At 38.7% G+C, this 67,783-nt stretch overlaps 2 protein-coding genes across 4 annotated transcripts; one reads left to right on the forward strand and one right to left on the reverse strand.

Moving 5' to 3' along the window:
* Positions 1–29,475: 29,475 nt before the first annotated feature.
* On the reverse strand, positions 29,476–47,428 carry LOC142555039 (vesicle-associated protein 4-1-like). Its single transcript, XM_075665680.1, has 7 exons — positions 47,109–47,428; positions 46,870–46,940; positions 46,150–46,231; positions 45,882–46,000; positions 29,999–30,076; positions 29,785–29,907; positions 29,476–29,579 (listed from the first exon to the last, which is right to left on the reverse strand). Exons 1-7 carry the CDS (start codon positions 47,356–47,358, stop codon positions 29,520–29,522), a joined length of 783 nt encoding a protein of 260 aa, XP_075521795.1. The 5' UTR covers positions 47,359–47,428; the 3' UTR covers positions 29,476–29,519.
* A 1,383-nt stretch (positions 47,429–48,811) lies between these two features.
* On the forward strand, positions 48,812–53,643 carry LOC142555040 (tRNA (guanine(37)-N(1))-methyltransferase 1). 3 transcript variants are annotated; one of them, XR_012822312.1, is made up of 9 exons: positions 48,812–49,706; positions 50,228–50,326; positions 50,660–50,779; positions 50,888–51,054; positions 51,147–51,217; positions 51,634–51,776; positions 52,135–52,246; positions 53,164–53,286; positions 53,385–53,512. XR_012822312.1 is itself a non-coding variant. In XM_075665681.1 (9 exons), the coding sequence occupies exons 1-9, from the start codon at positions 48,861–48,863 to the stop codon at positions 53,526–53,528; spliced, it is 1,815 nt and encodes a 604-aa protein (XP_075521796.1). In that variant the 5' UTR covers positions 48,813–48,860; the 3' UTR covers positions 53,529–53,641. The 3 variants fall into 3 exon arrangements, 2 of the variants coding, with proteins under 2 accessions (XP_075521797.1, XP_075521796.1); XM_075665681.1 differs by having other exon boundaries at positions 48,813–49,706; positions 53,174–53,286; positions 53,385–53,641; XM_075665682.1 differs by lacking the exon at positions 50,660–50,779 and having other exon boundaries at positions 53,174–53,286; positions 53,385–53,643.
* The last annotated feature ends 14,140 nt before the right edge of the window (positions 53,644–67,783 follow it).

The following is a 67,783-nucleotide window of genomic DNA, read 5'->3' on the forward strand; positions in this document are numbered from 1 at the left end:
CCACTACCTATGCATTCCAAGCTGAGCAAGCCTTGAAGGATATTGATTTTGAGATACAGCGCAAAAGTCAGCAACACCAGCAGAGTTCTCAGCCAAATAAAAAGCCATTTGTGGGATTTCATAGACCTCAAGGGCAGCAAAAGCTCCAGGGGCAAGCGAAGAAGCCAGGACCACCAAAGCCACCACAACCTGGAGCACCAAAACCTGTTGAGAGGCCTCTATGCAAGGAGTGCAATCGCTTACATTTTGGCACGTGCATGTGGAGGACATACAAGTGCTTCATATGCAAGGAGGAAGGGCATAAGGCTGCCGATTGCCTGAAGAATAAGGGACCATCTGTGGGGAGAGCCTATGTGATTCATGCTGAGGAAGAGCTAGACACTACCCTATTCACCGGTAATCTAGTTATTTAACATTTTTATGTTGCTTATATTGCATGAAATGTTAAATTGTCTATGAGAATTGATTTGGGATTAAGAAGAACCTAGAAGAAAAAATTAGGATGCATGCTCTACAATAGATTGATTTAAGGAATGATCTTAGAAATTATGGAAATTGAGCATGAATTGTGACCCTTAATTATGCAAATGAGGTAATTAAATCCAAATAAGAGTGTTAAGGCTTAAAATTTGAGAAGGATAAAAAATTTGGGCATGAATGAATTTTTCCAAAAATTTGAGGACTATATTGCAAAATTCGAAACTTGAGGGACTTAATAGTGAAAACAAAAATTTTAAGGGCTAATCCGAAAATTTCAAAGAGGTCAAGGATTGAAATTGCTAAAGCCAAAAATTTTAGGATGAATTTGGAATTTTAGAAAATTTCAGGGACTAAATTGCAATTTACAAAAATTCAAGGGCTGTTTTGCAAATCTTAGAAAATTAGGGCATGATTTCACAATTCCTAAGAATCCTAAGGGTTAAATTGGCAAATTCCAAAAATATAGGGCCTAATTTGATGAAATTCGAAACTTATGAGGTAAAAAATGCAATTATTCGAAACTTCTAGGGATGAAAGTGCAATAATTCGAAAGATTTCAGGGGTTAAACTACAATAATTTTAGAGAAGTATTAGGGCCCCATCTCATAATTTTCAAAATTTTGGGAAAAATAATGATAGAAATTCCTTAAGCCTCAACACGAATATATTTGACGGTGTATTCGTCGCAGGAAGGATGTTCATCCTATGGATAGCTACCTACGCATTGCTGGATTCGGGGGCTACACACTCATTCATATCCGAGATATTCCTCAAGCAACTAAATATTATACCCGAGGATATGAGATTAGGCTTCAAAGTTTATATTCCTTCCGGTGATCAAACGGTCACTTCAAGCATTGTGAAGAATTTGGAGCTTCATTTGCAAAAAGATGTGGTTCGGGCAGATCTTATCGTACTCCCAATGCCCGAATTCGGCATCATACTAGGCATGCATTGGCTATCACTGAATGGAGCTTCGATAGATTTTCGGCAGAGGACAGTGTCTATTCGACCGCTTAGTGGGAAGTCTTTCATATTTGAGGCAGCAAAAACAAGCAAATACCGCATATTATCTCTTGTATTTGCGCGGGGAAGCTTATGAGATGAGGATGCCAAGCTTTCCTAGCATGTGTTACTTCAGCACATGTTCCTGCCAGTCCGAAGCTAGAGGATGTTGAAGTCGTCAAAGACTTTCCTAGCGTCTTTTCCGAGGACGTTTTTGGCATTCCACCTGACCGTGAGGTGGAATTCTCTATTTAGTTGATGTCAGGCACTGTACCAATTTCTAAGGCACCCTATCGTCTAGCACCCGCCGAGATGAAAGAGCTAAAAGATCAAATTCAAGAGTTGTTGGACAAGGGTTTATACGCCCTAGTTGTTCACCGTGGGGCGCACCGGTATTATTTGTGAAGAAAAAGGATGGGAGTATGCAACTCTGCATTGATTATCGAAAGCTGAATAGAGTCACTATTAAGAACAAGTATCCATTACTGAGAATTGAAGACTTATTTGATCAATTACAAGGAGCATCGATATTCTTAAAAATAGATTTTTGTTCTAGGTACCATCAGTTAAAGGTTAAGGAGTCGGATGTTCATAAGACGATGTTTAGGACTCAATATGGGCATTATAAGTTTATGGTCATGCCATTTGGTTGACCAATGTGCCAACGATCTTCATGGATCTCATGAATCGCGTATTTCAATCGTATCTAGATCAATTTGTGATAGTTTTCATCGATGATATTTTGATCTATTCGAATATTAAATAGGAGCATAGCTGGCATTTGAGGACAACACTGCAAGTACTGCAAGATAAGAAATTATACACAAAGTTCAGCAAGTGTGAGTTTTGGCTCGAGAGAGTGGCGTTCTTAGGCCACATCATTTCTAAAGATGGCGTTGAGGTTGATCCGAGTAAAGTCGAGGCAGTGAAAGAATGGCCCATACCTAAGAGTGTAACCGAGGTCCGTAGTTTCTTAGGTCTAGCTGGCTATTACGGGAAGTTTATTCAAGGATTCTCATTTATTGCGGTACCCATAACCCCCTTGACAAAGAAGAATGCAAAATTTATATGGGTAGTTAAATGTGAAGACAGTTTTGATAAGTTGAAGCAAGCTTTGATCTCAGCGCTAGTATTATCGATGTCATCGAGGCAAGGAGAGTTTGTTTTTATACAGATGCTTCGAAACTTGGTTTGGCTCAGTTTTTATGCAAAATGATCGAGTTATAGCCTATGTGCATCGAGACAGTTGAAGGTTCATCAGAAAAATTATCCCACACATGATCTTGAGCTTGTCGGAGTGGTATTTGAACTGAAGATTTAAAGACATTACTTGTATGGGGAGAAGTGCGAGATTTTCATCGACCATAAAAGTTTGAAATACTTCTTCACACAAAAAGAGTTGAATATGAGGCATCGAAGATAGCAATAATTGGTAAAATACTACGATTGTGACATTAGCTACAATCCGAGAAAAGCTAATGTAGTGGCGGACACCTTGAGTAGGAAGACATCAGTCATTACTCAATTATCACTTCGGAGACTATTACAGTCCGAGATATAGCGGTTTGAGCTGGCAGTATACGCTAGGGTAGAGGCCCTTAATCTTGCCACCATGACGGTACAATCGAATTTGAGGGAAAGAATCCGTGAGGGACAGTTTACTGATGAGCAATTGCAAAAGTGGAGGTTGAGAGATGAAGCTAAGGGCCGGAAGCTGTATTCTGAGGTGGATGGTATTGTTCCATATCGAGACCGGCTTTGGGTTCCTAGTGACGATTATTTGAGAAAAATCATTATGAAGGTAGCTCATGACAAGCCGTATTCCATTAATCCTAGAAGCACGAAGATGTACAAGGATCTGTAGTTATTGTATTGGTGGACGGGCATGAAACGAGACATCTTACGTTTTGTGTCCGAGTGTTTGACATGTCAGCAAGTTAAGGCTGAGCATCAGTGGCCAGCCAGAAAACTTAAGCCACTTCCTATTCCCGAGTGGAAATGGAAAAATATTACCATGGATTTGGTTGTGGGATTACCGAGGACTATCAAGGGGTTTAATGCTATTTGGGTGAAAGTTGATCGTCTTACGAAATCAGCGCATTTTCTACCTATCAAGACGACATTCACCATGACACAGTGTGCCGAGTTATATATTCGAGAGATAGTTCGACTACATGAGATTTCAGTATCCATTGTTTTTGACAGAGATCCGAGGTTAACATCGTCTTTTTGGAAGAGCCTACATGCACCAATGGAGACGACGTTGTTATTCAGTACATCATTCCATCCTCAAACCAATGGTCAGTCGGAAAGGGTGATTCAAATCTTGGAAGATCTACTTCGAGCTTGTGTGATCGATTTTGAAGGAAGTTGGGAGCCTAAGTTACCTCTAGTGGAGTTCACCTGTAATAATAGCTATCAATCATCAATATTGATGGCTCCTTACGAGGCACTATATGGGAAGAAGTGTATATCACCCATACATTGGGACGAGGTTGGTGAAAGAGGAGAATTTGAACAGGACTTGATCAAGCAAACATCGGAACTAGTAGTCAAAATCCGAGATAGGATGACGACTACACAAAGCCGACAAAAGAGTTATGCCAACAAGCGTCGAAGAAAGTTGGAGTTTGCAGTGGGTGACCACGTATTAGTGAAAGTAGCACCACTGAAGGGTGTTATGAGATTTGGTAAAAAGGGCAAGCTCAGTCCGAGGTTCATAGGACCGTTTGAGATTTTGGAGAGGATTGTGACACTAGGATTGGGACACTAGCCTATAGAGTGGCGCTGCCACCGATGCTAGCCGGAGTACACAATATTTTCCACATCTCGATGCTGAGGAAGTACATGTCGAGCCCTTCACATGTACTAAATTATGAGCCCCTACAATTAACTCCAAATATGTCATACGAGGAAAGACCTACACAAATCCCAGGAAGACAAGAAAGAAGACTTCGAAACAAAGTCATTCCAATGGTTAAAGTCAAATGGCTAAATAGCTCAGAGGAAGAAGCTACTTGGGAAACCGAGATGGACATGAGGAGTCACTACCCAGAGTAATTCGGTAAGTTCTAATTTCGAGGACAAAATTTTATTTAAGGGATGGAAGAATTGTATGGTCCAAAATACGAAAATATAATCCAACTACATGCAAATCTAGGGAAAATGAAAAATGTCTAAATAAATAGTTTTAATTGCATGAATTAAACATGTTGTGCATGTTTGCATGTTTAAAATATATCTTTCTACATGAAGGCATAAAAATAGCGTTATAAAAGTTATTCGAGATACGATCGAGAAACGGAGATCGAGGGCTAAAAAAGAGAATATATTTTTATTAAATAATTGTTTTTAATTATTTAAAATAATATTTATGCTATATGATATTTTTGGAAAATGGGGTTTTTTGATATGATTTTATATGCCGAGACATGTTTTTTAACGGTATTCGATTTTCGATGAAAATATGAACTTTTTGAGAACTCGGCTAATAATTTTACAAACTTTACTAAATATAATATTTTAAATATTCATTAATGGGCTTAATGAGCCTAGTATGTCATGCTAATGGGCCTAAGTTTCTACTAGGAGTTTTTAATTAAAAAAAAATCCCCAAACCCTTCCCCCACTCCTCACAACTCACGCCCACCCCTCTCAAAACACAAGGACTCTCATCAGCACACACCACACACATTACACGAAAACTTGGGAAGAAATTCACGTGGAGTTGAGGAAAAATTAGCCTAGGGTTACGTCGCAGTTCTTCGCATCGCCAACTGGTTTTTGTACGTAATATATGCAGAGGCACGCCTTAACTTTCTTTAAAACATCTATCACACCATATTATGTATATTTGTTTAAATTTTCATGAAAAATATGTTTCACTAGTTTTATTTTCGTTTTTATGCGCATACAAGCATCTAACTTGTGTTTTGATGATATAAAACTCTTCAAAGTGATGCATAAAAGGGCTGCCATGGTAGGGTAACATGAAGGGATGATTTTCCATCATGTTAAGGGTCCATAGGTGTCAAGGAACGGAGTGCACACGCCTAGGAGAAAACTTGATCGAAAATTTGCATGTTTGAACACTAGGGTTCAGTTAGGAAGCTTGGGGGCGTGCGGCTCGACCAGGGCTCAAGCTGGACGTGGCTAGGGGTGAGGAAGAGTCCTAGCCGTGTGCAGTGGCATATGGAAGAGCCCATGCAAGATAGGACTCTTCCCCATGTCTGGAAGCTTGCGGCCGAGGGTCTGTGTGACGTCTACTAATTTAAAATGCTGCAAAAAAAATTTTTTGTAAAGCTCACAATTTCCGAAAATAAACATTTAAATATTATGCATGCATGCAACTCTACTAAAAATATGTCATTTAAAAATAATCGTAAAAAATCGACAAATAAAATATAGTAGACAAAAAAATGTGCAAAATCGGCCCTTAACCATGCGTGAACGAATTTAAAACGTGTAAATTACTGAAATTCATCTTCATAGCAAAATCAACGTAACAAATGTTCATGTCCCCTCAAACTCATAAAAACGTAATGTGCAGAAAAGTGTGGTCCTCGAGCCGTGTGCGTACATCCAGTCCTGCCTACTCAGAGTTCGGCACTTCTAGTCTCCTCGTCCAAATTCTCACCTGCATCACACAAGCCTAGTGAATCTAAAGACTCAACACACCTGTATCGTTAATAGCAAATACATATACATAGCACACAGTAGTGAAAAATACTGTAATCAACATACATTTCATGTACTTAAAGCATAAACGTAAGCGTGACGTATAAAATCATAACGTGTCCAAAACATGTCTCAACATATCATAATAAACGTATAAATTTTTTTTAATTGAATTTTGTTCATTAGTTGTAACATTTGTATCAGCTCTATTCGATTGATCTATCTAATATAACTGTGGTACCCGACCGTAGTGACATCAACGATAGCATTACCCGTCCACTGAGCCTTCGCCTCAACTCATAATATCTCATATAATCGTGTTAGTCATAACCAACTCCCATCCTTCAAGACGTGTTATCATGTTCATCACTTAATAAAAACATGCATATACGTAAATTTTTCTTAAAACCAAGCATGCACTATATTTCTCATAATTACATAAATATCATATACATGATGCATAAACATTTTAAAACATGATAAATTTGTGCTCAGGACGCTGTCAGGACTAAAAGCTCACCCCGCGTGTAAAGTGACCATTTTGCCCCTGGAAACCCAAAATGACCGTTTTACCCCTCGACCTCTAGATTTCGATCCGAAGCTTCCCGAACTCTTTAAAACACCCCAAAATATATTAAAAGCATTTCTTAGACATAAATTAGAGCCCGTTTCAAAACTTAACCAGTTCGTTTTAAAGCTTGGACCGGAGTCCCGGTTTTAACCCGAATCGACCCGAAACTTAACCGAATATTCCAAAACTTTTATCATACCTAAAACACACTCCAACAGCCCCTAAACCTCCCCTAATAGACCCACTAAGGCTCTCAAAAGTGCTGAAATAGCTTCTGGATATTTTCTGCAACTCCCCATTCGAAAACCCTAATACCTCAAACTCGAAAACTATCGACCCTAGGCTCTTCCGGCTTGGACCAGCCTTGGACCCACCCTTCCTAGCCCTCATTAGGACCTTCCTAGACCTGCTCAAACCAACCCCTCAGCATCATTCATGCTGCACCCTACCAACAGCTGCAAGTCACCAAAGAAGCACCACCCGCAGCCGTTTCTAACTAACCCGATCCATCGGCTTTGTGGGCAGGTCCAGCAGTGTTTGAGCCATCCTCATCCATGTCTCAGACCCACTAGGGTCTGTTCTAGGCCTTGGATCGGTCCTTGCACTGCTAGCTCAAGCCTAACCGCCAATCACCCCACAACCGAGCCACACCTTCAAGGAAAACACCCGACCCCTCATCCACTCGCACCCTCACAGATTCCAGCACTATTTTCCCTTAAACCTTGACATGTTTCAGCCCCGTAAAAATATCAACCGATAGTCCCTTTCACAGCCACATGACAAACGTGAGCATGGAACATGTAGATGCGATTTTCGTGATGAAACTTGAACAAAAACGTAACCCATGTTAGATCAAAGGATGGACATGCATTTACATATATTTCAGCAATACTATGCCGTGAATGAGGAGAAAAACGAAAGTACAAGCGTGCCTTGAAGTGTAGATGCTCAAAAACTCGGAGAAATGCGCGTCAGAGAAGCACCGGAGGAGCGGGGAGGTTACTTGTTTGAAAGAAAATGGAAGGGTGAATTTTTTTGCTGCTGGTTGCTGCTGAAAGTCGATGGTTGCTGCTGAAAGTCAAGGGCGTAGGCTGCTGATATGGAGGGAGGGGCGGCCAAGGTGATTAAAAATTGGGCTAGCGTTGATATAGGTAGGTTTTAAATAAAGGTAAGCACTAATGGGCCCTAATTTAATTATTAGAAGGGTTTTGAGCCAATTTATCATAAAAACAAACCCATCAAGCCCAAAAAAACACACCCGAAAAATATTTTGTTTGGGTAAGTTTTGAAAATATTGCTCGAGCCCTCAAAAAGTCCCCCGACTCGCTAAAATTTGCGTATCGACTAAAAATATAACCAAGCGGGTAAAAATACTCAACCAAGGCCCATTTTAGAAAAACACCCTAAAAAACACCTCATATTAATTAATTAAAATTAATCATCTAATAAAAATATTTTTCCTGATAAATCTCCGGCTTTCGTTCCTCGTTCGAACGCGGAATACAACTTAAAACCCTAATATATGAAACTTTAAGAAAGTCGTTAAATAAATCCAGCCCATGCAATAACCATGGTTTAAATGCATAAAAATCAATAAACACATTTTAAATAAAATCCTTATTGCATGTATTCAGGTTACGTCGTTTAAATTTCATGTACCTTACAACTCTCTCCCCCTTAAAACAAATTTTGTCTTCGAAATTTAAAACATACCGAATAACTCCGGGTAGAGACTCCTCATCTCGCCTCAGTCTCCCAAGTAGCCTCCTCCTCAGAATAATTCAGCCACTTGACCTTGACCATGTGGATCACCTTATTCCGGAGCCTCCTCTCTTGTCTGTCCAGTATCTGAGTGGGTCTCTCCTCGAATGACATGTGCAGTGTCAGCTGAAGTGGCTCGTAGTTCAGCACATGCGAAGGATTCGACATGTACTTCCGCAGCATAGAGACGTGGAACAAATTATGGACTCCCGCCAGATTCGGCGGTAATGCAAATCTGTAAGCGAGTGTCCCAACTCTTTCTAGGATCTCGAATGGTCCAATTAATCTAAGGCTGTGCTTGCCCTTCTTCCCAAATCTCATCACACCCTTCATCGGTGCGACTTTCACGAAAATGTGATCCCCTACTGAGAACTCAAGATCTCTACGCCTTTGATCTGCATAACTTTTCTGATGGCTCTGAGCGGTTCTCATCATGTCTTGAATCCCGCCCACTAACTCTGCTATCTGCCTGAAAATATCCGGTCCCAACTCTGCTCTCTCTCCTACCTCATCCCAATACACCGGAGACCTACACTTCTTCCCGTACAGTGACTTGTATGGAGCCATACAGATATATTCCTTGTAACTGTTGTTGTATGTGAACTCCACGAGAGGTAAATTTGGCTCTCAGCTGCCCTGGAAATCGATCGTGCAAGCACGGAGTAGGTTCTCCAGAATCTGAATCACCCTCTCTGATTGTCCATCTATCTGAGGATGGAAAGCAGTACTGAACAGCAGCTTAGTACCCAATGCCTGGTGTAGACTCTTCCAGAACGCAGACGTGAACCTCAGATCCCTGTTTGACAAGATGGACACTGGAATCCCATGCAGTGTGACTATCTCTCTGATGTACATCTCTGCGTACTGAGTCATGGTGAAAGTCTTCTTGATCGGTAGAAATTGAGCTGATTTAGTGAGCCGATCAACTATCACCCAGATGGCATTATATCCCCCAGTAGTCCTCGGAAGCCCTGTCACAAAGTCCATGATGATGTTCTCCCATTTCCACTCGGGTATAGGTAGGGGTCTCAGCTTTCCTGTAGGTCTCTGATGCTGTGAATTTACCTGCTGACAAGTCAAACACTCGGAAACGAATTGCAGAATATCCCGCTTCATGCCCTGCCACCAATAAAGAGTCTGCAGATCCTTATACATCTTCGTACTCCCTGGGTGGATGGAGTACTGGGTGTTGTGGGCCTCGCTCAAGATATCTAGTCTAAGGGAATCATTATCAGGAACCCATAGACGGTCCCTATATCTGACTATGCCATCCACAACTGTATGCAGTCTCTGGCCTTTAGCCTCATCCCTCTGTCTCCACTTCTGCAACTGCTCGTTAGAAGTCTGCCCTACCCGAATTTTATCTCTCAATGTCGGCTGTACTGTTAGAGTAGCAAGATTTGGGCCATCGCCTTTGGCATAAACTGCAATCTCAAATCTCTGAATCTCCACCTGTAGCGGTCTCTGTACCAACAAATGAGCAATCACTGCGTGTTTCCTGCTCAGAGCATCTTCAACCACATTAGCCTTACCTGAATGGTAGCTAAAGTCATATTCGTAATCCTTCACTAGCTCTAGTCATCTCCTCTGCCTCATGTTCAGCTTTTTCTGTGTGAAAAAGTACTTCAGGCTCTTGTGATCAGTGAAAATCCTGCACTTCTCCCTATACAGATAGTATCTCCAAATCTTCAGAGCAAATACCAATGCTGCTAGCTCGAGGTCATGAGTCGGGTAGTTCTTCTCATGGACCTTCAGCTGTCTGGACACGTAGGCTATAACTCTATGATGCTGCATCAGAACCGCGCCCAACTTGAGCTTCGAAGCATTTGTATAAACCACGAACTCTTCTTGCCCCGTTGGCATAGCTAGAACTGGTGCAGTGGTCAATGCTTGCTTCAATCTGTCAAATATCTCCTGGTACTCAGATCCCCAAATAAACTTGGCATTCTTCTTCATCAATGCGGTCAAAGGCACCGGAATGGAAGAGAAGCCCTGAATGAATTTCCTGTAGTACCCAGCCAAACCCAAGAAGCTACGGATCTATGTCACGCTCTTAGGCACTGGCCAATCTCTGACTTCCTCGACCTTACTGGGGTTGATATCAATAGCATCCGAGATACAATGTGGTCCAAGAATGCCACTCTATCAAGCCAAAAATCGCACTTACTGAACTTGGCATACAACCTTCTGTCCTGTAGAGTCTGTAGTACAATCCTCAGATGCTGACTGTGCTCCTCCCTGCTCTTCGAATAGATCAGGATATCGTCAATGAAAACTATGACAAACTGATCTAATTAAGGACGAAACATGTGATTCATGAGATCCATTAAGATCGCTGGCGCGTTCGTCAAACCGAAGGACATCACCATAAACTCATAGTGCCCATAGCGCGTCCGGAAGTCTGTCTTATGCACATCAAACTCTCTCACCTTCAGATGATGGTATCCGGATCGAAGATCTATCTTTGAGAACACAGAAGCTCCCTGAAGTTGATCAAAAAAGTCCTCGATCCTTGGCAACGGATACTTGTTCTTGACTTTGACCCTGTTAAGCTCTCGGTAGTCAATGCAAAGCCTCATGCTGCCATTTTTCTTTTTAACGAACAGTACCGGCGCGCTGCATGGAGAAACGATAGGGCAAATGAATCCATTATCTAGCAAATCATATATCTGCTCTTTCAGTTCTTTCATCTCGACAGGTGCTAGACGGTAGGGTGCCTTAGAAATCGGCATTGTACCTGGCATGAGCTCAATAGAAAATTCCACTTCTCTGTCTGGTGGAATGCCTGAAACATCGTCAGGGAAAACACTGGAGAACTCTCTGACCACATCGACGTCCTCTAGCCTCTGATCGGCTGGCTCTGACACTGATACAATTCTAGCCAAAAACGCCTGGCAGCCTCTCTTCATAATCTTTCTTGCACACATAAAGCAAATGACGTGTGACATCTGCTAGTGTCTGGCTGGCTAAAAAATAAATAGCTTACCACTGGGAGGTCAGACAGACACTGACCTTTGTCGAAAGTCTATGATGGCTCCATTCAAAGAAATCCAGTCCATACCCAGAATAATGTCGAACTCCGGCAACGGTAACACTATCAAATCTGCCTGTATTATATATTTCTGTAACCGAAGCTCCAATCCCTTCATTATCTGGGAAGTGAACATTTGATCCCCGGATGAAATCGATACTCCGAACCCTGAATCCATCGTCACTGATATGATTCCTAGTCGCTTGATGAAAGATTCGGATATAAACGAATGTATAGGAATCTAGCAATGCATCTGTGGCTATACTTAAAATATATATCATCCCTACGACAAAACATACCATCAAACCTGATCGCGTTGAAACTTAAGAAATTTCTTACCGGAAATTATCCCAAAATTCTCAAAATTTTATTGAATTAACCCTCAAAAATCTCAAAATTAGCAATTTAACCCCTAAAGTTTCGAAAATATCACTTTGACCCTTACAAGAATTTTCAAAATTAGCAGTGTTGCCCCATGAAAATTTTGAATTTAGCTCCTTGAACAGGTAAAATTCTCTAAACTAAGTATTAAATCCCATTAATTCACAAAATTCGAAAATAGCCCCTTAAATGTTCGAATTTAGTAATTATGTCCTTAAATTATCGGTTGTTACACTCGGGTCCTTAAATTTCTCCAATCATGCAATTAAATCCTTAAATCCAACTAGGTAGAGCATGCCTCCTAATTCCTTCTATGTTAACAACCCATAAATCTCATAATAAACATATACCCCAAGTAATCAAGCGATAAATTAAAATCTTAAACATAAGGATTACCAGTAATCAGCATCGAATCTGGCTCTACCTCGGCCTCTTCGGCATGCATCACATATGCTCGGCCAGTAGTGGGGCCCTTGTTCCTACGGCAGTCTGCTATCTTATGGCCCTCTTGTCCGCAAATGAAGCATTTAAAGGTTCCCCACATGCACTTGCTGAAATGGAACATGTTACACTATCTGCAAGGCTGTCTGTCCTCTGGCGCCTGAGGAGGTCTCTGGTGTTGGGGCCTCCTAACATGTCCATGGGGCTTCTGCTGCCCCTGCTGCTTTGGCGGCCCTGTAAACTGTTTTTCTGCGGCTGGGAATTGGAGTAAGTCTGTTGTTTCTTCCGTTGCATCTCAAAATCAATGTCTTGCAGTGCATGCTCCGCCTGAAAAGCACAGGCGGTGGCCTTGTCATAGCTTGCCGGTCTCATCTACATAACATCCCGGCGCAGGGTAGGTCTCAGTCCGTCCATAAAATGCCTCAACTTCTGAGCGGCATCTCTATCGATCATGGGCACAAAATGGCAACCCTTGTCAAACTTCCGGATAAACTCCGCCTCAGATAAGTCCCCCTGTCGGAGACTCATGAACTCCCTTGTCAGGCGGCCCCTGACATTCGCTGGTAAATACTTGCCGTAGAATATCTCCTTGAACCTGTCTCAGGTGAGAGTAGCCAAGTCCACGGCATGATCGGCTCCCTCTTACCATAGAGATTCACCATCCCTCAACATATATGTGGCGCACCTGGCCCGATCTCCATCTCTCATCTGCAGGTACTCAAAATGCAGCTCCATCGATGGAAACCATCCGTCTGCCAAGAATGGATCTATGGTACCCCCGAACTTCTTCAGGTTGAGCCATCTAAACTGCTCAAAAATATCGATCTGAGGTCTGGGAGCCTGTTGCACCTGCTCCAATAGCCAAGCTATACCCTCCAGTACACGGGTAGCTGCATCTTCTTGCGTCGGTGGTGGTCCTCTGCCACCTCCAGGAATACCGTCATGTCTGACTGCGCTGGGTTCACGTTTGGGAGGCATGATATCTGAATATAGTCCAAATTCTAAACGTAACCCATCATGCAATTTAATCTAGTTTTCAAAACATTAAATCCTTAATTCAAAGTAACAGCTAAACATGTACTAAAAATCATAAATCATGTAATCATGCAGGTGATACTAGTAAAAACATTTAAACATTTAAAACATAAAATCTTACAGAATATTGGCGTGAAGACTGAGCTGCAGTAGTTGGCGGTGGCACAACCCTATACAGGACCTTTGCTCTGATACCAACTGTGAAGTCTACTAATTTAAAATGCTGCAGATTTTTTTTGGCAAAGCTCACAATTTTCGAAAATAAACATTTAAATATTATGCATGCATGCAACTCTACTGAAAAACATGTCATTTAAAAATAATAGTAAACAATCGACAAATAGAATACTCTAGACTAAAAAAAATGTGCCAACTCAGCCCCTAACCATGCGTGAACGAACTTAAAACGTGTAAATTACTGAAATTCATCATCATAGGAAAATCAACGTAACAAAATATACATGTCCCCTCAAACTCATAAAAATGTGATGTGTGGGAAAGTGTGGTCCTCGGGTCGTGTGCGAACATCCAGCCCTACCTACTCAGAGTTCGGCACCACCAGTCTCCTCATCCAAATGCTCACCTGCATCACACAGGACTAGTGAGTCTAAAGACTCAACACACATGTATCATTAATAGCAAATAAATATACATAGCACACAGCAGTGAAAAATACTGTAATCAACATACATTTCATGAACTTAAAAGTATAAACGTAAACGTGACATATAAAATCATAACGTGACCAAAACATGTCTCAACATATCATCATATACGTAAAAATTTTTTTAATTGAATTCAGTTGATTAGTTGTGATTTTCGTATCAGCTCTATTCGATGGATCACCCTAATATAACTACGGTACCCGTCTGCGGGGACATCTGAAACAGCATTACCCGTCCACTGAGCCTTGGCCTCAGATCATAATATCTCATATAATTGTGCTAGTCACAACCAACTCTCGTCCTTCAAAACATGTTATCTTGATCATTACTTAATAAAAACATGCATATATGTAAATTTTCCTCAAAACCAAAAATGCACCATATTTCTCATAATTACATAAAAATCATATATATGATGCACAAATATTTATAAACATGATAAATTTGTACTCAGGGCGCTGTCAGGACTAAAAGCTCACCCCGGGTGCAAAGTGACCATTTCGCCCCTGAAAACCCAAAATGACCGTTTTACCCATCGACCTCTAGATTTTGATGTGAAGCTTCCCGAACTCTTTAAAACATCCCAAAATATATTAAAATCATTTCTTAGACATAAATTAGAGCCCGTTTCAAAACTTAACCAGTTCGTTTTAAAACTTGGATCGGAGTCCCGGTTATAATCTGAATCGACCTGAAACTTAACCGAATCTTCCCAAACTTTTACCATACCTAAAACACACTCCAACAGCCCCTAAATCTCCCCTAACCGACCCACTAAGGCTCTCGAAAGTGCCCAAATAGCTGCTGGAAATTTTCTTCAACTCCTCATTCGAAAACCCTAATACCTCAAACTCGAAAACTATCGACCCTAGGCTCTACCGGCTTGGACCAGCCTTGGACCCACCCTTCCTAGACCTCATTAGGACATTCATAGACCTGATCAAACCAACCTCTCGGCCCCATGCACGCTGCACCCTACCAACAACTGCAAGTCACCAAAGAAGCACCACCCGCGGCCGTTTCTAACTAACCCGATCGATCGGCTTTGTGGGCAGGTCCAGCAGTGTTTGAGCCGTCCTCATCCATGTCTCAGACCCACCAGGGTCTAGTCCACGCCTTGGATTTGTCCTTGCACCGCCAGCTGAAGCCCAACCACCAATCACCCCACAACCGAGCCACACCTTCAAGGAAAACGCCCGACCCCTCATCCACTCGCACCCTCACCGATTCCAGCACTATTTTCCCTTAAACCTTGACATGTTTCAGCCCCCTAGCAACAGCAACAGACAGTCCCTTGCTCATACACATGAAAAACGTGAGCATGGAACATGTAGATGCAATTTTTGTGATAAAACTTGAACAAAAACGTAACCACATGTTAGATCAAAGGATTGACATGCATTTATATATATTTCAGCAATACTTTGGCGTGAATGAGGAGAAAAACGAAAATAAAAGCATGCCTTGAAGTGTAGATGCTCAAAAACTTGGAGAAACGCGCGTCGTGGAAGCACCGGAGGAGCGGAGAGGTAACTTGTTTGAAAGAAAATTGAGGGCCGAATTTTTTTGCTGTTTTTTGCTGCTGAAAGTCGAGGGTGGAGGCTGCTGATGGTGAGGGAGGGGCGGCTAAGGTGATTAAAAATAGGGTTATGGTTGATCTAGGTAGGTTTTAAATAAAATATAAGCACTAATGGGCCCTAATTTAATTATTAAAAGATTTTTGAGCTCATTTAGCATAAAAAAACTCATCAAGCCTAAAAAAACACACCCAAAAAATATTTCGTTTAAGTACATTTTTGAAAATATTGCCCGAGCCCTCAAAAATCCTCCGACTCGCTAAAATTTACGTATCGGCTAAAAATATAACCCGGAGGATAAAAATACACAACCAAGGCTCATTTACAAAAAACACCCTAAAAAACATCCCATATTAATTAATTAAAATTAATCATGTAATAAAAATATTTTTCCTGATAAATCCCCGGTCTCCGTTCCTCATTCGAGCGTAGAATGCAACTTAAAACCCTAATGCATGAAACTTTAAGATAGTCATGAAATAAATCATACTCATGCGATAACCATGCGTTAAATGCATAAAAAACAATAAACACATATTTTAAATAAAATCCTAGATTGCATGCATTCAAGTTACGTCGTTTAAATTTTCTGAACCTTACAGTCTGCTGCAGCGGGGTGGATAGGGCTTGGTTAGGATGGTCTAGACAGCTTTTTAGGGTGGTCCAGAGAGGGTCATGAGGGTTCGGGCTGGAGGATGGCTCGAGCGAAGAGTCCTAGTGCAGGTAGGAGTTTCGCGCGGCTAGGATCTCGCGTGCAGGGCTTGTGCGAAGGGTAGGGGCTGGTTTTAGGAGTCCAGTGGGTTTAGGAGGATCCCTAGGAGCTCTGGTCAGGATGTGGTTCGGGGTGGCTCAAGTGTGGCTCGAGTAAAACGAGAGATGGCTCGAGGGGAGTAAGCTAGGGTTCGAAAACTTAGTCTAATGGCTTAGGGCTTGAACCGTGGGTCCACGGGGGTGGCTCATGGCTCAAGAGGGTATTTTAGGTAATAAAGAGTATATGTTTAAAGTTTGGGATTTAAATATTTAAGTTTGAATTAATTCGAGAATTAAACGCTTTACGAATTAATAGTTATGAAATTAAATAGAACACCTCGTATTTAAGCAAAATAAGAATATTAAAAATTTAATTTAATCTTAAATAATTATTTGGGATGGTCTAGAGTCAATGAAGGCAAGAAAAAGTCAAAATCGAGAAATTCTAAATTTAGGGGTAAAACGGTCATTTTACACCAAAAATTGTTAGACGTCCTGGTAGTGTCCTGAATGTTTTCGTATATGCTAAAATGTTTATTTTAAATATTTTATAGAATTTTATGATAAAACGTTAAAGCTAAAAGACATGTTGCATGCTTGGTTTAAAAGAAAAATGATATTTATATGCATGAAATTTTATAAGTAACAAAAATTTGAAATGTTGGATAAGGTGAAGTAATTGTGGTAATACGATGATTATGATGATACGATGATTACGATGATATGTAAGTCCAAGGCTCAGTTGACGGGTGAGAGTGTCGCTGATGTCCCTGCCGCCCAGTACTGTAGTTATACGTAGATGGATTCATCGACCTTCAGCTGATACGAAATTCACAATTAACGATCCGAATTAAATAAAAGGAAAACGTATAGAAAAGAAAAAATGTAAATGATGGAAATGAAAATGTTTATGATGAAAGAAAAATGTTTATGTTTATGCATGTTAATGAAAAGCTATTTTAAGTAAAAGTATTTTCACTGTTACATGTGATTGTATATGTGGGGACTCGGACGCTAATCATCTTCTTAATCACTTTGGGATTTAATTATTAATTAAAATAAACAGGGTCTAAAAATTTTTCTTTCTTCTTCTTTTTTTAAAATGCAAGTGCAGAACGTAATGAAATTTAACTAATATACATATCAGTATAAAAGTACAATCATGTACAACAAGCATTCAAACTAGTCTAAGGTTCAACTACTAGATGTCAAGTGTCAAAACCATATCTACAACAAGTCCGGAATCACCACGCTAACTTGTCCTCTCTCATCGTCTTCTTGACCCTGATCCTGTCCCACCTGTTGTCATGCACACATACAAACAAGACAACAGCCGGATAACCCCGGTGAGAATAAATCCCAGTATAAACAATGTATACATGCAATTACTGAACTAACATAAAAGCATGGAACATAAATCACTGCATGTATCATAATCTGAAACTTGATTTAATATCAAACAGTAACTAAAAACATGGATCGTAATCTACGAAACACAATCTATAAATTCTGTAATTCAACTCCTGACTCGTCATCTCAGACTCGACTCATCTCTCGTCTAATCTAGGGATCCCGGTGAATAAGAACGTAACAAGTCTCCCACCTACTACTACCGTTCGCGGTGGTGGTACGTTCTTATTTCTGAACTTTGGTCTACTCTATATCGAATTATCTGCAATAAGGACAGCTCTGTCTCATAAGCATATCGATACACCAAACGTCCAGTGTCTTGGCATATCTGCCAAAGACTAAGCCTATTCTGACAATGTGCAATGGGTCAGTGACTATTCTGTCATAATCTAACCTTTCTGTCAGTGACTCTCACTTAATAGCTATCTGCTCTCTACCATCTAATTCAATAGAATAACGAAATCATTTAAAAACACAAAGGTATAAAAGAAGCAATACCATACAAGTATGTGGTTTAGGAAAACTCGAGTTAAATCTAACTCAAGTCGATCTCCCAGTTAACATCGATTTATACATTTCTCTTCTCTATCTGACGAAGTCGAAGTCTCAGTCTCAAATTCAAATCTGTCCATAACCAATCTGGCAATGACAATACCGAATAGCCATAATATCAATAAACATTCTCGAATCAATACTGGATATAATCAGAACGACATCAAGTTCTATTTCAACGGCATAACTGCACAAAAACGATATACCCAGAAATATCATATCTATCAGATATCAATCCCAACATCTCATAATCAATGATAATACAAATCTAATATCAAATCTTAATCAATCTTGCATCGGATTAATATCAATCTACTGATTCGACAGCATAACGGCGTAATCTCGCGATACCGGTCAACTCAAACATCAATAATCAATACAAGAACTCATACTCCTCATCATAAACACATCTACCATGCTGAAATCTGCATATACCCAACTCAAGACATGCTGAACATAATAATAATAGCATACGATGTTCGTTCTTCGATCCGGTTGCGAATATACGTTCATAATAATCACAAGAACACATAATAGAAACCAAAATCTGATTTCCCCAACATCTCAACTTCATAACATGCTGAAATGTAATAATACTTACCTCTTTTCGAAGATGGTGATGAGAGGAACACGAATCTAGTCTCAGATTGAAAATCGGGTGGTTAGATTCTTCACAAAAAACAATCTAAGCTATTAAGAAACTTGAGGGACTTTTCATGGAGGTTCTCTCGGTGGAATCTGTTGAAAGAGTGACGAGAATGAAGCCAAGTCTCTATATATCTCTTGCATGGGGAGTAACACATGGTTCATTTTCCATTCTGCACGTTGCACCGCAGGTGCGCTATTCATCGGACCGCGGGTGCGCTGAGCGTTCTGGATCACATCCAACAATTCAGAAGGAACGACCGCGGGTGCGCTATGTCTTGGGCCGCGGGTGCGCTGTCCTTACTGTCCCAACACCGCGGGTGCGGTAGCACTTCTGGCGCGGGTGCGGTGTGGGGTCTGTTCTCTACAATATACCCTACTGCCCTACAACCGCGGGCGTGGTAGAAATGCCGGCGCGGGTGCGACCTCTCTTCCATGTCACACTTCATAATTTTGTTTTACCAACCTAAGATTCTCGGGCATTACATTTCTCCTCCTCTTAGATATGAGTTCGTCCTCGAACCCACAGGTAATCAATCAAAGCATGTAAAAGAAGCACTATAATCAAATGTTGAATAAATACTCACGTTATGGAAATAACTCTGGATATCTTTGTCTCATCTCTGATTCTGTTTCCCAAGTCACTTCATCAGTGTCATGAAGACTCCACTGGACTTTCACTAGCGGAATAGTTTTCGTTCTGAAAAATCTTCTTTCCACTAACTCTGACTCCAATCTGGAATAATAATTCAAGAAGTATAATATCTAATACACTTGAAATAATTCTGATAAAATCGATCTGGATTGCATATTATACAATATCAGTATATACCAATTAACACTCATAATAAATCAATATCATCATCAGCTATCAAGTCGGTTCAATCCCAAGCAAGTCAATATTCAATCTTTTGCCTCAACCACCAACGGTCATTGTCCGACGTGGCATATTTAATCTATCTATTTTGAGCTGTCTTCATTTTCTTCGGAATCATCTTCAATTTCTTTGTCATATCTCTGATCATATCAGGTTCCGTTTCAGGTATCTCAGAGATATTATTCTCATACGGTGGAAATCTGCAGTTCTCTCTGTACAATGTTCCGAATGAGGCTATCTCAACACTCATCTGGTAGCTATTATTGTACAATAATTCACACAGTGACAATGAATCTTGTCAACTAGTGCTAAAATCAAGCATTACAGTCCATGGATATTCTCTAGAGTCTTGGATAGTTCACTCCGACTTTCCGTCAATCTGTAGATAATATAAGAAAGAGCTTATCGTATACTATGCCAAAAGTACGAAATTAACCAAAAATTACGGTCTAAGATAATCAACTTTGGCACTCTGTGCATCCTGACTACTTTTCTGACATACGTCTCAGTCATCTGGTCATGGTTGTATGTCATCTTGTACAGAATAATATATGCAGATCTGATCAATCTATCAATCACAACCACATCGTATCACCATTTTAAAAAGATCTCAGTAATTTCGTCACACATTCATATACCTGTATCCCCATTTCTATTTAGGAACAGTCGAACTCTGTATTAAATCTTCTGGTTTCTATATTTCTGTCTCCATTTGTCGGTACTTCAGACCTTTCAGTACAACTCTGTCACCACTGATCTCATCTGTTTCTCTAAAATCTGTCTTTTCGAATTATCATACATCTGTTTGCCCTCAAGACGAATACTGAAACGACTATTATGCACTTCTGACAATATCTACTGTTTTAAATCTAACATATTTGGCACAATAAGACGATTATTCTCATACAGTATACTGTTACACACCTGTTATTCTGATCGATGCTTTGTTCGAATTATTAACGAAATCCAGTTCTGAACATTCTGATCAATTTCTGAACTGCTTTAATTATCGAAATCAGCTCCGATTTAGCTTGTACCATATAAAGTCTCAATGGTATACAATCTGTATTAAATACGGATCTAGAAGATAACAATTCTCAAGCAGATTTTATATAACAGTCGTACAAAATAGCCTGCTAAACTCACGCATCTATGAATTTCTGACATCGATATCATTCTCAATCAACTGATCACAACCACTATCTTCGAATATCATATACCCCGAATATAATCTATCTCAGTCAGGATTCACATCTCAACACTTTCTGTATACAACATTTCAGTTCTCAGAATATTCAATACAAAATTTCAAATATTCGGTTCAGTCAGTCATATACTTCGAATGTATCAGAGTATTATTGATAGAACGAGCATAAAATCATCAGAATCCTTCTAACCATAATGTTCCCCACTCATAAATATAACTGAAGCATGCTAAAGAGAAATACTAAACCAGATTTACTCTCGGCCAGTACTCGTCTAACTGATCTTTCAATTCTTTTCATTCAATCAGTGTCATTCTGTACGGAGTTCTAAAAATAGGAACAGTCCTGGTATCGAGTCAAGACTGAAATCGATCTTCCTGACAGAAGGCAAACCCGGCATCTCATCTGGGAAGACTGTAACAACTATCCTGCTACTGGCAAATCAATCAATGATACTCACAATTTCAATCAATCAACTGAATACATAAGGAATCCTTCTGTTTCTTTCGATAATCATCGAATCATATATAATATGGATATCAAAGGAATTCTAGATCTAGAATCCTTATCGTACAGTATTCATTCTTCGGCCATTTCAGGTCCGAATCTTACTATCTCCCGGAAGGAGTCTACGATAATTTTGTACTTGGTCAACATATCTATAGCAATAAAAGAATCAAAATCGAGCAACCCAAGTATTATATCATCTAACTCAATCTCACTATCCGTAACACTGTAGCATATACTATCTAATAGATGTTACTGATACAAAACCTCTCCTCAAGAATGAAGAGATACCTACTACATCAACTAATGACTCAATAGACAAAACATTTATCAATACAATTCATTCAGAAATCATATATAGGATGTACGAGCATGTCTCAATACATACGTAAAATAATTACAAAAGAACAGTTACCTGTCACTATCTCATCAAGTACATCTTGGGTCTGTCCCTCAGTCCCCGTAACCACTCTGGTTCTTTTCTGCTCCTGGTTGGGACTGGAATCTTCGGGAACCTCTCTGCAGACATACTCTGGCAAAATGTCCTGGCTGTCGGCAGATACGGCAACTACCACTTACTCCTTGGCATTGCTCTGTGGGATGTCTCCCTCCACAAGTTCTGCAATAGACCCCAGTATAACTCGGGCTAGAACCACTGGAGCTAGATGAACTGCTCCCTAACTTCTTGAACTGCTTCTTTCGAGCTTGCAACTGTTCTTTCTTTCCACCACTGCTGCTGCCAATCTCAACTCTGGGAGGCAGTTGCTGTGAACTCGGTGTTGGAAGAACATACGAAGCTTCCTTTTGTCTCATCAGAACTGCTTCTGCTCTTTTAGCTCTATTCACTGCAGCCGCAAAGTTATTTGGTCGTTCCACATTTACCAATGTATGTATCTCCGGATTCAATCCCTGAATGAACTGATCAACTACAGCTTCTTCATTCCTAGCCACGTGAGGAGCAAAACGTAGCAAGGTAAAGAACTAGGCCAAATACTCATCAATAGTCAACTGACCCTGTCTCAGATTTGCAAACTCTGCACCTTTGTCATGTCTGTAAGATACGGGGAAAAATCTTTGATAGAATTCAGTTTTGAAGATTTTCCACGTAATTACTGTATCACCCTGTTCTAAAGTTTCCTTAGTTACCAGCCACCAACTCCTGGCCATCTCATGTAATTGGTGCCCAATCAGTTTAGCTCTATACTCATCTGTGAGCATTTCTATGTCATCTAGCCAATTCTCACAATCAACTGGCGTTTCAGTACCCTTCAGAATCGGCGGTTGAAACGATTGAAACCTCTTCAACTGTGTTTCCATCAGATTTTCTGACATATCCATCTGATTAGTCAAAGTACTAACTCGTTCTGGAATTCTTCGAGGAGGTATATCTGATTATCATAAGAGTTAGCAATCATATGAGACAAATCTGTCTCAGTCCTTTTCTGATCAGCTTACCTCTGATCAAGAATCGGTTCTGATTCATTCTCAAATAATACAGGGTACAGGTTATCAATTAAATCATATCATCAGGTAACATGTTGTCATACTAGCATATAACAATTGTAAAATCAACAAAAGATAAATCACATGCTAGCACACAGAAGCAGGAAAGAAAACTCAATCTACCCCGCTCACTCTCTTCTAATTCAGTCTAAAGGATCTATTGCTCTGATACTACCTGTTGTGGGGACCCGGACGCTAATCATCTTCTTAATCACTTTGGGATTTAATTATTAATTAAAATAAACAGGGTCTAAAAATTTTTCTTTCTTCTTCTTTTTTTAAAATGCAAGTGCAGAACGTAATGAAATTTAACTAATATACATATCAGTATAAAAGTACAATCATGTACAACAAGCATTCAAACTAGTCTAAGGTTCAACTACTAGATGTCAAGTGTCAAAACCATATCTACAACAAGTCCGGAATCACCACGCTAACTTGTCTTCTCTCATCGTCTTCTTGACCCTGATCCTGTCCCACCTGTTGTCATGCACACATACAAACAAGACAACAGCCGGATAACCCCGGTGAGAATAAATCCCAGTATAAACAATGTATACATGCAATTACTGAACTAACATAAAAGCATGGAACATAAATCACTGCATGTATCATAATCTGAAACTTGATTTAATATCAAACAGTAACTAAAAACATGGATCGTAATCTACGAAACACAATCTATAAATTCTGTAATTCAACTCCTGACTCGTCATCTCAGACTCGACTCATCTCTCGTCTAATCTAGGGATCCCGGTGAATAAGAACGTAACAAGTCTCCCACCTACTACTACCGTTCGCGGTGGTGGTACGTTCTTATTTCTGAACTTTGGTCTACTCTATATCGAATTATCTGCAATAAGGACAGCTCTGTCTCATAAGCATATCGATACACCAAACGTCCAGTGTCTTGGCATATCTGCCAAAGACTGAGCCTATTCTGACAATGTGCAATGGGTCAGTGACTATTCTGTCATAATCTAACCCTTCTGTCAGTGACTCTCACTTAATAGCTATCTGCTCTCTACCATCTAATTCAATAGAATAACGAAATCATTTAAAAACACAAAGGTATAAAAGAAGCAATACCATAAAAGTATGTGGTTTAGGAAAACTCGAGTTAAATCTAACTCAAGTCGATCTCCCAGTTAACATCGATTTATACATTTCTCTTCTCGATCTGACGAAGTCGAAGTTTCAGTCTCAAATTCAAATCTGTCCATACCCAATCTGGCAATGACAATACCGAATAGCCATAATATCAATAAACATTCTCGAATCAATACTGGATATAATCGGAACGACATCAAATTCTATTTCAACGGCATAACTGCACAAGAACGATATACCCAGAAATATCATATCTATCAGATATCAATCCCAACATCTCATAATCAATGATAATACAAATCTAATATCAAATCTTAATCAATCCTGCATCGGATTAATATCAATCTACTGATTTGACAGCATAACGGCGTAATCTCGCGATACCGGTCAACTCAAACATCAATAATCAATACAAGAACTCATACTCCTCATCATAAACACATCTACCATGCTGAAATCTGCATATACCCAACTCAAGACATGCTGAACATAATAATAATAGCATACGATGTTCGTTCTTCGATCCGGTTGCGAATATACGTTCATAATAATTACAAGAACACATAATAGAAACCAAAATCTGATTTCCCCAACATCTCAACTTCATAACATGCTGAAATGTAATAATACTTACCTCCTTTCGAAGCTGGTGATGAGAGGAACACGAATCTAGTCTCAGATTGAAAATCGGTTGGTTAGATTCTTCACAACAAACAATCTAAGCTATTAAGAAACTTGAGGGACTTTTCATGGAGGTTCTCTCGGTGGAATCTGCTGAAAGAGTGAAGAGAATGAAGCCACGTCTCTATATATCTCTTGCATGGGGAGTAACACATGGTTCATTTTTCATTCTGCACGTTGCACCGCAGGTGCGCTATTCATCGGACCGCGGGTGCACTGAGCGTTCTGGATCACATCCAACAATTCAGAAGGAACGACCGCGGGTGTGCTATGTCTTGGGCCGCGGGTGCGCTGTCCTTACTGTCCCAACACCGCGGGTGCGGTAGCACTTCTGGCGCGGGTTCGGTGTGGGGTCTCTTCTCTACAATATACCCTACTGCCCTACAACCGCGGGCGCGGTAGAAATGCTGGCGCGGGTGCGACCTCTCTTCCATGTCACACTTCATAATTTTGTTTTACCAACCTAAGATTCTCGGGCATTACAGTATATGTATTACTTGTTATCATAGTTAAGGTTTGCTGAGTCATGAGACTCACTAGTTGTGATCGATGCAAGTGAGCACGATGTTGATGTTAATGAGGACTTGATGGTTGATCTTGCTGGACTGAAGGTGCACATAACCCGAGGACCAACGTGAGTTTTCCGTAATTTAGGTTAAATTTATGATTTAAGTTTACATTAAAGATTTCATGACTTTTATGGTGCTTTTGAGAGGTTTTTGAGACAATGCTAGAGCTAGTTTTATTTTGAAATATTGCTAATGTTAGGTTTGGGAAACGAATGACGATTTTGTGTTTTGAATTCATTCTTTTGGATTTTCAAATATAGTTGGTTGTTTTATTTTTAAAAAATGGTGCAAAGCTAATTTAAAAATACATGCCTATATATATTTGTTTATATTTTCGGCCGAAGAAAAAAGAAAAAAAATAAAGTACATTAAAGAAAAACGAGTAGTGGACGTTTCATATATAGTTTACGTAGGTTGGTTTTTTGGACGTTAAAGTTCAAATGGACTCTAGATGATTTGAAGCCTCCAAATTCTGTCTTCTTGTCGCAGTCCGTGGATAAAATTAAATATATGATTTACATTAACTAATTATGGGAAGTATTTGATTAACATCAAGTTGACGTACTTGAATAAATTATATATGGTATTTGAATAACATTAGACATGTTACCATCCTAGACAGCAATATCGATGGTATTGTTGCAGTGGCCGCTGGTAGAGTCCGGACACAATCCATGAATTTTACGTTTTTTATGCTACATCTATAGTCTTGAAGTATATATGTAATATAATTTATATAGTACTTTTTTTTGTACGTTTAAACAATTTTTTGGTTTTTTTTTGTTTAAATAGTATTTTTTGGTATTTTCATATGAGTTTAAAAAGAAATCAAATATAATTATACGTATCTTGTTGGGTTGCGGAAATGCTAGCAATATTGATTTTGATTATAGCAAAATTTGTTGTTATATTTCTAACATTTTTATTCAAGTGTGTAGTTGTAAGATGTCAAGTTGAGATATTTGATAAGCTGGAACTTAAATGAAGTCAAGCTGAACTCTGACGAGATCAAGTATTTCAATGGTATCTCACAAACTAGCAATCCAAATGACTAGCGGCCAAAATGTCTGAAAATCCAACTCAGTTATCTAGAAATCATAGGTTAGTTCGGTCGAGTGAATTTCTATGTTATCGAGACGAAATGGCGGTCGCAAAATCTGACCAGCCAAACATCATCAAGTAGCCAGCTCGATAGGCCAGCTCTGATATTTTTGAGATATCTCTCGTCTCAATTATCGTAATTGAATGATTAAGCATGCGTTGGAAAGATAAGAATATTGTCAACAAATCATCTTCAAAGGTTGAAGTTTGAATCAAATCTCAAAAAAGTTTAAAATTTGCGATGAAGTTGCTATTTCTGTATAGGTTTTAGAAAGAGTTCAAATGTGTATACAATCCAATATTTCGAGAATATATCTCTCATTTGAACTCAAATTGAGTAATTCTTGATTATATGGAAAACTAAGAAAAAATTAATATAACTTTTATTTTTACAACTTTTGTCCAGAAATCAACAAATCAAGAGGTATATTCACCAGACCAGACCACATTTCACTCAAGCGTCTTGATCGTCCACTCGACCGTTTTGATCATCCGACCAGTTCATTCATTCAACCGTTTTGATCTTGAAACAGGACAAAACCAGCAACCTGCCAAAAAGTCAAATATGATTGTTGCAAGGTCATAAACAGTACATAACATTTTCTCACGGTCATATACTTGTGTTTAACGTATATATCACTCTTGAAGGCTATATATACAACATCTTGAAAATCAAATATAAACTTTTGAATGGCATTCAAAGTATGGGAATCCTACATGAGAACAAGCCCAAGAAAAAGAGACTAAATAGATATATTAGCTTAGTGAGTATTTTTGCCCTTATGTATGAGGATATATTTGAGATTATATACAATGTAATTGATTAATTTTCTCACACACAATCACTCACATATACAAGAGAGATGTGCTTTAAAGTTTAGTTGAGTGAAAGTCTTTACACAAAGACATTAAAAATTGTGTTTGCAGTCTTGCGACCTACCATCGAAAGTGTGTTAGAAGTTTTGAGTAGACAATGTATAAGTCCTAAGACCAAATGAGTTTGTTCAAAGGGTTGTATAAATCAAAGTTTTCTAGTGAATCCTTACAAGAGAAGAAGGGGTGATATATGAGTTGTTAATATCCGAATATTCATAAACAAATTTGTGCATATTTATTTATCGCATTTATTTACTTTTACTACTATTTTTTATAGGCATAATTGAAACATTTTACGTGTATTTCAAATACCAAAATATTTCATACAAAAGTTTTGATAAAATGTTTCAACCAAACCGTTCTTATGATTCAACTTGCATACTTTTTAAATATTTTTCAAAATATTTAATCGCTTTTTAGAGGGTTATTTGAGTTTATCCCGCTTGGTTTTATAACCAAATTTGATTTAATTTCTCGGTGCTCGTTTAATTATTGAATATTTCAAGAACGAGCTATTGTAGCTCTTTTAATCATAAAATCTTTTAAATAGTTTCTCTTTTTCTAAACTCTAGCCCGATCCTAACTACTTAATTTTTTATACCTTTAAACATTTTTTTTGTTTAAACAGTCTTTTATTTTTTTATTTTTTCCTGAGGGCATTAAAAAAATGTTATTATACGTATCTAATCTATTACTATTTAATAATGCAAAAAAACGATATAGTAATTACTTTTTATATTTTTAAGTGAATTTCCAAAATAACCGACTCAATGAGTAAAAAAAATAAAGCAAGAGGATGATATAGTTACTATCTTTAGTTTTTGTAAGAGAACTTTCCAAATAACCCCACCCAATAAATAAAAAAAATATTAAATCCGTTCAAAAATAAAAATATATTAAATACGCAATTTAGTAAATACTATTTTCAGTTTGTTTTCATACGACTTTCCACAATTTCACCCATCACGTTGGCGTATTTTAATTTAAAATTTTGAAAAAGAAACTCTCACCCATGTTTAACTGCATGAGGTTGGTTTCTTGTTTCTTAAAAAAATCAATCAACAACTTTTAAATATAAATTGCTTTGTGATATTGTAATCTACTAAATGCATTGCGTGTTTATTATGGCTGATATTTTGATAGTTTTTGTAAAATTTTAGAAATGTTTAAAAACACAAACTTTGAAGTTTTAGAGGAATTTAGATTAAAAAAAAAATGTTAATGAGAAAAATACTTTTTAACTTGAGATTTAGGCTAAATCGTCAATTGAGATGGACAAAAATCAATTTGTTAAAAGAAATAACTGAAATTGGAACGAGTAATTTTGAAGCACCAGCACCAACTACCAAGGATATCATATCTTCGGTTCATTTTTATAATAATTTTCTCTATCTAAAAATAAATAAATACTTCTACCTTTATGATACTCACGGGAAATTTATGGTCCAGTTCCAGCAAGTGTCACTAGTCCAGACGCAGGTTTTGAAATTACCCTGAGCCTGAAATCACAAATAAGATCGTTAGGAGGGGCCAGGAGGGTGTCCTGGCGTAGCCCCTCCGACGCTCAAGTCAGAGACTGAAGATATATGGGGGGAGCAGCTAAGGGTGCTGCTGAAAACAATATAATGAATGAATAATCATACGCTCAAACCTGGTATTTATAAGAGAATACCTGAGCTTGTTATGGGCCATTCACCTGCGGGCCTTAGATATGGGCCGGGAGTTTGGGCCGGATCTTGATGGGTTCATCTCTGGGTTATCACTTTAAAAATAATCATTACCTCACAAGATTAAAAAATCATATAAATAAGATTTATACAATTTGATTCAATTTATACACTTTAATTTTCAAGACATTTTTTAAGAAATCGTTTTTTCAAAAGAAAATTCCTGACAAAAACATACCCCCGATTATAGCACCAAATGGGGATAGCCTTCAACAAAAACTTTACACAATAGTTTTGATCTCCCATTGCATTCTTCTCGTCTACATAAACACATTAACAACCTTACTTCGCCATCCTCAGGAAACGACTACAGATGGTCGAAAATCATGTGCAAGGAAATTATACACATGCCATCAACACCTGACGACTGATGCATCATGCATCACATGGAATCCACCACCACAACTTGCTGCCGGGCAAGATACTTTTCCCTCCTCTCTTTCTGAAGAACAATGACATAAAAGGCAGTTAACACGAAAAGAAAGCGATCAAAATCTGATTCGATAGAGACGGGTAATACACAAAAACCAAGTGTGAATCTAGTAATTCAGTCAAATGAAGAGCAACTTAACACATATCCATAAAGCATCACTTGTCTAAGTCTGCTTATGACTAAAACAGACGGGAATATATAAATGATGACTTACCCATTCATCTAAAACAAGGCCTTCACCATTGACTTGCGAACCTGCATTAGCAGAAGGCATCTTCTTGATCACTTCTAGTGCAGCGTCAGCTTCAGCCAGCTGACACTTAAGCTTTTCAAGTGCCTAGGCACAAAGTTTCATGAGTTGTTGGAAATAGGGACTCGACAAAAATGTGTGATACACCAGGCAGATAGATTCAGAGATTAACTCTTACACGATTAGGGCTCTCTGGGTCCAAGAAGACCACACGCAATATACGTTCAACAGTCACTTGATCCCTTTGTTCATCAAACTGAACAAGAATTGAAATTAAATACAAAAAAAAAAAACTAAAGAAATGCAGCCCGACATTTGCTACAGGCAGTCAGGCATATTGAATTTACTCTATAAAACCATTGTCTGCCATAAACCAAGTTTAAGTGCAATGAGAAAATCAGACGCAGTAACCCATTTAATATGAGAGTAAGCTTCGTTGAATAGAAAAGGATATTACCATAGATGTAATACCAAATTCAGGTTTATCAGTCAAAAGACAAGAAGCAATACCATGTCAGGATAATCAATAAGAAGAAGAATAAAAGATCATTTTTGCCCCATGGAAAAATGTCATAGTTCAGCTTTTTATATGCTACCCAACTACATTATCCTCCTTGAGATGTGTACATCGAGAACTTAAACACCATGACAGCAAAATCTGTGTCAATGCTCGAAACAGATCTAATGTGTGCCAGACAATAGGTTGGAACATTATCAAGTTCTCATTCCTGCTTGCATAAGATTTTTTTATATCATAATGATGATGGTCGAGTAAATCGGGTAAGCTGTGTGAGCGATTTACCGGAAAGGGTAGGTTCTTTTCGAGCACACTGAAGATCGGACAGATCGTACCCGGACTGAAAAATCTGCACACTTTAAGAGCAAAGAACGTTATCGGGGCGCTGGAAACGAAAGGTTTTCTGGTGTGGCCACTCCGAAACTCAAGTCAGTCAAGTGTTTACGCAAAGGAAAATGTAGTAGAGAGTATATATTGAGTGTTCGCGGAAAGATGCTGAGTAAATTGAATGTTTTATGCTCAAGTAAATCTGAGTATTTATTGAGTGTTCGCGGAAAGATGCTGAGTAAATTGAATGTTTTATGCTCAAGTAAATCTGAGTATTTATAGAGGAAACGTCAATGATAACCTTGTTCTTAATGTCCGACCACTCCCCTTGGCGGGATGTCTGCCCATACCTTGCCCCCTGACACTGTTATAATTAACAACTCATATTGCTTTTGGTCTTGTCACATTACCAGACGTGTGCTGAATTACATGCCAATTATTTCAGAGTATGGTCTTCCATACCTATGGGCCCAGGATTGACACCTGTGCCGAAGTGCTTGGGCAGTGATCTCAATGTGAGGACACAAACATGGTTCCTAATTCACTAAGTCTTCTTATAATGCTCGGGCTAGGCTGATAGCTCGAGCTTATTTGTGGTCAGTTTCCCTACTTCTCGCGAACCAAGGGATGGCTTATAAAAGAGCACTCATTTCACCCGGCCTGGTTTTTACCCCGGTTTCCCTTATCTTTTCGACCCGTCCCAGTCCCGAGTTTCCAGAATTACCCATAACCCGGGCGCTTCCCGGGGGTATCACAAGTCCCTCCTTAAATACTCAGGCTAGAGTCTCACTCGCTGTCCCGAGTGGTTAAATTGGACTCGGGCGGGAAATAAGTTTATGTGTCGATTATATCACTAGAAGTTAGGGATTAGTATCTTTGTAATCTAGGCTATATTTAGCATGCGTATATTTTATTCTAGGTAAGTTAGCAGTTCCTAATTTTATGGTCTATCAATTAGGGCTAAACTTTAGGAGTCAGCTTTTATCCTTCCTGTCAATCTCTGTGTATATATATTCTCTTGGTTTAATCAAAAAAGGAGTAGAAGATTTCCTGATAATTTAAATCTTCATGGTATCAGAGCTACGGCTCTTCTCTCTCAAATCGCAATCTCCTCCCCTATAGCCTCATTCTCGTGTAGCCATCCTCAACCATGGTGAAACATGGCCTGGCTACCGAAACCTCAAAATCAGAAACTCTAAACCCTAGCCCCACCGAAAACAATTCCCTTGTCATCACAAGCCACAAATTAAAAGGCCACAATTATCTTCAGTGGTCTAAGTCGGTTAGAATGTTTATTTGCGGTAGAGGGAAGGAGGAGTACTTGATGAGCGAGTCGGCCATCCCAGAGAAGACGGATCCAGGCTTCAAGAAGTGGAACATCGAGAATCACATGATTATGGCGTGGCTTATCAATTCTATGACAGTGGAAATTGGAGAGAATTTCCTGTTATATGAAACAGCCCTTGAGATGTGGCAGGCCGCAAGGGAAACATACTCTAGCTCAGATAATACCTCAGAGCTATTCGCTGTAGAATCGGTACTATATGACTTGCGGCAAGGAGATCAGCCAGTCACTCTATATTACAACGCCCTTGTCCGACAGTGGCAGCAGCTCGATGCATTTGAAAGCCATGAATGGAAGTGTGCCGAGGATGGTCAGCGATTCCTCAAAATTCAGGAGCAGAAGAGGACATTCAAGTTCTTACTAGGTCTCAACAAAGACTTAGATGAAGTCCGAGGCAGAATAATGGGTGGAAAGCCACTCCTGAACCTGAGAGAAGCATTTGCTGAGGTTCGAAGGGAAGAGAGTAGAAAGCGGGTGATGATGGGCACTCAGAATAGCTCGGTCAGCGTAGAAGGATCTGCACTTGCATCATACGGTGCACATCCTGCCAGCCAACAGGATACTCGTTCTCAGCGCAAAACTCGACCATACTGCGATCATTGTGCCAAGCCAGGCCATACAAAAGACACATGTTGGAAGATTCACGGGAAACCTGCTGATTGGAAGCCTTCTAGATCGTTCAATGAGCGAAATAGCCGAGCAAATTCAGCCACTTCCACGGAAGTCACTTCATTCTCAAAGGAGCAGATCGAGGCCTTACAGAAGGCATTAGCCACCACTCTAACACACCACGATACCACGAGCCAACCTGTCAGTTTGCATGGAAATAAAGGTAACAAGTATTATGCTTTGTCTACTTGGAATACTCTATCTCGTCATTGGATTATTGACTCGGGAGCATCAGACCATATGACGGGAGACCGGTCCCTATTTCAAGAATACCAACCGAGCCAAACCCAAGTGACCGTGCGGATTGCTGACGGTTCTAAATCCCGAGTTGCCGGGATTGGAAAAATCTGCCTAACCTCAACTCTCACCCTACAATCTGTGTTGCATGTTCCGAAATTAGATTGCAACTTGTTATCAACAAATAAGTTAACATCTGATCATAATTGCTCCGCTGAATTTTTCCAAAATATGTGCACTTTTCAGGAATTGGGATCGAGGAAGATGATTGGCAGTGCTAGGGTGTGCTCAGGACTCTACTTGCTTAACTCGCCAACGGAATCCACATCAAGCCATGTCACCCTTAGTCAGCCTAATCATGAATCAATCAAATCCAAGGTTTCAAAATCTGTTTTAGTTTCTAGAGTCAATAAGGATACTGAAGTCATGTGTTGGCACTATCGACTAGGACATCCAAGTTTTTATTATCTTGAAAAGTTATTCCCTCAATTGTTTATGAATAAAAGACCACAACATTTTCATTGTGAAATTTGTCAACTTGCAAAGCACACACGCTCAGTTTATCGAAGCATTCCTTACAATCCATCGCAACCCTTCACTTTAATCCATAGTGACATATGGGAAGCATCAAGGATAGCTAATATAAATGGTGCCAAATGGTTTGTCACTTTTATCGATGACCACACTAGGCTCACATGGGTATTTCTCATGAAAGAAAAATCAGAACTTGAAAAAGTTTTTCTAGCATTCGAAGCCATGGTTCAAACTCAGTTTATGTCAAAAATCCGGGTACTAAAATCTGACAATGCCAGGGAATATTTCAACCTAATTCTAGGAGACTATTTCTCTAAACATGGGATAGTTCAAATCAGTTCATGTGTAAATACACCCCAACAAAATGGTATAGCCGAACGAAAAAATCGTCACCTATTAGAAGTTGCCCGATCCATTATGTTTTCAACTGGTGTCCCAAAATATTTATGGGGCGAGGCAGTGTTGACTGCTGTCTACCTTATAAATAGGATGCCATCCCGAGTCTTGAAGTTTGCTACGCCATATCAAACCCTAATCAAAGCTTATCCCCATGCAGCCATCCTATCCTCCAACTTACCAACAAAAATCTTCGGATGCTCCGCATTTGTTCACATCTATCCACACGACCGTAGCAAACTCGATCCTCGATCCACTAAGTGTGTCTTTATCGGCTATTCTTCCAATAAGAAAGGGTATAAGTGTTTTTGTCCTAGGACTAGAAAGATCTTTAACACTATGGATGTTACTTTTCTCGAAGAGACTCCCTATTTCACCAAAACTATTCTTCAGGGGGAGAACTCGAGGGAAGTACAGCCTTGGTCTTGGGATTCTCTCCTCATTACTACACCAAATATGCCACAAAATGACTCGAATCCACCTCCTACACTTGTTGATGACCAGGTCCAATCCCCACAACCCCAGCCAGACATACAAGTATACACCCGTCGGCCGAGACCCACTCCAAGAATAAGTGAGCCACTGACACATCCTACTGTTGAGCCGTCATCAAACTCGGTTCCGATTCCAAGCACGGAGCCACACACACCGGAACTTCCACCTCTCGAAGAGTCCGAAAAGTTACCTATTGCTCTACGAAAAGGTACCCGGAGTTGCACTAATCATCCAATACAGAGGTTTGTTTCCTATGGTGGTTTGTCACAGAAATACAGGGCTTACATCACAAACCTTGACACGGTACCTATTCCGGGATCAATACAAGAAGCTTTGAAGCACCCGGGATGGACTCAGGCGGTTCAAGAAGAATTGAGGGCTATGGAAAAGAATGACACGTGGACTATCACAGATTTACCTCCCGGGAAGAAAACCGTGAGTTGTAAGTGGTTATTCACCGTGAAATGCAAGGCGGATGGAAGTGTTGAACGGTTAAAGGCCCGACTAGTGGCTCGTGGATTTACTCAATCCTACGGAATCGACTATCAGGAGACATTCGCACCTGTAGCTAAACTTAACACCGTGCGAATTCTCTTGTCCGTGGCTGCGAATCTAGATTGGAAGCTGCAACAACTTGATATTAAGAATGCATTTCTTAATGGGGAATTGGAGGAAGAAGTCTACATGGAAATTCCAACCGGGCTTTCTGTCAATGAGAGTAGCAATAAGGTGTGTAAGTTGCTGAAATCGATTTATGGGCTGAAACAATCACCAAGGGTATGGTTCGGGAGGTTCTCTACTGTGGTAAAGGAACAAGGGTTTCAGCAATGTCAATCCGATCACACCCTCTTTGTCAAACAATCTACCGATCATAGAGTTGCCATCCTCATTGTCTATGTGGATGACATTATCTTGACCGGGGACTATGAAGAGGCGATTGTGAATATTAAACGGTCATTGGCTCAGTCATTTGAGGTGAAAGACCTTGGGTTGCTGCGGTACTTCTTGGGTATGGAAGTATCAAGGTCAAAGAAGGGAATTGTTTTGTCACAACGCAAACATGTCTTGGATTTACTCAGTGAGACTGGGATGCTTGGCTGTAAACCAGCAAGTACTCCCATGGAAGCTGGAAGCTATCAAACCAAGTGGAAAAAAAGATGAAGAGATCTTGTCCGATAAAGGGAGGTATCAACGGCTCGTAGGGAGGCTTATTTATTTGTCTCATACACGGCCAGACATCGGGTTCGCAGTGAGTTATGTGAGCCAATTCATGAACTGTCCCACTCAGAAACACATGGAAGTCGTATATCGAATTCTCCGATACTTGAAGAAGTGCCCGGGTAAAGGAATTTTATTTGGGAAACACGAAGATAAAAGTGTTGTATTGTATTCCGACGCGGATTGGGCTGGAAGCCACACGGACCGAAGATCAACAACGGGGTATTGTTCATTTGTATGGGGAAATCTTGTAACTTCGAGAAGCAAGAAACAACCGGTGGTCTCCCGAAGCAGTGCAGAAGCTGAACTTAGGGCTCTAGCATTAGCTATTTGTGAAGGAATATGGATACGTCGTGTCTTGGAAGATTTGGGAATAAAACAGGAAGGATCAGTAACCCACAGATGTGACAACCAAGCTACCATTAGCATGGCGAAAGACCCGGTTCATCATGACCGTACAAAACACGTCAAAATAGACCGACATTTCATTGCCGAGAAGCTCAAGAACTCCGATGTTCAGATTCTCTACACACCTACTCGAGAGCAACTTGCAGATGTTCTCACTAAAGCCGTTCTAGGTCCTATTTGATAAAATATGTAACAAGTTGGGCATGTACGATATGTACTACCCAACTTGAGGGGGAGTGTCGATTATATCACTAGAAGTTAGGGATTAGTATCTTTGTAATCTAGGCTATATTTAGCATGCGTATATTTTATTCTAGGTAAGTTAGCAGTTCCTAATTTTATGGTCTATCAATTAGGGCTAAACTTTAGGAGTCAGCTTTTATCCTTCCAGTCAATCTCTGTGTATATATATTCTCTTGGTTTAATCAAAAAAAGAGTAGAAGATTTCCTGATAATTTAAATCTTCATTATGGCTAGTGCAGATGTCAGCATGAAGTTAGCCCTAGCAATCGAAAAGACAAACGCCACTTCGCATTCCAGACTTGTCTGTTAAATTACCCAGCACAATTTCCGATGTACATCTCGTCCGTTTATTCCATGATCTACGACTGAGATCACTTTCATTCGGATTTAAATATCGACCGCTTCACCACATCTCACACTATTGTATCTTTGGCTCTTGCTCTTGTATCTTTAAAACTCCTGCATTTCCTGCTCCTTCTCAGCAAATCTACGTCCTCTTTTCCGGACAGCCTTCCCTACCTATCATCTATTAGTGTAAGTTTTTTATCTTTTAATTATGTCAAACTCTACTTCTTCAACCTCTGGAGCAAACACGTGTGGCTCATCTGGGTTTGAGTTTGCGGCGGTACGCTCCAATTCTGTCCCAGCTTCTCCCTCTCTTTGCTCCTCTTCCACTTCCAAAAACCCATTCTCGTCTCTAGTCTCTACCAAATCTAAAAGACCCAAAACTACCCACCAGCCTGTTGGGCCTTCCCGGGCCCTGGAGAGGGTAAAGGTAAAGCTCGAGCCTCTGCAAAAACTGATAAGGAGGTCCCGAGTGCTCCCTGGTTTCTATTATGGTGGGCACTCATCACCCAGGGGCCGACAAGGACCTCATAGTCCTAGGATCTATCCGGTCCTCTCATTCCATACTTATTCCTGGTACCTCGGACCGAGCTGACCAACCCACAGAGGGTTTTTAAACTTTTTCCCTGACCAGGTCCGCAGTTACCTTTGGTTCCCCATCCCCTCTTTTTACATCGAGGTGACCCACTTTCTCGGCGTCCTTATAAACCGACTCCACCCCAACTCCCTCCGTATAATGGCCTCGGCCTACGTGTTTTTCAAAATGAACAACCTCTTGATCACCCTCTTCATCCTTCATTACTATTTCATTTGCCGGTTTAACGAGAGTGCTTTCTCTTAATTGCCCGGATTAACAAAAGTTTCCCTGATAATATTTCTTCTTCTCTGATCGGATGGAAAAGTTGGTTCTTCTTTGTTAGTCTTCCCTCCCCTCCCAAGTGTCCAATAGGTTTATTTCCAGCCTTCGTATTCAGCCCAAACTCCTAGGGCGTATGAGTATGAAAAACCCTATACCTGGAGCCAAGAGCTCATAAAAAAACAAAAGTTCTCATCTTCACATCTGATTACAAAGGAGAATCTTGTGGCATATGGGTGGGAACCCAGGCCGAGGATCCTGTAGACTGGGAGATTGAAAAATTCGACGCCTTAGGTGCTCAACCCGGTACCTATTTCCTCCTTTCATTTGTTTTGTCTTAACTTTTAATATTCTGCTGTTAACACTTTCATTTTGCAGATAATCCAGAGATGCAGGAAGCCATCGCCAAGAGGCGGGCTGCTGAGAAATTTACCGAGGAAAAGAAACGGGCTGCTCGGAAAGCTGTTGCAGAGAATAAGGCACTGGGGAAGAGGGCGTTCGACAAAGCTCGGGCAGCTACTGAGGCCCGGAAAAGTGAGGAGAGGCTGGCTGTAGAGGCTCGAGTAGAGGTTGATGTCGTGGATTGGGTTGAGACTAGGGCTCCCATGCCCCAGGCCAAGGAAAGGGAGCCCGGGTGCCCACTCTCTTGTGGAAACTCTAAAGACCACAGCCCCTCATTCGTCGGAAGCGGAAGGCTGTACTCGCTCCTGAGATGGCACTTCTGAGCGACACTGAAGGGAGGGCCCTGGGCTCTACACGAGCAATCGATTTTACCCTTTCTTCCTCTACACAAGCCCCTGCAGAGCAGTATCAGCCCAGCCATCAAGGAGCTCGGGATAACCTATTCTCGAATGGGGTTTCTTTGGCCGGGTTTAGATTTGTAAAAAGTCCGACCTCTCCTACTGAAGAGGCTCATCTCCGGGGCCTGAGCTCCAAACGCAAACTGTTCGAGGGCATTTCTCGGTAAGCACCCCTACCTTGTGTTTTTCCCTTTGCCTTGAGTAGTTTTAGCTATTTTTCTTACCATTTGACTTATCTTTTGTTTGTAGCCTTCGGATGCTGATAGCGGCCTGTGAAGAGGATGCTTTCCGTGGCCAAATGAGAAGCGGGCAAAGCCCGGGCTGCCAGTGAACTCCATGCCCAGGTCAAAGATGAACTGGATCAGGCCCTGGTGGTACATAATGAAACCGTAATCGGGCTCAGGACAATTTCTGAGGCGGCCGATCAGCAGTTAGAAGAGTTCTAGGCGAGCATGAAGAAAGCTTAGATAAAGGCCGGGGCTGCTATTGCCAGGACAAACATATTGAGGGCCAAGCTCTTAATTTCGGAGGCACGAGTCCAATCCCTTGTTGAAGAGCTCGATAGTCACCAGGCCCAGGACAATGAAGCAGATTCGGCCCTGGCTGCCCAATGGCGGTTCGACGAGGAATGACGGACTTCTTTCCTGCAGTCCCAAGAATTTAAAGTGGCCGGTTGAGGACGAGGCATACTCCTTATTCAGGACCGACTTCGATAACTGCCGGGAGCAGTTTGAAGAGGCTGGCCTTCTCCTAGCGGATAAAGAAGGCTTTCCAGACTTTGACCGGGCTATCGATTCGTTTCCAAAAGATGAGTAAGGGGCAATGCTGCAGGGTTTGAGAGCTCGGATAATATAGGATAAGCTTGTAAAAATTTTCCTGCCTTTTTATATTTCAGCCCTCCGGGCCATTTTTGTACATTTTCTTAACATTAATAAAATTACCTTATTTTATATGTCTTTCGGCTTTCTCAATTTGAATCGGTTAAGTAGATTGACCTATCATAAGCACCTTCCCAAAAATTCTGGGTGCTGAGGAGTAACCGGGTCTTTTCTGAGGCCGAGCTGATATAACAGTGACAACTTTTAAAATTTGTTAGAAGATAGCTTAGGCTAGTTTAGCTCACTAACACTTCGTTGTTCAAGAGTAAAGTGTTGGGGCCTTGAAACTCTTGGGCTTATTTACGATTAGATACCGGGAACTTGCATCTCCCGAGCTTTGATAGGAAGCCGGGACCTCATGCCTCCCGGACCTATAATAAAATGTTGGGGCCTGATATCTCCCAGGATTAAAAAAGAGGAGGTGTCGCAGCCTTGCATCTCCCGGGCTTTGATAAGAAGCCCGGGCTTCATGCCTTCTGGGTCTATAATAAATGCAGGGGTCTCACATCTCCCGGGCTTGAATAAGAAGAGGTGACGGGGCCTAACATCTCCCGAGCTTTGATAGGAAGCCGGGGCCTAATGCATCTTGATCCTATAATAAAATTTCACATATATTGAGATGGAAAGATGACCTCATTAATTAACCAAACGACAACACTACTCAGGAATAATACTTTTTAAAATGAAAAGTGTTACAAGGTCATTTGAGAGACCAGTCCTGGCCATCTTCTAAATGCAAAGCTCGTGAACTAACTTTCTAAATGACTTTGTAAGGCCCTTCCCATCGGACTTCCAATTTGCCAAAGTCTCCTGCTAGATTGGCTTTCTTCAGAACAAGATCACCGACTTGAAAATCTCGGGGTCGGACCTGCTATTTGTAAGCTCGCATGATCCGACTAAGATAAGCCTCCATACGGATAGCAGAACTCTCTCTTTTCTTCCACGAGTTCTAATTCTTGAGCCTGAGCTATATAATTCCTTTCCGAGTAGGCTTCAACTGGTGATGAAGTTTGTTCTATCTCGGCAGGTAGCACAACCTCAGTACCATTTACTAAACCGAAAGGCGTTTCCCTAGTAGCAGTCCGGGGAGTGGTTCGATAAGCCCATAGAAAATTTGCTAATTTTTTCACCCAATCTTTCCTGATTCCTTACAGTCTGGCTCTTAAAGGTTGAACTATTGTGTGGTTGGTGACCTCGGTCTGCTCATCAGCTTGTGGGTAGGCAACTGAAGTAAAAGACTAGACAATCTTCATTTCTTCACACCAGGATGTCATTTTTTGTCCCTGAAACAGCCAGCCATTGTCAGATATCAACTTTTTTGGTGTTCCAAAACTGGCACACTATGTTGTTCTATAGGAATCTCAATACTTCTTCTCTGATTCTGGCTAGGGGCTCGACCTCGACCCACGTGGAGAAATAATCTACTGCGACCAACAAGAATTTCTTTTGTGCCCGAACTATCGGAAAGGGTCCTACAATATCCAGGCTCCACTGAAAATGGCAGGACGCTCGGACAGTGTTCATGGCTGAGACCGGGATGTGATGAAAATTGCCATAACGTTGGCATCCTTCACAAGATCGGACTATTTGAATAGCGTCCGAGTTCATGGTAGGCCACCAGAGTCCGACTAGCAATGACTTTCGAGTTAGAGTTATAACTCCGATATTATCCCCACAACACCCTTCATGAATCTCTTTAGCTACATACTTGGCCTCTTCCCCTGTTATGCACTTGAGCATCGGGGATTGATAGGATAGTTGATACAACACTCCACTCAACACTACGAAATGAGGAGCATGTCTTTTGATTTTCCGAGCCACACTCGAATCTTCGGGCTATGTAGTGGTCATGATATACTAGAATAGGGGCGTTATCCACGTGTCACCTTGGGGAGGCCAGTGAACCGGCCTCTATCACAGATACAAGTTTGGTATGATGAACAATACTCTTTTCTTTTTCCACGGCCAGAGAGGATGCCATTTCGGCCACGGCATCGGTCTTTGTGTTCTCTCCCCGTGGAATCTACTATATACTCCAGTCAGTAAAGCTTTCCGATAACTCCTCGATAACCCTCAGATACTTCATCAGTCTTTCCTCTCTAACTTCATAAGAACCTTTCATATGTGGAGTAACCAATTGCAAATCTGAATAAATAATTACCCGGGTGGCTCCGGCTTACGGAGCTCCTCTCATTCCGGTTAGAACAGATTCATACTCAGCTTCGTTGTTAGAAGCTTGACAATCCAATCTCACAACAACTTTAATCTATTCCCCACTGGGAGAGATTATAACAACTTTCTCCCTTTTTTCTTGCTAGCAGCGCCATCAACAAATACATTCTATACTTCTTCCTGCTCGAGCTGACTCATATCGGTCAGGAAGTCTGATAAGACTTGAGCTTTAATAGTAGTCCTGGATCGGTACTCAATATCATACTCCCCGAGCTCTACCGTCCACTTTACCAATCTCCCCGAGATATTTGGATTGGTCGTGATGTGGACAGCTGGTGATGACAACGATAGGATGAGGCATAAAGTAGGGTCTCGCAATAATTATCAGGGCCAAGGCTACCTTCTTGAGCCTAATATATCTCAACTCAGGTCCTCTGAGTGCGTGGCTGACATAGGAAACAGGCTTCTGATCAGTTCCTTCCTCTCGGATAAGTACCGAGCTGACGGCATGCTCACTAGCAGATAGATAAACCCACAACTTCTCTCCCGGCCCAGGTTTCACCAGTATGAACAGCCCGACTAAGTGACTTTTCAAATTCTGCAAAGCTTGCTCAGACTTATCATCCCATCTGAATTATTGGGCCTTCCTCAGTAATTGATAGAAGAGATAACTGCGATGTGCTGATCTAAAATGAATCGGGACAAAGCAACAATCCTTCCCACGAGCTTCTGTATTTCTTTGACAGATGTAAGGAAGTCATTTCTAAAATAGCTCTTACCTTATCTGGATTGACCTCAATTCCCCTCTCTGTCACTATGAACCCGTTAAATTTGCTACTTTTGACGCCGAACGTACGCTTGACTGGGTTTAATTTCACTTCATATCTTCTAAGAGTTGAGAAGGTCTTCTCGAGATCTGGGATGAAACAAGATTTTTCCATGGATTTAACAAGGATATTATCAACATACACCTCGATAATCCTTCCGGCCTGCTTCTCAAAGATCTTATCCATCAACAGCTGATAAGTGGAACCTGCATTTTTTAAATCAAATGGCACAAGTGTGTAACAAAATGTACTGCCCGAGGTTATAAAACTGACCTTATCCTGATCGTCTTGGGCAAAGTGGATCTGGTGGTATCCCTGATAGGCATCCATGAAACACAGTAACTCATACGGTCATACCCCAAGGTGGAGTCCACCAGTTGATCGATCCGGGCAAGGGTTAGCAATCTTTAGGGCAAGCTTTATTCAAACCACTGAAGTCTACGTATATTCTCCATTTACTGGTGGCTTTACTAGGACCACATTTGACATCCACGGAGGGAATTGAATTTCTCCGACAATCATTGTAAGGTCCAAAATGCGATAACGTAATCCATCTGCATGCAAATCTAGGAAAAATTGAAAATACTTAATTAAATTGTTTTAATTGCGTGAATTAAATGTGGTAGATGTCTACATGTTTAAGATATAGTTTTCTACTAGAATGCATAAAACTATGTTTTAGAAGTTATTCGAGACGCGGTCGAGGAACGGAAACTGGGGACTGTAAAGGAAAAATATTTTTATTAAATGATTATTTTTAATTATTTAATATATGGTATATTTAAGGTGTTATTTTCGAAAATGGAAACTTTCGAAGTGTTTTTACGTGCCAAGTCGTATTTTAAACCGATAATCAATTTTTGATGAAAATAAGAACTTTTTGGGAAATCGACTAATATTTTCAAAAACTTTCTTAAACGAAATATTTTTCCTATTATATAATGAGATTAATGGGCCTATTATACTAAGTTATGGGTCTAGCTTACCACACAAATTATTTATATCAAAATTGAAGCTTTTGAACCTTAGAATATCTTCTAAAACACACGCCTCACCTCCTAGAACACTAGGACTCCTCCATCAGCAGCTTACACAATCAGACACCACACTTTCAAGGCAAATCACGTGAATTTTGAAGAAAACGTAGCAATTTCATGTCCCCCGCCGCCAACGTTCCTCGCATATCAAATTGTTTTCATGCATAAAATACACAAAAACACGCCTTAATCTTCCTTCATTCATCGTTCATACCATATTATATGCGTTAATACATGTTTGCATGAAAAATATGATGCATTTTCTATTATTTTCGTTTTTATGGCATATGCATAGGAAATCATTGATTTTCTTGCCACGACGGCTTTTGAGAAACTCAAACAAGCCCTGACCACGACCTTGGCTATCGCTCTCCCAGATTTCTCCATGCTGTTTATAGTTGAGCGTGATGCTTCAGATTTGGGTATTGGTGCAGTATTACAGCAAAGGGGATGCCTAATTGCCTTTTACAATCATTCATTTGCTAAATACAACAAATATTACCTGCCTATGATAAAGAAATCATGGGCTTAACCAGGGTGATACGCCATTGGCGCTCAATACAACAAATATTACCTGCCTATGAGAAAAAACTCATGGACTTAACCAGGGCGATACGCCATTGGCGCTCATATTTCTGGGACCAACCTTTTGTGGTTCGCACCGACCACTACAGTCACAAGTATCTACTGGAATAACGAATTGCAATGTCATCTCAATAACATTAGATATGCTCCTTATTGGGGTTCAATTTCACAATAGAATACAACTATGGGAGATATAATATCGTGGCAGATGCCTTGTCTCGGCAAGATTCTTCTACGGCTTGCGCCGCCGCTGTGTCAGTTCCATCTTGGGATTTTCTGGATGATATTAAAGCCGAACAATCACTCTCAAATGAGATCCAGCAGCTCATCCAAGACAATACAGGGGCTGCTCACCATGGCAATTGGTCTTATATAGAAGGACTTTTGCTTTATAAAAGTAGGATTTTTCTGCACAAAACGTCGTCGTTTATACCTCGAGTTATTATGTCTGTCCATAATTCGTGCCATGAAGGGTATCAAAGGATATTACAGAGGGTGACTCACGACTTCTTTTGGGCAAGAATGCGACAACATGGGAAGGACTTCGTCGCCATTTGCATTGTTTGCCAACAAAATAAAGTGGAAGAACTTCAATCGGCCGGGCTCCTGCAACCCCTGCATCTCCCTCACCAAATCTGGGCGAATATTTCAACTTAAATCGGCCGGGCTCCCAACCCCTGCATCTCCCTCACCAAATCTGGGCGGATATTTCGATGGACTTTGTTGAAGGTCTCCCTTCTTTGCATGGAAAAATGTGATCTTCATCGTTGTGGACCGTTTCTCCAAGTACGCACATTGTATTGGTGATGTTACGACCACCACAACGGCTAGGCCCAGCAAGAAAATCTGAGAATTCAAGTTTACAAGATGCATACCCACGGCCGTTTCAAGCTCATGGACTTGGATTCTTTTTCCTTATCGTTTTACTTTGAATTTTGATAGGATTTAGTTCGTTACTTTTTTCCAATTTGATATTTATCATCTTTAGGGTATGGTGATCTAGGACTATTTTGTATTCATATCCATCTTGCATTGAATAAAAGATGATCAAAATTTCCCAAACAAAAAGTGTCACGAGATCGCGAGGTTCTCTCATCACAATTCATACAGTTGGTCATACAATTGGTCGACAAGGAAGAAAGTCTAATAAACCAAAGTGGAATCTGGATTCATCGGATTTCTCTGTCAAAAGACATGTTACACAATCCTTTGCTCGAGAACTTAACAGAGACATAGTTCTAAAGATTCTATTCCAATAAATAAAGAAAGCACACAGAGAGACGAAACAAGTAATGGAAGAAGAGAAGAATAGAACCAAAGGACACTTTACTTTCCATAAACTATGGAGTATGGACCTGATCAAAAAAATTCAAAATCTTCTAATAAACTAAATATTGAAAAATCAATACTGCATTCAAAAGATTAAAGGTACATAGCTACATGACAGAATCAACTAAGAGAAACAGAGAGAATAATCACCATGTGTATGATGCATTATACTAGAAATCGCCATTGTAGAGGGTGGTAGCAAGAAAAGGCAACTAGATTATAAGAAAATTTATGTGAGCAAAAGAAGGCATCTTGTCATGCTGTTTAGAACAAACAGAATGATTGGTAAGAAAATCTGCAAAAAGACCTCATTATCTTCATCTTGAGTCCATGGCAGATGAGTTGGTTGAAAATGTTATGAAACATTGGGCATAAAAAAACTCAACTCATAACTATGCTATACAGCCTACTTTGGGCTCTGTTAAAGACCAAAGTAACTATCGGCATGGTACCATGGAGCTAAACTGCATTCAGAATTCATTTGATTCGTAAACAAGTCTATCAATAATTTATATCTCAACCAAAATGTAACTTTACGTGAATTCAGTTTTTGAGCATGAAGTCAGTACTTGAAGGCAGTCCAATGATTAATTCAAATGAAGGTGACAAAACTCATTAATCGCAGAGGAGGTACTCTTTGGAGCCAAACAATTCATTTTCTATAATTCTGCAAATTGTTCATGCACGTGATGGAACCACAACTGACCTCTTAAATACACGTCTCAGATTCCATGCAGATGTAATCAATTGAAAGACAGGTTTTTGCAGCAACTCACATTCACGTTCTTTTATTACTTTCCGGATTGTAAGTGAACAATAAAATCAGAGGGGAAAAGCACTCACCAACTCAGGGATGTAATCTGATCCTTGTTTCACCTTGAGACTCATAATCTTGAACTTAACCTTGCTCTTCTGATTTATAGATTTTTCATTGTTCTCATGATGCTCCACAAACTTGAACACTGTGAAACAAATGATATGCTAATATTTAATTTACCTGTACATACAGATATTGCATATGCATAAAATTTGATTATAAAATATTTTGGACTATGCATGCCCACTTTCATTGAGACTGAATGCTTGAACAAGAAGTTAGAAAATTAAATACCAGTAGCGGTGAGGCTTTCTCCAGGTGCAAGGACACCACCAGGGGGTGTCATGTAACAACTTTTTGGTGAAGTAGTTTGAAACTATACGTGGAAGAGAAAGTCAGCAGTTTCCTCTGGGAGAGTCATGGAATCAAGGGGTTGCATACATGAAATCTCTGGTTAATAAATTGCAAACATGTAAAATGAAAAAAATTTCACGTGTCAAATTCACATATAGTGATGGCATCCGAGCATCAAAAAAATTTAAAATCCATGTTCCTATTTCCCTATACTTATTTAGTACTAGTAATCTCTATATGCATATCAAATAAACACGACATAATGCAAGAACCGAGGATAAAAAACGCTGATGCAAACTTCAGAAGAACCAAAATTTATTATGCCACTATAAACACAAATGTGGCTTACACTATCTGTTTCAAATGGTATTCATAATCTTGTTACACATAATATATTCTAGAGTCCTAATCACATATACAGATATGACATATCATTTATGTGTCATTCCGTATATAAGTTAGACAGAACATAGAATCTATCATGTAACACAAAATCTGGATGAAATGAATAAACATTTGCCCTATCTGCGTACATAAAGTTAAAGCAAACATTATGCTCACAGGCGATACCAACGGGAAACACTAATAATTAAGACATCGGAATTAATTATGAGATTAACAAAATCACAAAAAAAAAACCCAAAAAAACCCAAAAAAAACCTTAAATGCAACATGAGACTTGCTGGAATTCTTAATCCTTACAGCACTCCTCGCCTGCTTTCCTGGTTCATCTTCGATGCAAACACACGAACACACAAAACAAACAATTAATCAGTATCATACACAAAAAAATCACTGCACAGCACAAATTTCAGATTCATTCAATCAGTACTCCAATTTCAAATCATTTCATATTATTAACAGACTATTTAGAAACAAGCGAGTCAAAGGTGGCTCACACGGGAAGTAGAGGTTGTTCGAAGGTTCGACGCGGAGTCTACGGCATGCAGGGACGAGCAATCTAGCAACGTAGGAAACCGTGGAGGAGGAGCGAGTTTTGGACGCTGCAGCGCCATTCTGGAAACTGTGGCTCTGCGGTTGATTGTGAAGATGCTGAGTGGAGGAAGAGGAAGAAGACGCAGTTGCCGACTGCCAGAACGGGCAAAGCCGCCACGCACGGTGGTTTCGGTGAGTATCGATAATTGCCATGTCCACCACGTAATTTTTTGTTTGGATTTTCTATTGCGTTGACCTATAAGGTAATTGATTTGATTGGATGTCTAAAAGGTCAGCGAATTATAGTTGACTTTTAAATGTGAAATTATTAGTTTTAAGGAAGAATTGCAGTCGGTTATAATTTCTTTTATATAAATATGTAAAATAGTTGGTAAAAATTTTAAAAATATAAACACAATGAATTTTGAGAATATATATTTGAATTTATGAAAAATATTTAAACAAGTTGGGGTTAAATGTATTTAACTTGAAATAATAGCAAGCATGTCACATGTTAAAAAATAAAACAACAAGATTTAGATCAAATAATTAGTGTAATATGATTAGATTCAATATCATTTAATTTTAAAAAATTATGAGTACGTGTAATTATTATGAGAAATAATGATACCAAGTAGCGATTGTGTTGCTTAGAAAAACTCTCGATAAGAAAGTTTGAACTATCGTACGATTTAAAAAGATATCAAACGTCCAATTCTATGTAAATCAGTGTTGTGAAAAGCTTGATTAAATTATAAACAACACTTAAATTTAAAGCTTCTCTAAAACGCTTCACTTAGATCAAAAAGCGATCAAAGCGTAAGTTGACAAGATCAAGTGTCACTAACACGCTTAAGTACGAATTTTTCAAAAAACAAATAGATGAATAAGAAGAAGAAACAACACAAATTAGTGAATTTTATTATTAAGTGATGATAGTAATGTACAATTATGCGTAATAGTGACCAAGTGTGATTTTTTTAAAAAAAACAATATGGATTAACATGAAGAAGATAAACACGAATTAGAAATTTTACTAACAAGTAATGCTAACAATGCGCAATCTTGGATAATTAATTTTAATGATAACAAATATATGGTAGATATAACACTTCATAACATACAAAGATGTTTTGTCAAAAAAAAAAAAAAACATACAAAGATGTTACTGCTAATATTTTAAGGTTGTCTAATTAAATTGAATTTGTATTTTATGATCCGAGAAATAAAACGGATTATAGAATATATTAAATTAAATTTTGGAAAAAAAAAAAAAGAATACATGACATTTAAATATATTATATTATATATTATTTACTCTATTAGATAATTAAACTTAAAAATATTTTTTTCACAGTTTAACTCGTATTAGTCCCGTTTAAGTCTTAAAAATACACTTTGAAGTTTTTAAATTTAATGAGAAAAACTTGTGTGAGACGGTCTCACATGTCGTATTTCGTGAGACGGATTTTTTATTTGGGTCATCCATGAAAAAGTATTACTTTTTATGCTAAGAGTATTATTTTTTATTATGAATATCGGTAGGATTGACCCGTCTCACAGATAAAAATTCGTGAGATTGTCTCACAAAAGACCTACTCAAACTTATATTATGCAAGAAAATATCGTATCTAATGACATGTAATTAAATAAATAGGAAAAATAAATAACTGTACTAAAAATATGGCAGCTTGAGCTCATGGTGGAGGAGGAAAATGACCACCAAATTCAATCTGTTGCGGCCGTGCCACCACACTCTCCACTTCTTCACTTTGCATTCACCGCCGCGCCCCGCCGGTAAATCCCTCCGTTACGCTGTCCAATCCTCCGATGCTACCTCGGCTGATGATACCTCGGCTTTATCCTCCTCAACTCTTCCCTATGGTCCTTCCCTCCATAAAGGACTCCCCCCATTTCCCCTTGAATCAACAAAATGCATCTCCAACGACTGTGAAACTACCGATAACAGTTACACATCACTGGACGAGCGGTCTTTCACTCGAATATTCGATGTTTCGGCCCTCAGAGTACCCGCAGACCTTTGCTATGACCTTGAAAACCGATTCCGAGGCCATCTCCTCAATTGGCCTCGAATTAAGAACATCGCCAGAGTACCTGGAGATGAAATTGATGACGAGCTGAAGAGAATTTTACCCTGTTCAGTTGACGGAGAGGAGAATAACCTAGCTGCATTGAATAGGAGGGTTTATGGGAAAGCCGAGGGAGACGGGGAGCCGTTGAACTCGGTGCTGTACCGTGACAAGCTTGCTAGAACTTTTAATTCACGAGGTTATGTTAATTTCAAGAATTTGGCTAAGATATCGAGGCCAAAGAAGAAGAAAAAGAGGGATGATGGGAAGAAGCGAGCTGTGAAAGGGGTTGGGAAAAACGATATGATATTTATTGAGGTAATCGAAGAAGGTGACGAAGACGGCGAAGACATAAGTAGATTGTTAGGTGACAATATTAAGCGGGAAAAATGGAGAGGTTCGACGAGGCTGCTACTTTTGGATGAGCAGTATGCTCTTAAAGGGATTGAGGAATTGCCCAAGTCTATCAAGGTTTTTGTTCTCGAACATTTTGGTACTCCCTGAACTAGAAATTTGTGTGGAAAGTGGGTATCATGTGTGCCTGTTTTGATAGTTGCTGATTGTGTTTATTGGTGTAACACGAATAAGCGCGATATTTTTTGCATTTTATATTATATATTACAGTTAATCAGCGTAGGGATTTAAGAGTGGGTTGGGTTATACCTTGTTTTGGGGAACCTGATAAATGTGCTCCCATTTGACATAACTTCAGATTGCTGAAAAATGCGTGGGATACCAGGCTATTGCCCTTTGGTTATACTGCTTTTCTGATGAAATCATGACTGCGCATCTTTGTGCGACTTATTACAAGTTCATATGAATGTGTTCTTATTATTTTCAGATGAACTTGGTGTGATGTTCTAGAGTTTCTCTGAGGAATTAGAGTTAATGTTAACCTATGGTTGTACTTTTTCTGGCATACATGTTCTGCTACCGTCACATAACAACTATCTATGAAAGCTCGTAGCTGATATTTAAATTTTGTTGTTCAGGCAGTTTTGAAAGAACATGATGTGGATGGCACAACCCCAGCTTTTGAACTAGTGAAGTGCAAGTTGACTTTGTTTTATGATTACTGGCAGATGAATGAGGTATTACTTTAAGCATAGATGATAGTAGATGTTATCTTACTTCCCATTTCATTCTCTATTCTCATCCAAAGAGTAAATCAGTATTCTGGTGAGTGATTTCACCGTACTGAAGTCACATTGCCATGTAATTAGAAGATTTTCTTGAGCTGAGATTTTTCTATTCACTTAGCTGAAGAAATAGCTCTTTGATGTATCTCTCGAATATTCTGTTTTCTTTCCTCAAATTGTCTCCCCTTACTCTTACCTACATACCCCTCCCAAACGCGCACGCACACACACGCGCTATAGTTTATCTTGCATGTGCATGATATGGGCACTACATATTGTTTGCAGATCTTGGAGGTTGTGCTTCCAAAAGGTATGATAATTCCTTCGTCTTTTGAAATAGTTGGGCATATTGCACACCTGAATCTGAGAGATGAACATCTTCCATATAAAAAAGTTATTGCAAAGGTATTTTCCATGTTCATTTGAGAAAACATCTTTGTTAAATGTGGAGTTCGCAGTATCCTAAGCTTTATGCAACATTTTTTTTCCTCTGACTTATCTTGTTTATGCCAGGTAATTTTGGATAGGAACAAGCCAAAGATCCAAACAATAGTGAACAAAATCGATGTCATTCAGAATGAATACAGGAGTATGGAGCTTGAAGTTTTGGCCGGAAATCATTCCCTTGCGACAATAGTGGTGGAGAATGGGTTGCGATTTCATGTTGATTTAGCAACAGTGTAAGTGTGGAGTCATTAGACAGGACCAACAGTACAAGTGTGGCTGAAACAGAAAGGATTGGTGAATCTAATGTCATTATTTTTGTCTGTAGATATTGGAATTCAAGGCTGGCTACTGAAAGGCAGAGAATTCTAAGTTGCTTCACACGCAATGATGTTGTTTGTACGTCAATCTCATCATATTTTTTCCATAAATTTTTGTATTGGTCTTTGAATCATTTAAAGGTTTAGCATTAATACTTGTTTCATGGCGTAACTTATAATTTTTTGCCATAAATTTTGATTTCTGGTTTATTGATCACATAATTTACGTGGATAATAAATTTCGCGGCTTAAGAAAGTTGCACAATTAATCCATGGGTAGCATCATACTTAGGCTTATCTTATTTTAAAATGTTTTGTAGTTGCCGTCCAAATTTGAAAATTTGATGGTTAAAAGGACCGAACAGTATTTTTTGAATCAAGAAGGCATGATATTTTTTGGTAATTCACATTGTTATTCCATACTGTTTTTTTATTACCTTCTCTGTTATATATATATACCACTTTGATACTTACTGTTTTGATTTGTCTGTACAGGTGATGTTTTTGCTGGAGTTGGCCCCATTGCAATATGTGCCGCTAAAATAGTAAAGCGTGTGTATGCTAATGATTTGAATCCTTCTGCTGTTGACTATCTTGAAAGGAACTGCGTCCTCAATAAAATTGAGAGAAAGATGGAGGCATGGACATACCCTTATGCATGACTTGTACATTTTTATTGCTATAGTTATAAAATAAATGTCAATAACAGATCATATTTGAACAAAGATCAAAATGCGACCATATAAAGCTTTCCCTGTATATATACATGCATATCCCACATGCATTCATACATCCATGTATGTATATGGCTTTCTCGAAATTCCTTGTATATAGCTTGTCGCTGTGAGGTGTTGCTTGTCGAATTGTCCTACCATTTTGTCTAGTTTTTAATGATAATTCTTATGGATTTTAAGAGCTGTTATATGCCACTTTATAATAGTCTAACCCTGCCAGAATTCCAGCACATTGACTTATATTCCATCTTATTATGTCTAGGTATTCAATATGGACGGGAGAAGATTTATTGAAACAGTTTTTAGCTGCCAGGGAACTCATTCAATTACTCAAGTTGTCATGAATTTACCAAATGATGCTACTGAATTTCTTGGTATGCTTTGTTGTGTAACATTACTTCGCTTTTCCAATCCAATATTTTAAACATGTGACTCATTGTATATTATCTTTATTATTCTGAAGTAAATATTGCGGCTGTGCATTTTTTGACACTATCCACATTAGCTGGAGCTAATCTGTAACCTGATGCGGTTTCTATAACTTAAAAGCATGCAGCTCTTTCCATTGCTGGAAAAACTGCTGAAGGATGATGCATGACAATATCTTCTAATCTCACCTTATCAATTATCAGAATCATTTGTCGTGCATATGTGTTTGTGATGTTATGAAATTTCATTCCTTCTGAATAATATCTTAACAGAAAAAGAAAAATATCTACTTTGAGAAGAGAAAGTTGTTTGGGCCACTAACTTTGGAAATGGACAATTTCATATGCTTTCTCTCCATTCATTCTTATGGTTGGATCGAACATCTTCCTCGTATACCTTCTTTGCTATTGGAAATACATTAGATGGTTCCTTTATTCTTCAGAAACTTGTTTGGTCCACACTTTGAATGTTTCAGTGTTAATTCAAACTGCCAAAGGAGTACAGCAGTTATGTTTGTACCTTTTAAAATATTTAGATTGTATTGATTTCTTATAGGAGTTCTAAAGTTGATCTAATCTCCACTATCGAAGGATTTGCACTCTAGTTTTTTCTACATGGGGTTCCATAGAAATGAACGTATGTGTAGCAAAGTTGCCAACACACTTTGTGCTTTGTTTAGAATATTTTGGTTTTGCCTTATTTTCTTGATCACTAATTTCTTCGAAGCTTTTTTCGATTTCATATATACACAATTGTTTTGTTTTTTCCTCTTTTCTCTTGATCACAAATTTCTTCAGTGCATTTGTACAATTCACACCTCTCTCTCACACAATCACATATTTCCTGCTTTAAACGCTTTTAGCTGATTGCAGATGCTTTTAAGGGAATTTTTAAAGAGAATAATAGGGACAGAGAGTTTATCCTGCCTAGAATTCATGTTTATGGTTTCTCAAAAGCTCAGGATCCAGAGTTTGACTTTCACGAGGTATGGATTATATTTGTACAGTCATATGGATCCGGATGGACTAGTTAGCCTTCAACTTCTTATTTATTGTAAAATTTCCCCCTTTTTCTGCAATCCAGCGAATTAGAATTGCACTGTCAGAAGTGGCTTTTGAAGTGGAGATGCGTAGAGTTCGTCTAGTGGCCCCTGGGAAATGGATGTTATATGCATCTTTCATACTACCTGAAAGAGTTGCCTATGCAAAAGCAGGTTCAGTCTTGTAACTAAGATTTCTTCCATGTGTCCATAAAATTCCATGCATAAAGTTACGGCTACTGTTAGAGTAGATGTCCTGTAAGCCAACTGTTGGCTAGGAAATTTATTGACTAAGTTGTAATAAAAAATCTTTATTTTAATATAATTCATTATTTTATGGTTTGTTATTTTTTTATCTGTATATCAATGTGAACAACATAGATAAAGACCTTGATTATACTTTAATACAAATGAATCGTAATTCGATGTTGAAACTCATTTTAAACACTGTATGATCTAAATTCGTTTCTAGTCGATTCAACCGCCTAAAACGTAGATAAAGGTCGCTTGAGCTCGAGACTAGCATCTGTGATGTTGTGTACTGTGTTTCTTGGTAAGGGCATAGAGATGTCCAAACATGCAGATGGATAGTCATATGATCATTATACCAAACTACCATCACTTGTACTTTTCAAGTGGTTATCATTCATCGAGAGGATAAGTCCGTGGTTATTATTGTACACCATTAGTCTTTACGACCCGAAACAATACTGAAGCTCTATATGCTAGGGCTGTGTTTTCACTCGTTTACCGACTCCTGGAAGGTCATAATGTGGCGAGATTAGGTACATTTGCGATACATGTAGGAGCCAGTGCATTGTAGTCAAGAATTCACAGCTCACCTACGGGTGTGGATATCCTATGTGATCTGATGAAATAATAGTGCATGAAATCTCTGGCCAGAGTATGAGATGTACGTTAGAGAAGGAGTTCTCCAATTGTACATGCGATTCTACTATTTATTCTCAAAGATGTGTCACATAGTTATCGAATTATTATGCAACACTCGATGAACCAGTGATTGCTGATTCGATCGGGATATATGAGATGAAGGGACCGTACTGTACGTTAATCATAATTGAATGGTTCTTGCAGGCACTATCATTGATACCTACGCAATCATGAGACGATGCTACTAGACGCTCTTATCATGATTCGATGGGTTTAATCAGACATTTTCATGATCAATTATTGATATATAGAATGAGGCAAATTAGGGCAAATTAGGGTAAGCCCGAATAAAGGATTATGTCTTGAATCACAAAGAGTTGTGAACTCACGGTTAGCTGTATCTCTGAACCATTTAAGGTCACACAAGCACTGGATCATTTGTTCCCGTGGAGAGAATAAATTCAAGATGTTGAATTTATATTATGATATAGTAAATTCAAGGAGTTGAATTTATGATAATTAAATTTTGAAAAAATAAATTCAATGAGTTGAATTTATGAGAAAGTAAATTCAGGAAATTAAATTTATTAATTTATAAAATTCGGAGAGAATAAATTCAAGGAGTTGAATTTATAAAATTTGAGAATTTTATTTATTAAACTCAAAAGTTGAGTTTATTAAATATTAAATTAAATATAGTGAGAAATATGTTTAATGAGCTTGTAGTAGTACAATTCTAATATACTAAATAATTAAAGTTCTTAATGGACTTTGATTAATTAATTAAAATAGTTGGACTAGTCCAATTAATTAATCAAGCTCATTAATGTTAATTATGAAAATTATGGCTTGATTATAAAAGATAGGAAATAAGCCATAACCCTAGCCACCAAGCAAGCTCCCACTCTCATTGTGATTTTCGAAAATTCCTCCAATTTTCCTCTAAAAAATTTTCGGCCACATCAAAGAGTTTTTGGTTTGAGCCACCTCTCGATTTTAATCTCCAACGTTGAAACTTCTTCCAAATATTCTAGTGCTATTTGGAATAGGAACAAATCTTCTAGTCGTGGGCCTCATTCGAAGATTAAAGGAAGGAGTTGTCGAAGAAAGTTCGTATGAAATACATCAAGAGCTATCTCCGTTAATCCCGGAATAGTTGGAGCCTAGTGAACCTTTCACCAAAAGTAAAAGTTTTGAACATCCTATGTATGTTAATTATTAAAACCATACGAGTGCTTAAACTAATATATCTTGAATGTCAAGATATAAAATTTTTTAAAACTTCCGCTGCGTTTGGGCACGAGAAAATTGAGATCCAACACCTACATGGTTCTACACCATTAAACTTAGAAACCATTGGCATATAAAAACATACAGAATTTGGAGAAATAAGAAACGAGGGAAACATTTAGTAAAGTGTTTTTGACAACTGTTATTGAACTTGTAAGAGTTGTATCGTTCGACAGATACCACAATTAATAAAAATATCAGAATATGAGGTAAAATAGTAAATTTGTATTTTATTAGAATTAAGTGTTGTGCCAGATGTTACAACATCTCGGACAACATGCATCGGAATATTATATTTTGTAACACAAATTGACTTTAAATAAATAGATGAACGAGATTAAATTTGTACAAGTATAAATACTTGTGTGGTGCCTTATGACAAAAATAAATCACTAGAAAACCAAACCATTTAAAAAAACTTACAGTAGTAGGTCGATACTTGGAGGTGTTGCGGAAAGTGTTGTGCAACATCTGAGGCAACATCCGGCTTGACTTTTGGTTCATGCGATCGTCCCTGAGTTTAAAACAATATGGCCTGATATGTCCAGGCTTAAAGCAGTAATGACATACATACTTTCGTTTTCTCTTCTTAGGAACAGGTGCAGTGGGTTGTCTTTTCGGTGGAAAGCTTTTGGTTGAAGGTGTAGGTTGTGGCGGTGTGAATGTTTCAGTTTTTTCTTTCACAAAGACAATGGATTTTGAAGATTCACCAGTTTCATGCACACTGTCTTTGAACCCTAGACCCTTCTTGTCATCTCTTCCCATCGAAAGTATGGATTCGAGCTTTGATGTGCTCGAATTAAACTTGAACAAGGTTTCAGTTGTCTTTTGAAGTTCTTCTTTGGTCTTTCCCAGTTCTAAGTCCTTTTTGCTCAAAATTACTTCAAGTTTGGCAACCACGGCTCTTAGATCAGTGTTTTCCTTTATAAGAGTGGAGTTAAGCTTGTTTCTTTTGGTCCAATCCTCAAACAATTCTTCATAAAGCTTTTGAACACTCTCAAGAGTCATCTCTTCATCATCAGCTTCTGATTCATCATCTCCACTCGAATTTCCAGAAGTTGTGGAAATCTTCACTTCGTGTATGTATGTATGTATGACCGATCGGAAGAAGCAGTAACAAAATCCTTGTTTCTCTTATTTATAGATCTTCTCTCTCCTAGAGTTTGTCTCAACAAGGAAACCTATTCAAAAAGAAAAAAGATAAGAATTTAATAGAAACAAAACTCTTCTCAAATCTTGATATCATATCATATAAATATTTCCATATTATCTTTAAAGGCAAAATTATAATAAATATTAACCAAATAAAATTAATCATGAAAGAGATAATATTTAAAAAAATTATTTTTTTAATTAGAGAAAATATATTTCCCCTAACAACTATTCTTCAATTTATTTATCCATACCGCAGGAGAATAGGGCCTCAATTTGTACGAAAGTTCTATGTGCATATTTTTGTGTGTTATGAAATGTGAATGCGCAAACCCGAATTTTCAATTTGCCGCACAAAAGAGAAAAAAAAAGATACACGGACCTTTCTGCTCATGCAGTAAAGCACTGTGGAAACAAAGGAACACCCGGTGTTGCGTAGAATCGGTCGAAACCAAAGTTCAAAGTGGGGATTACTAGAACAAAGCCAATTTACGAAACTCTAAGCAAACCTAGTATGTATTAAAAAGTAATTTCATGGAACATCTAACTTGGTAGCATTCACTGATTATTATAGCCGATTAACCGGAGTAAGTCTATTGTGAGACGGTCTTACGAATCTTTATCTGTGAGACGCGTCAACCGTACCAATATTCACAATAAAAAGTAATATTTTTTTATGGATGACCCAAATAAGAGATCTGTCTCACAAAATACAGCCCGTGATACCGTCTCACACAAGTTTTTGCCGATTAACCGAGAGCCAAGAAAAACACACCCTTCTTTAGAAACATTTTAGAGTAAATTGTCGGCCGCATAACAAAAATTAGTGATATTCACTATTTTACATGGGAAACCCCTAATATATTACGACCAAAAAAAAAAAAAAAAAAAACGAACCAGACGTAAGATTCAATTTGTTTACATGTGTGTCTCCACTATATTATAATGTTTTAAATCATCATAATATATAAGAAAACCATTACCTTACTATCATCAAAAAAGGAGCGAAAAAGAAGAACCATTTCCTCATCTATTTCTCACATGGTGTATCGTCAGCTTTTGATAAAGAAAAATGTGTATCAAAGAGAGAAATGACGATCAAATCATGTTGGAGTTATATTTCTACTTTATTTCAGTTTATTAATTTGATTTTCAGGTATCTTTTTTTCTTCAATTGAATTTTTAAAAATGATTTGGAGCCTGCACACCTATCCATGTTGTAAAATAAAATGAGTTATGTTATTCGTACAAGGTTATATACACGATTACCGTATTAATTTGAAATTATCAAATTATTGTTTGCCCAATTTTTGTAAATGTTTCGGTCATGTCAGGTGCTAAAAGCATCAATTTATGTGAAAAGCAATAAATATATAACTTCTTAAAATAAATTGATTGTGAAAATCTAAATTGACTATTAGTTCTAATTTTTTTTAAATATGATACTAAAAAAAAAAATTAAACTAATCTGGAAATTGAAAAATAAACTAATGTCATTATTCTGTTTTTACAAATCACAAAAATTCACAAAATATGGTCTAAAAATCTACAGCCTAGGCTAATGTTTCTATAATGCGTCGCACTGGGGCGGGAAAAAACACCCACGCTAGCCGAGCTCCTCGCATCTTGTGTGTTGGGGTGGGTAAAAACGGTTCGGTCGACCCTACCCCTGCGGGCACTGCCTGCAGGGGTTGATCCAACGGCTCGGATTTTTTCGAGCCAATTTTTTTTTTTTTTTTTTTACATGGAGGTGGGCCCGGATCACTCATGTGGAGTGATCCGGGCCGTTCATTGCCCGTGCAGGCACTGCCTGCACGGGTAGGTTGAAACAAACCGGTAAAAACATCCGTCCCATCATGCCCTACTCGTACTTTTGTCAATAGTTCTCTTCTTTTTATCAAGTCCACCTACACCAATGACCAAAGAACCTTCTCGTCTGTTGTGCATCATAGTCAAAATTTTGATGCGTATATTGTCTAGCATAGCAATAATAGGTAATTAACGAGCATGTTTTAGGCAAGTATTTCAACTTTCAAAAATGTTATTGTTAATCACACTCCGTCGGTTTCTCACAAACAGAGCATTTGCCCAATTATTTGGATAAGAATCCACCACAAATTGTTGTGCAAGTGGCATCGAGTCAATTATACATTTTATATGTTCAGAAAATTCATGCCTTGATAAGCCATATGTTGGTTTCTTGAAAACAGAGGATCAATACTGAAACGACCTCGATTTTTTTTCGAATCTAAAATCATAAATTATAAATTACTAAATAATTTAACATAATCATGAATCATAATAATTTAACAATTTAAAATCTTAAGTGCATAAAATAAACTCCTAAATCATCGACTAACCAAAAATCCTAAATCGACCTTTAAAAAGATCAACTAACAATAAAAATAAAGCATAAAATATCTCTAATAAAAATTATTAACATAATCTTTAAATCCTTAATCTAATAAGCTAGTGCGGAAACATAAAGGCCCTTGGGTGTGTACTGTTGCACTCGATCCACTCAAGCGTCAGCACCTCCCATAAATCATCAAATCCTGCATCATACAAACCTAGTGAGTCTAAAGACTTGACACGTTTTAAACATGGATAACAAATAATACATATACATTCACATGCATTAAAAATCATATTTTTATTTAAAATAACTTTTGGACATAAATAAATCATTTAAAATCATTTTAACATAATTAAATCATAAATCGTAAAATCATTTTAAAATAACTTTAAGTTTAAATAAATCTTTCCAAAAATCATTTAAAATAAGCTTTGAGGATAAATAATTCATTCTAAAAATAGCTTTAATCCTCATCATAAATCTTATATTATAAGAATCATTTTTATCATAAGCTTTCAATCATATATCATTTCGGATGAAGTTTGATCATTGAAATTGACTAGTTTTTATCATATGGTCAACTGATCAGTCTTCAGCTCCACACGGCCCATGAGGGTGTGCACTAGGCTCCACCGTGGAAATACGATCGTCGGGGTCCTCTGGGGCCTTTTCCCATACACGGGGTTCCTCTGGGATCTTGACTCATAAACGGGGTTCCTCTGGGCCTTGCCCTCACGTCATCCCCACAAAATTGTAAGTTCACCGTTCTCAACATAAACGGATCCCCCACAAATCATATACTATATCATATCTTTTGTCACTGTCAATTCACATCCCTCAAAATATTTTTTTCTTTTCTTTAAAAATCATAAAATAGCATATCTTTCCAAATATAGCATTTTAAACAGTATAAATTGCACAGCTTTTCCAAAAATCATAAAATAACATATTATCATCAAAATCATCATAATAAATCATAAAATATCATTTATCCTGCGTTATGAAACCTTCGGGACGCTACCAAGCGTTTTCGTATTTTCCTAAGTGTAAAAATACCGTTTTGCCCCTGGACGTAAAAATCCTCGAATTTATCTTTTTCTCACTTTTAATGATACAGGATTATTCTAAATAATTATTTAAACTTTAATATAATTTTTCATAATTTTATAAAGCTTTAAACTAGGTTTTTCAATTAATTCATTAATTAGCGTTTTGTGAGGCGATTAAATCTCGGATAAATCCAAAACTCATTATTTTGATCTCAAATTTTAAATATAATATTTTTAGTATTTATTCTACCCTTCCAAGTCATGAGCCACACCCGTGGACCCATGGATTCAATTTTTATCTTTTAATTTTCGAAATTGACACATAATCGAACCACCCGAGCCATCTCCCAATTTACTCGAGCGTCGAGCCAAACCCTAGCCAACCCACCTAGGCTCCCTCCTTACCAAGCACAGCCAGAAGAACCAGCCCTGGCCCGCTCTAAAACCTGCTGAACCTTGCCCCCAAAACCTGCGCACAAGCTGTTAATTCTCTCGAGACTCCCAGCTAGCATGGGCTCTTCCAGCTGAGCCATCACCAAGCCCAGCACACCCTAACCATCCCTGGATCACGCCCAGACCCTACCTAGACCAGCCTAGGCCACTAGAATCGCGCACGAACCAACTGAAATCCACCAGCAGCCGCTCGCAACTCCATGGCTTCTCTCACGTTTCCCTTTTTTGCTCGTGCCCTCCCTGAACCAAACCACACCAGCCCCTGCCCCAACCCTGGACCACCTTCTCTAGACCCTAAAGGACCAGCCTGGCTCTCCCAAGCCAGCCTCGAGCCGCCCCTTTCTTTCCGAACAGCTCCTGCGCATGCCATGGGGGAGAGTCCCACTTCACGTGGACTCTTCCCCAGCCCATGGCTCGAGCCCTAGCCCTCCTAGGACTCTTCCTAGGATCTAATCACGACCCTAGCCAAGCCCCAACTAGCCCTGGCCGAGCCCATCTCCCCATGCACAATAACCAGCCCTATGGAACCATGCCATGCATGAATTGTACTTCAAAAGAAAACCCAACGGTTCTTTCCTGTTTTCCCATGGTTGTTCAAGCCTATTTCCTATTGATTTTATCATGTTTCTATCACAATTCAATAATAAATTTTAATGTATTGGCAGCGTGTCCGTTGGATTCAAAACGTTTTTGAAATAAACGTAAAATCGTTGAAACTTTGAAAAATACGTATCTTGCCGTAAAATAATCGAACAACAATATTTTTCATGCATAAACAATGAAATCAATCATATTATGATTTGTATGATGTTAAAAGAGTTTAGGAAACGTGCCTTTGCATTTATAACACTCGAATATACGATCTTCGACGAGGGTGTGACAATGGACGACCGGACGACGAAGAACACAAGCTTTTCTTTCTTCCTAAATTTGAATTGTGTGTGCAAAGGTGATCCACGGCTGATGGGTGATGATTTATGAGGTTTAAAACACCTAGAATACTTATTTATAAATTTAATTACATATTAATGGACTTTGGTTTTGGGCTCACAAAATTAAAAGTAATTGGGCCTACTTAATTTAATTAAATTGGGCTCAATAACACTTAATTAGTTAAATAATAGAAATTTATAAAACTAGTTTTCATAAAATAATATTTTTGATCTTTTAAAACTTCTTGTTTGCCCAAAACCGGCTTCCTGAGAAAAATCGAGCTCGACTCGTAAAATAATTCGAACTTCAATATTTTTAGAAAAATTAAATCATTTTTAATCATATTAGGAAGTCTTGCCATTATTTAATGAAAAAAATAAATATTCTTGTCTTGGTCGTCCCCAGTTTTGTTTTCCCTGCCTATTATCGAATATTCAGGTAAAATCTTTATTTTCATGAAATCATGTCATATTATCATTTTATCATACAATTATACATTTAATCATATAATAAATATCATGCTAGCATTTAAAATCAATTAAATAAAACAAATAAGCAAATAAAAATTTTTGCATGCATGTGATTTATGTAGGTTGGTTTTTCGGACGTTACAAATACTGCTTATTATGGATTCAGTACCTATACAATACCTAAAAGAGAAATGTGAAATATGACAAAGCATAACCAATCAATCGACGAGACATAAAGGCCTACAAATATATATCATTACGATGAACTAACCTTCTGGACGAAATTATCTATTAGATGTCTTAGGCAATAAGCGTGGTGACTACCATTGTTGCGTGTTTTCTTGATTGCTCGCAAGCGCACGACGTCAAGTTATAGTAAAATATATTTTCGAGTACAAGTGTCGATCCCACGAGGAATGTGTATATAAATATATATTAGTACTTGTGATTAAAATAGTCTCGACTTTATTTAGAATAATCAATTAAAAGATTTGTTTGCAAGAATAATTAAATTTAAAATGGATTTAAATGTAACACCAATTTATAACAATTAACAATGGAATAAAAGATCTAAATGTCCGATTTCACGCAACTGTCCATCATGTGTAATTTCTTGTAACTATGTTATAAAAATCCTTCTTATTCATTAGCCAAGAATCCTATATTTATCTACTCCCTCTCCCGAGTGTTAAGTAGATATTAGTTATCTAAAAATAGATTGCAACGTTCCCATCAACAGTCAACAAATAAATAACACATCAAGCACTAGATTTTCTATGGACTTCGATAGCATTATAAGAACTCCCGAACTCTATAAATACCATTGATGTATTTTTCCCCTTTCCTATTTATAATTTCCTCTTCCGAGTGATAAATTGTGAACATATAAATCATTCAAATTATGGCCAATAAATTGAAATCATTAAGATTAGAACAATACAAATGAACAATATGAAGAACTTAAATAAATTAGCTCAAAGATTCTAACACATGGTTTCTAGTTTTGTTCCATATTTTCTCTAGAAATAAAAATTAGTTCATAATAACACAAGTAAAACAACAAAACATAGTTCTAAAACAAGACATATCAAATGAAAAATAAAAGAAAGAAGAAATTAGAACAAGAGTTTGAAGTGCTGATTCCGTCCCCGGAGTTGTGCAGTAGATTTCCCAAAAGAACTTGTCGAACTTGAGTCTTCAATCTTCTAGCAGCAGCCTCCACTCTTCCCTTGGCTCCTCAATACCCTAGATGGTAAGTAAATGATGTCTTTTTATAGTCCAGACAAGCCTCAATTCAGTAGCACACCAATATCTTGGACTTTCATGCGCAACACACAAAAATACAGATTTTCCGGATTTTGTTTTTCAAGGAGCGCGGGTGCGGTCAAGAGGGCACCGCGGGTGCGGTGTTGGTTCTGGTGTGCGAGCGCAGGTGCGGTATGGATTTTAGCGCGGGTGCACTGCTTCACCGCGGGTGCGGTGTATGTATAAGCGCGGGTGCGCTGCAGCTTCTGTAATTTTGATCTTTTGCACTTTCCAATTCAACACTTTACTACTCCAAACTCTTATTCTAAGCTACCAAACTACAACAACAAAAACAATAACAAATCACATAAAACCTACTCAAGAATCATAAAATTCCAAGTTAAAAACAAGTAATAAAAATGCAATAAATTGTACTTATCAAAATCCCCCAAACTTAGGATTTTGCTAGTCCCGAGCAAAACAAAACAATACAAACAAACAAGTCATGAAATACTTTAAAGAACTTGGCCTCAAGATAATTTAATTAACTCTTCATGCATTCATTATTCAATATATGACAAGTCAAAACAATCCAATCAATTTTTTATTCGGATATATTCATGAAATCGGTTAATTTTCTAAACTTCTAATCTCTTCAACTCATGTTTCAAAACATTCTCAATTGATTTCAATTTTTACAAACACAATCAAGAGGTCTTTTTCGGTAAAAATTGGGTTCAAAGCAATATTCATTCAAGAAAGGAGTACTCAATAAATATTTGATGCAATGAGGTGTGTGTAAAGTTGATCAAGATTCGTACTCAATGTAAATGTTTGTTGATTGTCCATAGACTTGATCCTCCCAATCACTCTCCACTAGTATATTGGACAACTATGACTTGGTCAATAGGACTTTCAATGCTTGTAATGTTAGGCCTTGACTCATGGCTACAAATGAAGATTTGGAATTCAAATAAGGGAGTAAGTTGAATTTTTATCTCTTTTGCAAACTCCACTTTTTCTTTTATCTCCAATTTTTTTTATTCATTTCTTCTCTTTTTCTCCCATTTTTCTACAACTTCTTTAATGAAACATCATTCATTTTTCTTTTCTTTTGTAGGAGAATTTCAATTTCTTTGATCCTTTGAATTCTTACTCCCTTGAGAAGGTAAAAAATTAATGTTTAAGATATTCAACGGGGTGGATAAATGTGGGATATATGAAAGGATATCGAATGGGGGTCTTTTACACATATTTACGAGTGCCATTCGAATTCATATAAGCTACAAAGAGGTGACAAATGATAAATTATTTTTATTTGGTGGCTTGAAAGGCTCAATCGATCCAAAAAAATCACCTAAATCATTCCTAAATCATAAGTTGTCCGTATTTCGCCTCGAGTGTTGTTTGGATAGTTCTAGAAAAAATCTCAATTCACCAACACAGAGTAGAATCTAATTATCGTGAAAAATAGTGTCTCAATGCATCAACCAAATACATATATATTCAAAAGAAAAGTGCTTGGCTTCCAAGAAATTTCAAGAATACAATTCTTTTCTCATATAGGCTCAAGTAGGCTTCAAATGAATATTTATGAACAATATAAATAGGCCCAAATAAAATCAAAGATTGCCTCAATCATATATGTGTTTGCAAAAATTTATTTCAATATCAAATGAAAATCACAGAGTTGTTTAGAAATTATAAGTCTCAAACTTACCGAATCTCATGACATTTCTTCCAATACACAAATTTTGTTCATCATTGGCCATTTCAAAAATTTTCATGACTATGACACTACAAACACACAAGCAAATAACTCAAAAGTAAATAAAACACTCAAATAAAACTAAATGACACTACAAACACACAAGCAAATATAAATAACATCTCCCCCAAACTTAAATATGTGCATTGCCCTCGATGTAAATGATCGTTAAAGTTAGGGGAATACACATACCTCGGGCAATGACCGTCAGTGGTCATCGCCATCCTCATCATCTGCTCCTTCTTGTTGTGGGTGATACGACGGTGAATCATATGCGGGCGGCCATTGCGGAAGTTGTGGAAATGGATTACCTAGATGTGGAAGCTGATGAAAATTGTTGAGCCAAGACAGACGTGAAATCCATCATATAATCCATGAATGTATCGGTCCTAAACCGAAACGCGTCCATGTCTTGGCGTTGTTGGCGCATCTCCTCTTCCAAATGAGTTAATCTATCTCGCACATTTCTTGGTTGCGGTTGTGTTCGTTGTTGTTGGGCCTAAGCATGAGCACGTCTTTCAGCAGCTCTTCGGTTGAATTCTCTCTGAGATTCACGTGTATCTTGTTGATCAGATGTCAGTGACCTATGTGGTTGAACTACCACAATGACATTTTTTGGTTTCAACAATTCTTCATTTGCTGCCCAAGTCACACCCGCATAATGGCATAGGTCTGTGATAAGAGAAGCGTGGAGGAGTCCACTAGGAGAGTTACCTTTTGCATAATCTAGCATTGAGTTCTGAAGCAATTGACCTAAATCAATCGTCTTTCCCGTTAAGATGCAAAAAGTCAGGATTGCCTATCCTTGATGACGATAGTAGTATGGTCAGTAGGCTTAATCCTAGCCGAAATGAAGGAATACCAATCTTTGGCAATATTTTTCAGATCAGATTTAGCTAGGCTTAAATGTACATTGTCTCTCATTCGCCACTCCGCTCCCTCAATGCAAATAGTCTGAAGAATGTTATCATAATCAACTTCCTAGGTCCGATATTCTTCATATTCATCATGCATGACTGGAGGGATACCATACATCGTGTTGATGGTATGAGAATCAAAAGCCACCATTTTTCCTTACACCAAAACTTTCAAGTGATCATGCTTAACATTAAGGTTAGCATAAAATTCTTGTACCAACGAAATAACCGCATCCTGTGGTGTCTTGCCAAACTCCTCCCAATGCCTAGCAGTAAGCATTAATCCAATCTCGGTTCGTGGGAAGCTCAGGTCAAATCCCCTCTCTTTCACAATGCTCTTATTCAGAATTTTAGCATAATTTTTCTCCGTCTTTTCATCCCAGAACTTGTGTGCATCATAATTCGCAGATGAGGATGCACCCTTTGATTGTTTCTTTCTTGGAGGCATTTTGTCAAACACTTTCAACGCACCAAATACCCTTTCAATCCAATTCACTAATCTTAATGATTCTTTCACTCCCTCAAACTTATTAATCACAATAACTACAACTCAACAATATACACACTAATCCAATCAACTTCAATCAACAATGCCAAGAATGCACTTCACTAAAATTTAATTTTGTTCTTTCATAGCCAATAGCACCAATAATTTCGAATTTCAAAGCAAATGTAGTATAGATTTGCTCACCTTGAGTGTTGAAATGGTTCTTGGAAGAACAAAATCGAAGCCCCAATCAATTATTGGTGAAATTTTCGAGCCTCCTTTCAAACCCTAGGTTTGGTGTTGATTTTTGTGGAATGAAGATGGATATTGGATGAAATGATTGAAGGTATGAATGTGTGGAGTGGGAAATGTATATTTGGGAGAAACAATCGAGTGTGGATTGTGTTCTTGAGTTAGTATTTTGAAGTGAAGGAGAGGTGGAGGAGAATTGTTCTTCGTTATGTCCAATGTGTGCCTGTTTCAGACTTTAAAAACATCGACCGCGGGTGCAGTGCTTTGCTTACCGCGGGTGCGGTGTGGGTTCTGGAATTTTTTTTTATTTTCGACCTTCAGGGACCGCGGGTGCGGTGCTAAGCTTACCGCGGGTGCGGTGTAGCTACTGGAATTTTTTTTCTTTTCAACCTTCAGGGACCGCGGGTGCGGTGCGTAGCTTACCGCGGGTGCAGTGTGGGTTCTGGAAAACCTATCGCGGGTGCACTACAAAATAGGCCGCGGGTGCGCTTCACCTACTGGAAATTTTCATTCTTCATAAAGCAAACACCGTAGAGGCGCTGTAAAAATACCGCGAGTGCGGTGTAGTCTCTGTAAAACCAATGCCGGCGCGCTCAATAACGGACCGCGGGTGCACTCTTTGAAATTGTTTTCTTCTCTAATTGTTAGTCCTGAAAACACAATAGATATTCATAAGATTTGGGTGAATACAAGAACACACTAAACCAAAAAATTACATAATCAAACAATAAAAATACAAGAATAAAAGTAAAACCGAAAACGAAATGCAATAAAAAAACAAAAATTTGGGTTGCCTCCCAAAAACCGCTTGATTTAACGTCGTCAGCCCGACTACCACCAGTCTACATCAAGTTGATCCACCCGAAGGAATGTTGTCAAGATGCCGTACTTCAGTCCCATAATAATGCTTGATCCATTGACCATTTACTTTAAACGTTCTTCCGTCATTGCACTTTAGCTCAATGGCTCCATATGATTGGACTGATTCTATTGTAAATGGCCCCGACCATCTTGATTTTACCTTACCAGGAAATAGTTTGAGGCGTGATTTGAACAACAGTACTTGTTGTCCGGGATCAAAATTTCTATGCAAGATATGGTTGTCGTGCCACTTCTTGGTCTTCTCCTTGTAGATCTTTGCGTTCTCATAAGCCTCATTTCTGAACTCCTCCATCTCATT

The sequence above is a fragment of the Primulina tabacum genome, chromosome 9 (assembly GCF_025594145.1).
Source record: "Primulina tabacum isolate GXHZ01 chromosome 9, ASM2559414v2, whole genome shotgun sequence".
Classification (NCBI taxonomy): Eukaryota; Viridiplantae; Streptophyta; class Magnoliopsida; order Lamiales; family Gesneriaceae; genus Primulina; species Primulina tabacum.

Coding starts and splice junctions, on each gene's coding strand:
- LOC142555039 (XM_075665680.1), bottom strand. CDS start 47,358: ATGGCAATTATCGATACTCACCGAAACCACCGTGCGTGGCGGCTTTGC. Junction 46,941..47,108: donor GAACAACCTCTACTTCCCGT/GTGAGCCACCTT, acceptor TTTGCATCGAAG/ATGAACCAGGAAAGCAGGCG. Junction 29,908..29,998: donor ACCCAGAGAGCCCTAATCGT/GTAAGAGTTAAT, acceptor CTTTGTGCCTAG/GCACTTGAAAAGCTTAAGTG.
- LOC142555040 (XM_075665681.1), top strand. CDS start 48,861: ATGACCACCAAATTCAATCTGTTGCGGCCGTGCCACCACACTCTCCAC. Junction 50,780..50,887: donor ATAAAAAAGTTATTGCAAAG/GTATTTTCCATG, acceptor TGTTTATGCCAG/GTAATTTTGGATAGGAACAA. Junction 51,777..52,134: donor AAATTGAGAGAAAGATGGAG/GCATGGACATAC, acceptor TATTATGTCTAG/GTATTCAATATGGACGGGAG.